This window comes from Pongo abelii, chromosome 1, assembly GCF_028885655.2.
Source record: "Pongo abelii isolate AG06213 chromosome 1, NHGRI_mPonAbe1-v2.0_pri, whole genome shotgun sequence".
Classification (NCBI taxonomy): Eukaryota; Metazoa; Chordata; class Mammalia; order Primates; family Hominidae; genus Pongo; species Pongo abelii.
In genome coordinates, this window is record NC_071985.2 from 57,039,997 (window position 1) to 57,112,085 (window position 72,089).

The 72,089-nt window shown below is 36.1% G+C and overlaps 1 protein-coding gene across 2 annotated transcripts; it reads right to left on the reverse strand.

The window, feature by feature from the left end:
- Window positions 1-10,391: 10,391 nt before the first annotated feature.
- Window positions 10,392-34,373, reverse strand: RGS13 (regulator of G protein signaling 13). 2 transcript variants are annotated; one of them, XM_002809681.4, is made up of 7 exons: window positions 34,203-34,373; window positions 32,868-32,935; window positions 32,325-32,364; window positions 26,243-26,311; window positions 22,624-22,685; window positions 12,340-12,506; window positions 10,392-11,366 (listed from the first exon to the last, which is right to left on the reverse strand). In XM_002809681.4, exons 4-7 carry the CDS (start codon window positions 26,305-26,307, stop codon window positions 11,181-11,183), a joined length of 480 nt encoding a protein of 159 aa, XP_002809727.1. In that variant the 5' UTR covers window positions 26,308-26,311; window positions 32,325-32,364; window positions 32,868-32,935; window positions 34,203-34,373; the 3' UTR covers window positions 10,392-11,180. The 2 variants fall into 2 exon arrangements, with proteins under 2 accessions (XP_002809727.1, XP_002809726.1); XM_002809680.4 differs by lacking the exon at window positions 32,325-32,364.
- Between the last annotated feature and the right edge of the window lie 37,716 nt (window positions 34,374-72,089).

Here is a 72,089-nt window from a genome sequence, read left to right on the forward strand (position 1 = left end):
AGGACTTCAACCTGTATTTTTATACTGGTATTTTTAAAAGAAAATAAATAAAATCCAGTGGCTTAGATAAAATTGGACTACTGTGGTAACACCTTCCACAACTAACAACAGTTCACCTTAATCAATCATATATTTTTTAATGAAAATATTCTGTTTTACAGCTAATTCTCTATCTTGGAAATGAATTCCCCAATATTTATTTTGTGGAATATCACAAATAAAATTTCTCATATTTAGATCAATAATAATGGTAGTTTACTTTTAATATGGACAACATGCCTATAATAATCCTTTTGCTTTTTAGTAGGAATTCTAGTTAATACTCATTTTCATATCATGTAGTTTGTAAGCATTTCAAATTAGTAATGACATTTCAGTTGAATTTGAGACCCAAGAAAAATTTTCGTAGTAGAACTAAATATCATCAACAAAAATTTTCTACATTTAATTCTTTGGAAAAATAATTTTAAATATTTTAGGTATTTTATTTTTCATCAAAAGTATAGAATATTTATCCATTTGTACAGAACATTTATCCTGTGCTATGTGCTGAATAAAGAAAATGAAACAGATGTGAGTTTTTTCCTCTAAAATATTCTGACGTGCTAAGAATCTGCTATGATAGTGATGTGAAAAGCTGTCTTTCTGCAATTGATAGAAATACTAAATGGAAGTCAATTAAAAATCTAGAAGTTCAGCTTTTAGAAATTATTTTGAGAGAAAATTTGATAAGCACATTTATTCACATATTCATTCAACTCACCTTCCTGACTTAAGAAAAGAAAACCAAGAACTCTTTGGTTGGAAAAGGAATTAGAAATTGTTAAAAAAAATCAAGGGAAAATTTAATATATTTGTTAATAATGAAAACAACCAGAATTATCACTGCTTTATTGATGAGATAACCGAGCATTGCTTTAAAGCCTGCTCTCCCTTCAACTAGCAAACCATACTCACTAACGTATACATTTTCCTGTCCCTATTTGGCTTGCATTGTCACAGTCTTTCCGATATCAACAATATTTAGTAGAACTGATCTTTTGTTTGTCCAGTCTTTCTATGCATTGGATGGAAGACTTGCTCGGTGGTTAAAATTCAGATCATAATGCTCTATTTTTATACATATATTATCCTGAAATTTTACATTTTTTGAGCAATCCAGGAATTGCTGTTTAAAAGTTGGCAGTGCTGAGTTACAGAGTAAAGGAGATCTGACACCAGATTTATTCATTTCTCATTGATGATGAATTGACTGATTCATTTATTTACTCATTCACTCATTCATTTATCTATTTTTTTGAGTGTTATACTTTCCATGTCCTCTACCTAGCAGTGAGGATATGATGTAAAATAAGATATGGCTGTAGTCTTAAGAAATTTATATTCTTCTGTTACCTTCTGGCCTCCACAGCAGTGAACAATATTACTCAGTGTTCAAAGAATCTTAATGATACCCTATTTTCTCCCATCCATTGTAAATCATACAGGTTCTAACACTTTATACATATTATCACTAAAGTTTAAATACAGTAAAGATACAAATACAAAGTTTAAATACAGTGAAGTTTAAATACTGTAAAGAGTATTAATATTGCCCCAGCTTCCAAGACGGCCAAATCGGAACAGCTCCGGTCTACAGCTCCCAGCGAGATCGACACAGAAGACGGGTGATTTCTGCATTTCCAACTGAGGTACCTGGTTCATCTCATTGGGACTGGTTGGACAGTGGGTGCAGCCCATGGAGGGTGAGCTGAAGCAGGTTGGGTTGTCACCTCACTTGGGAAGTGCAAGGGATTGGGGAATTTCCCTTTCCTAGCCAGGGGAAGCTGTGAGTAACTGTACTGGAGGAATGGTACACTCCTGCCCAAATATTGTGGTTTTCCCACGGTCTTAGCAACCAGCAGACCAGGAGATTCCCTCCTGTGCCTGGCTTGGCAGGTCCCATGCTCACAGAGCCTTGCTTGCTGCTAGTGCAGCGGTCTGAGATCAACCTGAGACTCTGGAGCTTGGCGGGGGGAGGGGCATCCACCATTGCTGAGGCTTGAGTAGACAGTTGCATGCTCACAGTGTAAACAAAGCGGCAGGGAAGCTTGAACTGGGCGGAGCCTACTGCAGCACAGCAAGGCTTACTGCCTCTATAGATTCCACCTCTGGGGGTAGGGCATAGCTGAACAAAAGGCAGCAGACAGCTTCTGCAGACTTAAACATCCTGCCTGACAGCTCTGAAGAGAGAAATGGCTCTCCCAGCATGGTGTTCAAGCTCCGATAATGGACAGACTGCCTCCTCAAGTGGGTCCCTGCCCTCCATGTAGCCTGACTGGGAGACACCACCCAGTAGGCGCTGACAGACACCTCATACAGGCAGGTTCCCCTTTGGGACGAAGCTTCCAGAGGTAGGATCAGGCAGCAATATTTGCTGTTCTGCAGCCTCCACTGGTGATACTCAAGGCTAACAGGGTTTGCAGTGGACCTGCAGCAAACTCCAACAGACCTGCAGCTGAGGGGCCTGTCAGAAGGAAAACTAAAAAACAGAAAGGAATAGCATCAACATCAACAAAAAGGACATCCACACCAAAACCCCATCCATAGGTTACCAATATCAAATACCAAAGGTAGATAAAACCACAAAGATGGGGAGAAACCAGAGCAGAAAGGCTGAAAGTTCCAAAAACCAGAAAGCCTCTTCTCCTCCAAAGAAACACAGCTCCTCAGCAGCAAGGAACAAAACTGGATGGAGAATGAGTTTGATGAGTTGACAGAAGTAAGCTTCAGAAGGTTGGTAATAACAAACTTCTCCAAGCTAAAGAAGCATGTTCTAACCCATCGCAAGGAAGCTAAAACCTTGATAAAAGTTTAAATGAATGGCTAACTAGAATAAACAGTGTAGAGAAGAGCTTAAATGACCCAATGGAGCTGAAAACCACATTATGAGAACTTCATGAAGCATACATAAGCTTCAATAGCTTATTCAATCAAGTGGAAGAAAGGATATCAGTGATTGAAGATCAAATTAATAAAGTGAGAAGATAAGATTAGAGAAAAAAGAGTGAAAAGAAACAAAGTGTGCAAGAAATATGGACTATGTGAAAAGACCAAATCTACGTTTGATTGGTGTACCTGAAAGTGATGGGGAGAATGGAACCAAGTTAGAAAACACTCTTCAGGATATTATCCAGGAGAACTTCCCCAACCTAGCAAGGCAGGCCAACATTCAAATTCAGGAAATACAGAGAACACCACAAAGATACTCCTCCAGAAGAGCAACGCCAAGACACATAATTGTCAGATTCACCAAGATTGATATGAAGGAAAAAATATTAAGGGTAGCCAGAGAGAAAGGTTGGGTTACTCACAAAGGGAAGCCCATCATACTAGCAGTGGATCTCTTGGCAGAAACTCTACAAGCCAGAAGAGAGTGGGGGCCAATATTCAACATTCTTAAAGAAAAGAATTTTCAACCAGAATTTTATATCCAGCCAAACTAAGCTTCATAAGTGAAGGAGAAATAAAATTCTTTACAGACAAGCAAATGCTGAGAGTTTTTGTCACCACCAGGCCTGCCTTACAAGAGCTCCTGAAGGAAGCATTAAACATGGAAAGGAACAACCGGTACCAGCCACTGCAAAAAACATGCCAAATTGTAAAGATCTTCGATGTTATGAAGAAACGGCATCAATTAACAGGCAAAATAACCAGCTAGCATCATAATGACAGGATCAAATTCACACATAACAATATTAACCTTAAATGTAAATGGGTTAACCTAATAGGTAAACCTAAATGCCCCAATTAAAAGACACAGACTGGCAAATTGGATAAAGAGTCAGGACCCATCAGTGTGCTGTATTCAGGAGACCCATCTCACATGCAAAGATGACATAGGCTCAAAATAAAGGGATGGAGGAAGATCTATCAAGCAAATGGACAGCAGAAAAAGCAGGGGTTGCAATCGTGGTCTCTGATAAAACAGACTTTAGACCAACAAAGATCAAAAGAGACAAAGAAGGCCATTACATAATGGTAAAGGGATCAATTCAAGAAGAGCTAACTGTCCTAAATATATATGCACCCAATAGAGGAGCACCCAGATTCATAAAGCAAGTTCTTATAGACCTACAGAGAGACTTATTCTCCCACACAATAATAATGGGAGACTTTAACACCCCACTGTCAGTATTAGATGAATGAGACAGAAAATTAACAAGGATATCCAGGACTTGAACTCAGCTCTGCACCCAGTGGACCTAATAGTCATCTACAGAACTCTCTACCCCAAATCAACAGACTATACATTCTTCTCAGCACCACATCACACTTATTCTAAAATTGACCACATAGTTGGAAGTAAAACACTCCTCAGCAAATAGAAAAGAAAAGAAATCACAGCAAACTGTCTCTCAGACCACAGTGCAATCAAACTAGAACTCAGGATTAAAAAACTCACTCAAAACCAACCACCTACCTGGAAACTGAACAACCTGCTCCTGAATGACTACTGGGTAAATAAAGAAATGAAGGCAGAAATAAAGATGTTCTTTGAAAGCAATATGAGAACAAAGACACAGCATACCAGAATCTCTGAGACACATTTAAAACAGTATGTGGAGGGAAACTTGTAGCACTAAATGCCCACAACAGAAAGCAGGAAAGATCTAAAATCGACACCCTATCATCACAATTAAAAGAACTGGAGAAGCAAGAGCAAACAAATTCAAAAGCTAGCAGAAGACAAGAAATAACCAAGATCAGAGCAGAACTGAAGGACATACAGACATTAAAAAAACCTTCAAAAAATCAGTGAATCCAGAAGCTGGTTTTTTGAAAAGATCAACAAAATAGATAGACCGCTAGCAAGACTAATAAGAAAAGAGAGAAGAATCAAATAGATGTAATAAAAAATGATAAATGGGATATCACCGCCAATCCCATAGAAAGACAAACTACCATCAGAGAATACTATAAACACCTCTACACAAATGAACTAGAAAATCTAGAAGAAATGGATAAATTCCTGGACACATACACCCTCCCAAGACTAAACCAGGAAGAAGTTGAATCTCTGAATAGACCAATAACAGGTTCTGAAATTTAGGCAATAATTAATAGCCTACCAACCAAAATAAGTCCATGACCAGACGGATTCACAGCCAAATTCTACCAGAGGTACAAAGAGGAGCTGATACCATTCCTTCTGAAACTATTCCAATCAATAGAAAAAGAGGTAATCCTCCCTAATTCATTATATGAGGCCAGCATCATCCTGATACCAAAGCCTGGCAGAGACACAACAAAAAAGAATTTTAGGCCAATATCCCTGATGAACATTGATGCGAAAATCCCCAATAAAATACTGGCAAACCAAATCCAGCAGCTCATCAAAAAGCTTATCCACCAAGATCAAGTTGGCTTCATCCCTGGGATGCAAGTCTGGTTCAACATATACAAATCAATAAACATAATCTATCACATAAACAGAATGAACAACAAAAACCACATGATTATCTCAATAGATGCAGTAAAGACCTTTGACAAAATTTAACAGCCTTTCATGCTAAAAACTCTCAATGAACTAGGTATTGTTGGAACGTATCTCAAAATAATAAGAGCTATTTGTGACAAACCCATAGCCAATATCATACTGAATGGGAAAAAACTGGAAGCATTCCCTTTGAAAACCAGCACAAGACAAGGATGCCTTCTCTCCCCACTCGTATTTAACATAGTGTTGAAAGTTCTGGCCAGGGCAATCAGGCAAGAGAAAGAAATACAGGTATTCAATTAGGAAAAGAGGAAGTGAAGTTGTCTCTGTTTGCAGATGACATGATCGTATATTTAGAAAACCCAGTTGTCTCAGCCCAAAATCTCCTTAAGCTGATAAGCAACTTCAACAAAGTCTCAGGATACAAAATCAATGTGACAAAATCACAAGCATTCCTATACACCAATAACAGACAAACAGAGAGCCAAATCATGAGTGAACTCCCATTCACAATTACTAAAAAGAGAATAAAATACCTAGGAATCCAACTTACAAGGGATGTGAAGGACATCTTCAGTGAGAACTACAAACCACTGCTCAACGAAATAAAAGAGGACACAAACAAATGGAAGAACATTCCATGCTCATGGGTAGGAAGAATCAATATCACGAAAATGGCCATACTGCCCAAGGTAATTTATAGATTCAGTGCTATCCCCATCAAGCTTCCACTGACTTTCTTCACAGAATTGGAAAAAAACTCCTTTAAATTTCATATGGAACCAAAAAAGAGCCCACATTGCCAAGACAATCCTAAGCCAAAAGAACAAAGCTGGAGGCATCACACTACCTGACTTCAAACTATACTACAAGGCTACAGTAACCAAAACAGCATGATACTGGTACCAAAACAGAGATATAGACCAATGGAACAGAATAGAGGCCTCAAAAATAACACCATACATCTACAACCATCTGAGCTTTGACAAACCTGACAAAAACAAGCAATGGGGAAAGGATTCCCTATTTAATAAATGGTGCTGGGAAAACTGGCTAGCCATACGTAGAAAGCTGAAACTGGATCCGTTGCTTACACCACATACAAAAATTAACTCAAGATGGATTAAAGACTTAAATGTAAGAGCTAAAACTATAAAAACCTTAGAAGAAAACCTAGGCAATACCATTCAGGACATAGGCGTGGGCAAAGACTTCATGACTAAAACACAAAAAGCAATAGCAACAAAAGTCAAAATAGACAAATGGGATCTAATTAAACTAAAGAGCTTCTGCACAGCAAAAGAAACTATCAGCAGAGTGAACAGTCAACCTACAGAATGGGAGAAAATTTTTGCAATCTATCCATCTGACAAAGGGGCTAATATCCAGAATCTATGAAGAAGTTAAACAAATTTACAAGAAAAAACAAACAACCCCACATAAAAGTGGGCAAAGGATATGAACAGACACTTCTCAAAAGAAGACATTTATGCAGCCAACAGACATATGAAAAAATGCTCATCATCACTGGCCATCAGAGAAATGCAAATCAAAACCACAGTTAGATACCATCTCGTGCCAGTTAGAATGGAGATCATTGAAAGTCAGGAAACAACAGATGCTGGAGAGGACGTGGAGAAATAGGAACGCTTTTACACTGTTGGTGGGAGTGTAAATTAGTTCAACCATTGTGGAAGACAGTGTGGCGATTCCTCAAGGATCTAGAACTAGAAATACCATTTGACCCAGCAATCCCATTACTGGGTATATACCCAAAGGATTATAAATCATGCTGCTATAAAGACACATGCACACATATGTTTATTGTGGCACTATTCATAATAGCAAAGACTTGGAACCAAGCCAAATGTCCATCAATAATAGACTGGATAAAGAAAATGTGGCACATATATACCATGGAATACTATGCAGCCATAAAAAAGGATGAGTTCATGTCCTTTACAGGGACATGGATGAAGATGGAAACTATCATTCTCAGCAAAATATCACAAGGACAGAAAACCAAAAACCACATGTTCTCACTCATAAGTGGGAATTGATCAATGAGAACACATGGTCACATGGAGGGGAATATCACACACCAGGGCCTTTTGGGGGGTTGGGCATGGGGGAGGGATAGCATTAGGAGAAATACACAATGTAAATGATGAGTTGATGGGTGCAGCAAACCAACATGGCACATATATACCTATGTAACAAACTTGCACATTGTGCACATGTACCCTAGAACTTGAGGTATAATAATAAAAAAATTAATATTTTATTCTTATGAAACTTGTACATCTTATAATGATAGTATAGTCTGTGAAGGCTTCTTTCAACAGCTTTTGAGATATTGATATGTAAAAATCGTGTATATTTAAGATGTACAAGTTGCTGTTTTCATATATGTATATATAGTGAAATGACATCATAATTTAGTTAATTAACATATCTATCCCTCCACATAGTTACCATTTGTGTGTGTGCATGTGTGTGTTGAGAAGATTTAAAATCTATTCTCTTAGCAAATTTCAAGTATATAATACAGTATTGTTGACTATTGTCACCATGCTGTACATTGGATCTCCAAAACCCATTCATCGTGCGTTACTGAAACTTTGTACCCCTTGACCAACGTATCTTCATTTCCCTCTCCCTCCAGCCCTTGGCAACTGCCATCCTACTCTGCTTTCATGAGTTTGCCTCTTTAGATCCCACATACAATTCAGATCATGGTGTTTTTTTTTTTTTTTTTTTTTTTTTTTTTTTTTTTTTTTTTGAGACGGAGTCTTGCTCTGTCGCCCAGGGGCTGGAGTGCAATGGTGTGATCTCGGCTCACTGCAACCTCTGCGTCTCGGGTTCAAGCGATTCTCCTGCCCCAGCCTCCTGAGTAGCTGGGACTATAGGCACCCACCACCACGCCTGGCTAATTTTTGTATTTTTGATAGAGACGGGGTTTCACCATATTGGCCACGCTGGTCTCAAACTCCAGACCTTGTGATCTGCTCGCCTCGGCCTCCCAAAGTGCTGGGATTACAGGTGTAAGCCACCACGCCCGGCCCAGATTATGGTGTCTTTTGTGTCTTGCTTACTTGGCTTAGCAAAATGTCTTCCAGCTCCATCCATACTAGCACAAATGACAGAATTTCCTTCTTTTTAAGGCTGAATAATAATACATTGAGTATGTGTATCTAACTTTTTCTTCATCCACTAATTTGCTGAAGGACCTGTAGTTTGTGTCTAGTTCTTGGCTGTTATGAATAATGCTGCAGTGAACATGGGGGTATAGATATCTTTTTGAGATCTTGTTTTCAATTCCTTTGAATAAATACGAAAAAATGGGATTACTGGATCATATGGTAGTTTGATTTTTTAAGGAACCTCCATACTGGTTTCTACAATCTCTGAGGGCTTTTCTTGGAGCTAGAACACCAGCTTCAGCAGTGAATGGTGTGGGAAGGCCTAAGTTAAGGGAGCAAGTGGGAAGGCCAGAGATAGTTCCCGATTTACAAACATCTGAACACATGATCTTAGAAGAGTGTTTTTTTGGCAAAATTCTGTTTTGAATATATGGCATTGTATTACATTTATGAAATCAGAGGAAAGGCAATGGAATATCACACAAAACCCCTCAGGTAATGAAGAACTCAGTAATTTAAAAGTACTTTCTGGCCGGGTGCGGTGGCTCACGCCTGTAATCCCAGCACTTTGGGAGGCTGAGGTGGGCAGATCATGAGGTCAAGAGATCGAGACCATCCTGGCCAACATGGTGAAACCCCGTTTCTACTAAAAATAGGAAAGTTAGCTGGGCATGGTGGCACGCACCTGTAGTTCCAGCTACTTGGGAGGCTGAGGCAGGAGAATCACTTGAACCCGGGAGGCAGAGGTTGCAGTGAGCCGAGATCGTTCCACTGCACTCCAGTTTGGTGACAGAGCAAAAGTCTGTCTCAAAAAAAAAAAAAAAAAAGTACTGACGGTCGTCAGGATTTTGAAGCTGGAAAGGAACTAAGGTATTATCTATTTCAATCACCTCATTTTAAAGGTGAGAAAACTGAGGAGCAGGGAGAATAAGTAATTTGTATAATTTTCTATAGTTTACCTAGACCTAAAGAAATTTATATAGCTAACCTGGGAAATCCAGAACTGAAACCCAACTTTCTTAACAATGAATTCAGTATTGTTTCCATTGTGCAGAATTAAGTGTATTTAAATCGTATCAGCGATGCTTCTTTGTTTATTCACTTTTTTTTTTTTTTTTTTTTTACTAGGCTTTTTTGGTTTCAAAGCTGGAGGCAAGGTGGTTTAGTGACTTAGCCCTTCTTAGCACCTATGCTATGATTGGCTGTGTAGTTACTCACATTGCTTATCTTTTAAAAGTGGACAGCGCTATGGAAAAACGCCTGTGATTTCATGAACTACAGAAGCATCTGACTCTAACTAAATTTACACTTCTCGGTAACAATAAAATGTAATGACTCATGGAATAAATAATTCAGTGGTAAACCAATTAGTGAATCACTAGAAAGACAGAAAAAACTTTGCATCTGCAGAAGGGTAAAATAAGTCTATTTTAAGCCACTTTTCAAAACTAAGAGAAAATATGCATATTTTAAAATAATTCCAAGAGAGAAAATCATTTTTGAATGTTTTCTTCCTTCAGGAATACAAGACTTGAAATTTCTAATTTATTCCCTTTTAATTACAAAATGGAACAGATCAACTTTTACACTTGTAAATATTACTATGAGCTTCTGATTATGGATGTTGAATCTGGATTGTTTTAATATTTTGAAGTGATAGGAAGGTAATATCTAATGAATGTGTTAAATTATCTAAACTTTCCAGGAAAACTATGGAAAATAAAAATATTATATATTCTTACTGTATACCAAATTTAGGCCTTTTGAAATTTGTACTGAAAAATATATTTATTTTGTCTTTGAAAAAAATCATGTAAGTCTTTAGTTGATATTTGATTTTATTGATTTCCAAGACCATGATGAGTTCACATTGTAAGGAAAAAAAATCTCAAAATATAGAAACCACATTTTATATCCTTATAGCAATGTAAATGCAAGAGCAAATTAAGAAATTCATTTATTTTTTGTTAAAAATCATCAGAAATGTTTTACATGTAGAAGATACATGTGATAAAGAAGTTTGTTAATGAACATAACAGTAGGAAAATTTTATAGATAAAATGTCTCTGAAGAACATCTTTTTGATTTTCTCACGGTATAATACAATTGATTGTACTGTGAGTAGCATTCGTCTATAAATTCAAGTTATTTACAGTACTCTATAGAACATATTCATGCTAGAAACACAATTCATATAACAACAATTTTTAAAGAACTAATTTGTAAATTATGACACCAAATTTTATTAACAAGGAAATATCCATTAATTGACTACTACAGTAAAAACTTTATAATGCTTGTATCATGAAGAAAGACCTTCCTTTTCCTTATATATTAATTGAACTACATAGGTATGCTGTACATTTTGTTATTCATGTTATAAGAATTCTAGATTCTATTGCTTTTGAAATATGTTTCTTTTTAGGAACTAAAAATCAACTTATAGTTTGATTTCTGTTTTATTTGTACTGTGTTCCTGATTTTGTGGGTTTCTAAATAAAAAGATCAAACCCACCACTTTCAATATACTGTTTTCTATTTAAACTTTTGAGTTATAGTCAGAAAGTGTTGTTGGACTGCATAGTTTTCAAAAGTTTTTGGTACATTTCTGACTTTAGAAATCTGGGATAGGAATCCCTTTCCATATGCATATAGACTATTTTCTGAGCTTCTTCAAAACATGTTTCAGTGGGTTCCTGAATGTTCCTGATGATAGTCTCTCTTGTCGAACTGTCAATGTTAATCTGAAAAGTGAAATTACATGTACAGCATTAAGTAAGCATAGTTGAAAAAAAGGTACATATAATAGAAAGGTTTAATTTATTCCCTGCTCTCCTTTTCAGTGGAATAGGGTAATTTTCTTTGTAGTTTTATAGGCATCTAAGAAGATATATAAAAAATAAACATTTTGCTTTTTTAAAAGTAAATATCCAACTCCACATCCAAGAAGAACAAAAAAGAAAAAAATATGAGGCTCAAGGCCAGGGAAGTTTCCGAAACCATGGATTACTCAGGAAGATGCAGTGGTTTCTTAGTAGCAGTCTACAAATCAGGAAGTTTGTAAGACAAACGTCTTTTAAAAGAAAAGAGAAATTCGTGCTTTTTAAAAATTTATCTCCGTTAATAGTCACAAATGTTGATTTAACTGAATATGCTCTGAAGTGGGAAGAAAATGAAGAGAAGTGGATAAATAGAGGGGAGAAGTGGCTATTTCAATAAACCAAGTATTTTCCAGACCAAGAGTTCTGGAATACGTCCACAATGTAGGCTTGCCCTTTATGATAGAAATCTCATATACTGTCCTCTCTCTTTATTCCCTTAACAGACATTTTATTTATCATTGCCCAACAACACAGGATTCTCAAATGTCTCTTCATGGTATTTATAGTTCCTGCTGGGAAGGCCAATGCTTTTGCCACAGACTCCTTTTTTTCTTTTTAAGTTTCCTAGAAATTAAGATAATTTAATGAGGAGAAGCTTTGGGACCAGGTAGATTTAATTTTGAATCTTATCTTTACCACTTAACGGCTGTGTGACACTGGACAAGTTCTCAGAGTCTCAGGTTTCTTATCTGTAAAATAAGGTTAGCAATACTGAATTTATAGCATTTTAGGAGATACTGGATGTAAAGTGCCTGGCACTTATGGATGCTTGACAGATATTAATGCCCTTGCAGGGATGAACTGATTTCCATTCCTGTCATTGTCAGGTAGTTACCTCTCTAGGGGACTGTGGCTGGATGTAAATCTTATAAAGCTTCTTTGCCCTAGAAATTCTGCTCCATCGTGAGGCAATTTTCTTATAGGTTTCACATGCCATCCAGAATTGAATATTCTCCTCACTGTGCTCCATTTTTAAATATGCTGCATAGACTACTGGACCATCTAAAAGTAGAGGAGAAATCAGTTTATTTTCATGGGTCAAAATCGCCAAAAAAATCTAAGCAATACAGTTAAAAAAAAGCCTGATTAAAAACTCACAAATTATTTAACAAGTAAATATTTTATATCTATCTCTGTATATCAATTTTCATGTCTATCACACACTTAGAGCTAACATCTGAAGCGTGCTTTGACAATGCTGATCACTGGTGAGGTCATCCATTTATTCTGAGTCACTCAGAGCAAAATACCTACCAGTGTGGATGAGTCTAGGACAGATAGGACAGGAGACATCACAGAGCCCAGGAAAAGGACTTAAGCTGCTCAGGAGGACAGGGCTCTAATCATGAAGCTGACATGAAAAATCTAAGACCTCATGCCAAACTGTAGGGTAAGAGCAGGGTTTCGAATGTAAACTTGTAGGTCAAGGTCAGGAGAAAAATATCCATCCATGTAAGAGTGATACTCTAATTAGTTTGTACACCCTGGAGTGTTTCTCAATGTCCAATCAGAGCAGAACACAGATAGATGAAAAATTCAACTTCATATTCATGCTTTATGGTTCAAGCCAGAAATAAGGGACCAGACAAGGAATGAAAAATCAGACGCGATGCTGGAAACTATCTCAGAATCTAGTACAGGACAGGGATTATGTGCAGCGTAACCATCACATGACACTTGATGCCAGAGATTCTTATCTTCAGCTCTGATCTTAAGCTGCCTTTCTGGAGTGCGTACATAAGGATAAGCCTAGGAGGAGCTTTCCCAATTGAGACACTACTTTGTAGGTACTAATATTTGAAGAGGAGGATTAGGTGAGCTCTCACAAATCTAACATATTAATTGGAATCTTTGGGAGGACCAAGTATTCTCAAGGTTCCAGATATTAATTTTTTTTGACTAGACTAGACTAGAAAGTCTCTTCGCATATCCAAGGAATTGGATTGCTATATGATAAAACAACAATGTAACTTTCAATTGATGTTGTGTAGGCACACTGAGTAATAACCACCTAGAGACTGTTAGCGTAGGATATTTTGTTTACAAAAAGATGTACATAATTTAATACAATTTGATGAATTTGGAGATAAGTATACACCCAAGAAACCATCACCACAATCAATGCCATAAACATATCTATCACCTCCAAAAGCATAGGATTTTGATTAACACTATCTTGGTCAATATCATTTACTATTATGAGAAATAATGGTAGCCAGATGGAATGGAAATGTTGAGTAAGATCATATTTTCCTGGATCTTCATCTAAGAGATCAGATCAAGTTTTCCAGCACTAGAAAGCCAGGCTCCTTGATAGCTTGGCTTTGTTAGCAGTGATATAGGAACAAAGATAACGAAGTATTTTGTCTTCAAGCAAAAGAGCTCAAATAGAAGTAGATCTCTTCTAAGGAGGCATTGGAATTGGGGAAAGCTGAATGTAAATATTGCATCCTAGGAATACTCAAAATTGGAACATGGACTATTATTATCACGTGAGCAAATGCAGCCTTCAGGACACTGCATGGGATATGGTTCAACAAGGACATAACATGAGATGAATTAAGAGGACACTTGAGATGGAGGCATTATATAAATGTAACATAGAAAATGATATAGATTAGATATTCCTATCCAATGTGAGGGGGATATATTTTAACTTAGATTTCAAACAAGAAGTTGATTTTCACACCGAAGTGACTCTAAGTTGTGTCTTGTCTCACCATAGGCACAGAAAGCTGGGAACAGAGAACACAGATGCAGGAATTGGTACTCCAGTTCCTAAAGAGACAGCTGAATGGTGGCAAACCAAAAAACAAACAAACAAATGAACAAATAAAAAAAAATAGAATGTTAAGGTGTTTCTGGCTTAACAAGTAAAGTTGGAAGCCAATATTTATATGGTTTGTACTTAGCTATGGAACAGAAAGAAAATGAGATAGCAGATACAAATCTATGGATCATGGAATGAGAGCCAGTCACACAGGCTACTTGGATGGGTTGAGTGGATGAGTAGGTAGGGGTAGGAAAATGATCTGGAAACTAATATTAGATTCCAAGCTAGTATTCTGAATTTGTGTTTATGTTTATTTTAATTATGTAGTAAAATGTTTATAGGTTATCATTTTAGAACCAACTGTATCTGTATCTGGCTTCTTTAACTTTCTTCCTGATGGATTGGAAGAAGTATCCCTGTTTGTTTTTGGGCTGGCCAAATGGTTCTACAATTCTTGTCATACCAAAGTACTTTGCTATTGAAGCCATATATACATTGCCTTATCTATTTGTCTATCTATCTGTCTGTCTGTCATCTATCTTTTTTTCTGTCTTCACGATCTGTTTCCTCTATCTATCCCTCCACACATAAATACACATATTATAGATCCCAAGTTGTATTATTCTATATATACTGCATGGATATATGGTATTCTATATATACTGCATAGATATAAAGTATTCTATATATACTATTAAAAATATGGTACATTTCAGATACTTGATGTGGCAGATTGTAGTATTGTTCCTCAGTTATTTCCTGACCTTTGTGTAGGGGGATTATACTTCCATGTCCTGTTTATGTCAGCATTGGCCATTGAACTTGTGTTAGTCAATGAAATACATGCAAAAGTGCCATGGACACGTTCAAGCAGAAGGTTTAAGAACTATCATGTGGTTCTATTTCCCATGTCCCACAGCCACCACAAGAAGAGCATATTCTAGAAAAGAGCTGCTCCTTTAGCCCGAAGGCTGGAATGAAGACATGGAATAGAGCTGGAGCTGACCCTAGCTGTTGTGTATCATGAAAAAGAAGTGAACCTTTATTAATGTAAATCACTAGGATTTTATGTCACTTGTTACCATGTGATGACTAGCGAAAGCTGAACTGGACTACTTGAGCCTGTCTGACGTTTCAGATATAATTCTAGCATGCAGAATCAGTGGACTCATGTGATTGGCATATTTTACAGAATTCTGTCTTCATCAGATTAACTTTTGTCTGAATATGCTGCAAGTTACTCAAGCTAGCGGCTGAAAATGCATTTGTGTAAAAGTGTTCCAGGAATCTTAGTAATTGTTAAAGTCAGAACTGAATTGCTGTCTTTAGAATTTCGATTGATTCGTACCAAAAGTGAATTACAAGGTGGAAAAGCCTTTTCTAAATCAGGCAATGTAGGCTGTTCTGAAGTTTTAAATGATACTCATTCCTGAACATTATGCTCAGGAAGAAGACTGCGATTCTGCTTGAACAGAGTGAATAAGCGATAAACATCAGAATTGCTCATTTAAATTGGGAGGATGGAAGGAATGGCTTGTGTCATACATAGTGTATACTTTTCCCTTAAAAAGTGAGAGTGGTGCCTTTGGGAATCTCTAGCCTGTTCTTTTAAAACTAGTCACTAAAATTAGTATTTCTATGACACACAAGGTGACACATGCCAGTGTTCTTGATGCAGAAGGGAAATGTGGGCTTTCTCATGGCTGAGTCAGAACAGTGGCCCATCTATTCCAGAATTATTTTTTCTGTAAGACTGCAAGGCTTACACCAGGCAGGAAATCCCAAGGGTGCACTACATTGCAGTACCATTAGAAATGCCTCTAAACCAATTTAAAATCCATTTTACTTTCAATCTGTACCACTGGGGATAATATATTTCATAATTCTACCATAGTATGTGTGGAGTTTTACAGTGAAGCTTCAGTTTTATTAACATTCTCTGTTGTGGCTTCTATGCTGTTAATAATTTCTGATTTTTCTTCTACCTTTGTTATTAATATTAATATTACTAATATTATAAACACAGCTTAAAGAGCTGTGGGTCTTTTTTTTCAAATTTATGGTCCTTTACTTTAATGTATTTTTTAAATTTTCTATTTAAATTAATATTTGTTATTTATGGCTGAAAATAAAATGTGTAAATACATTGTTGTCTTCAGAGGAAAATGTTCCATAATGGCATACCGTCAGCCCTCTGAATCCTTGAGTTCCATATCTATGGAATCAGTCCTCTGTGGATCAATAATTTTTTTAAATTATACTTTAAGTTCTAGGGTACATGTGCACAACGTGCAGGTTTGTTACATATGTATACATGCGCCATGTTGGTGTGCCGCACCCATTAACTAGTCATTTACATTAGGTATATCTCCTAACGCTATCCCTCCCCCCTCCCCCGACCCCATGACAGGCCCCGGTGTGTGATGTTCCCCTTCCTGTGTCCAAGTGTTCTCATTGTTCAATTCTGTGGGTCGTTTTTAATGCAGAAAACTTCTAGTAAAGTAATAACTACTGTTAACAATTTGGTATATTTCCTTTTATTCTTTTAATCCTTTGTTCATGAATAATTGCCTACCTAACTAGAATTCGTTCATCTACACAAACACAAATACACACTGGAATGATCCTATGGGCATTATAATGTGAAAGCAATTTTGTATCATTCTTATTCTTTCATAGTTAATAGCACATAGCAAACACTTTCTCTTTTTCATTTTTAATGATCATATAATAGTCTGTTGATGGGGTAGGCCATAACATATTTAGCTACTCTATTATTATTGTTTTAGATTGTTTCCTCTTTTCTTGGTTATAAGTTAGCCTACATTGAATATTTTGGCTTATAAACTTTTTCACCTCTATTTTCTTAGGGAAAATAATTGATTTAAAATAGAATTTTTAGGTTGAAGATGTAATATTTTTGGAGACTCTTGATACATATTGTAAAATTGCCTTCAGAAGGATTTCATTATTTTTCATTCCCAATGGCAGTGTCAGTGTTGACGTACTCCACCCTCTCCAATCTAATGGGGTGAAGTCAGTAACTTGTAATTGTTTAAATATGTATTTTTAAAATATAATTGTTAAACAGTTTTGCATTTTTACTGGCCATTTCTTTTTTTCCTGTGAATTCCAAATCTTTTGTCTGTTTTTTCTTTGCATTGCTAGTGTTTTCTTAAATTTTTCAGATCTCTTTATATACTGAAGACACTATCTCTGTTACATTTATTGCGTTACCTTCTGTTCTCTTTTACGTATTATTTTTGTTTATGAATTTTGAGGTGTATTTGTAAACCATTGAATCTGAAGAAGCCTTGATTCATCTATCTGATCCTGCTTTCAATTTCCTCTGTACTTTTATTAGAGAAAAATCTTAAAAGCAAAAATCCATTATTTATCCCCCTCAACATTTCCCATTGCCCAAGTGACAAAGGCCACCCCTCTTTGCTGTGGTTTCCTTCCATTATCCTCCCATTCACCTGAGAACCCTTGGAGAATCAGGACTGCAGCTTATTCATCTTCATGTACCCCGTGCCTCAACACTGCTTGCTATATAGCAGGCACTGAATAAACACATGTCAATTTGGGATTTTGGATCCCTCATGTTTCTGTTTTAAAATGACTCTCTATGGCTCTTGAAAAGTGAAGCAGCAGACCTTAGTTATTCAACATCTAGGAAGCACTAAAGACCCCAGGTTTATATCTGAAATGCTATTGCTTTTTGGTTTTCTGAAAGCAATACCAAAAAAAAAAATGTACTAATTGGACAGTGATGTCTATTCTAGGCCAGGTTTTTTCCCCCCTTTGCAAGGTGAAGAAGTGCATGAGAAGTTAAAAAAGACAAAAAGTGCTAAGTGGAAAGGGTAGAGGCAAGGCAGTGCAGGTAATATAAGGGTTGATGAAGGGAACCATGGCAACAGCAGTAGTTAGCAGAGATTAGAATAAGTGATAGTGTAGGAAACTGCCAATCACACTGTGCAGCAAAGGAGCTTGCACAGATGAAAAAGGCTGAGAGAATGACTCTGTCTTTGGGATCAGGATGTACAAAAGGGAGCAACAATAACCATCAGTAACTTCTACTGCCTGCTTTGTGCCGTGATGCTGATGAAGATGCACTAGCCCACACAGATGGTTCATGATATGGAGCAGCCTTCATTGCCTTCAGCAGTATGATAATCCCACACTGTTTAACTGGCATTTCTAAGGTGGTCTGCATGGGATTGTGGTAATTTAGAAAGGGTGGAAAATAGTACATTCATAGATGATTTTGATCAAAAGATTGAAGCAAACTCTGTGATTCAGAGCACTTGCTTATCCGGAATGGTTTAATATCTGCTCTGTGTGTGTGCTGGGGCAACCTGAACAAGCCGGAGAAAAATATACAACTGTGGTCTCGCATTTGAAATCATAACTTCAGATTTTAAACAGACACTCAACACTGCCCAGTCATCCAATGAGCCTTCCATAGTATCATGGTTCTCTAAATCTGCAGAAACTATTTTATACCTCCTCTTTTGTTATGTTAAAGCATACTAACACATCCTCTCCTGAGCAATCTACTGGCGACCTTGCCTCAAACTTCACTGAGAGCACAGATCAATCAGATGGATATTCACCGTCTTCTCTCCAGAAATAACCAGAGTGCTTCCATCTGTACTCCTCCTTTATAACCTCTCTCCTGAGAGGCAAGTGTCCCTGTTCCTTTCTGGGATGGCCAAACAATTTTCTTTCTGGTTCCCTCCTACTTTTGCTTTTTCCATCACTTTGCATTCCTCTATTGTTCTTATAAGTATCTCCACTCTCTTCTGTGTCATCAGTTTCTTCCCCATGGATGGTTGCCATCATCCTACAAATATATTGCTGTATTTCCCAAATATAACTAGTAACAACTATTGACTCAAACTTTTGGTATTGACCTCATTCCTGCTTCCAGTCTCTGCTTTTTTCTCTGCAGAACTCCACAGCAAAACTTATGTCAATGATTCCTTATACTGTGTATCGCTTCCTCTGGTTTTACCTGTCTCCACCATACCCATGAAACTGCTCTTATTGAGGCACTGTTGACTTCCATATTGCCATGTCTAGTGGTCACTGTTCCTTCCTCACCTCAGCTGACTTCTCAGCAGTCTTTGACAATTCACAGCTTCCTTCCTGAAACACTCTCTTCTTTGGCCTCCACAAGAACGCACTATTTTCGTCATTCTTACCTCACTTTGTGCTCCTTTTCCATCCATTTTGCTGACCTCTCTGGTTACCTGGACTTGGAAGTAGCACACACCTAAGTTTCATCTCTGGGTGTGTTTTCCTCTATCTGAACTCTCCCTCTCAGTGGTCTCATAGCCCTATGACTTTTGTTAGCATTTATACGCAAATTACCCCCAGCCTTGTCTTCCCCACTGAGTTCCAATTTTACCTGAATTATTGTAGCAGCCTTCTAGCTAGTCTCTCTACTTTAGTTCTATTTGAGTACGTTATGTTTCATATAAATAACAAGAAAATCTTTGATATTTAAATATATAAATAACAAAAAATCTTTGATATTTAAAAAATTATTTGTGAATAATGTAGCATTAAATAGCATTATCTAAAAGGTATCTAAGTTGCTAACATTCTTAATTTCTAATTAACTTTCAGATTTTGCCATAGTTCTGTTCTCAAACTGATGGTTTTCTTGGATCCCCTTTTCCCACTGAGATGTTGAATTTAATTGTATTTTGATGATTATGACTTAATGACTCCCTAAAACATCTCTAAACCAATTTCGGTTCATCTATTGAGACCCAGGCTGATATATTTCTTTTTCATGTGTGTGTCTGAGCTACATGTTCTTAGAAATAATGTTTTAATCTATGTAAAATATGCATCTGCATATCTCAGCTAGAGCATGCATTTTACTAATGTCCTTGGTTAATGTAAACACATTTTTATTCTCTGGCACATTTAATATTTGTATTTTTAGTTTTGTCTTACTGGTTGGATCATCCATAGAATGATTCGTTTTATTACTTATTATGTGATTGCTGAATTTTTACATGAACTTCATAGTAATATGATTTCTGGAAAGGCTCTTACCCTATTTTTGCTGGCTTTTATAAAGAGCGGTATGATGTTTTCCTATCTCATCTTTGCTAGAGCCTTTGCTTATTCTCATGACACTAGAATTCTAAATTGCTGATTCTAGCAAGGCAGATGACCACTTGAAATCCTTGCCAAATAATTAAGCCTATTCACTTTGTTTATGAGGTTTCCAGGACTGGCACAGAAACTTACATAGTATAGCTTGGTGTTTTGAACTTTTCTCACTAATATTTTTCTTGTGTTTATTCATGGAACATTTATTGCATGCTCATTGGGTACAAAGCACATTTTTAGTCTCTCAGGGGTTTGAAAGGTAAATGAGAGGCAAGCTGTGCTCTTAAGGAATTTATAATCTAGGGAGAAAGCCACTATATAAAAAGCCCAATACACAAACTAGCTACAATTAAAAGCAGAATAAATTTTAATACTAACAAAATAGAAGATAAATGAAAAATTTCTAAGCAGTTTTCTGGAGAAAGTGGCACTTGAATTTGACTTTCAAAGATGAGCAGAGTAACTAGAGATGAAAAGGACTTTGAACAAAAGCCTGGAGCAGAAGAATCGTAGATGTACAAGTAGAAAATGAAGTGACCCACATTGGTGGAGGGCATGTTATGTGACAGGGCATAGCTAGAGACAAATTTTAGAAAATGTTTTGGGTTAGGGTGTAGAGAGCACTAAATACCAAGATTTTGGACTTGTTGGTAGGCAGCAGAGAAAAAAGAATGATATTCAAAGACATGTACTTTATTACTATTAAAAGGAACTACCACTTATTGTGTGCTTAATCTATATTAGGCATTGAGCTAGATGTTTTATATCTCACCTGCACAATAAACCTGAAAGGATAAGTGATATTATTCCCATTTTGTAGATGAAGAGTATGAAACTCCAAGAAAGAGATCAATCTAGCAAGGTGGGCAAAATGTGTATTACAGATGATTGGGACAAAAATTTACAATATAGTTAACTGAATATACACTTTTGTCTCTTCATCCCATTTCAATGTTCTAAAATTGACCCAGAAGATATATTTGTTTAAAGTTCACATTCATGCTGGCAAATTGGATTATAAACTATAAGGAATACCATCAAAGAAAGAAACTGTGGCCCCAAATGCCCATTGGAAAGGCATGCTACAAAAGATGAGAGCTCAGGTGGTGACCCAAGCCTGTAGAGGTAGATCTAGCCCTAGGGATGGGGCAGAAGTAAGTGCCAGAATGGTTGATTAATGTGTTTCAGCAGGAGTAGCCAAGTATCTACACCTACTGCCATTACCCTCTGGGCTGGGCAGTGACAACTGAGTCCATACTAAAGAGGGTCTTGAGTCAGAAAGAGCAGGTAGCGCCTCAGGAGTATGGCAACCTCCATGAGGAACAGGAGGTACCCTGCCCAGAATAGCCACTGGTACACCCCACTAGTTAAAGCATGTAAGTAGCACGGCCAACTCTCCTTCATAGTCCATAGCTCTAAACAGATAAAACATTCACAGAGAGGCTAAAATGGGATCTTAAATAAAAAGACAGGTCTATAGGCAAAAATTAACAAGCATTGAGGGGAACCAACTCCATTTTAAAAAAAACTACCAAATTCAACAGGAGAGTTTTCTGTGTCTACACCCTACATTTTTTTTTCTGTACCTGTCTTCTGGTTTTATCATTTTCTACAACGGGCCAGCTTTTCTGACCCCAAACGCAATTGACTATTCTCTTGAATGCACGTCCTCCTTTATTTTTCCTGCATTGAGCCCATGACTTTATCTCTGTCACATCCATTGCTGATATCTCTTATTTGTACCATGTTAATGTTGACACTTACCTACAACTATATTCAGACCCATGTATAGTCCCACTTAAATCAGACACTGAAAAAGTTGAAACAAACTTTAGGGAGGAGTTTTAGAACAGCAAGACTCAAATTTATTCTTACTTTTGAAGGCAGCAAGAACAGCGAGTTAAGTTTTTTTGTTTAATACTAACTTTAGAAGGCTATGGTATGCATCATTATTTAAGCATATTTTCCAAGGGATTTTGTGCATATACTTGTGAAGAATATTCACAGTGACTAATCTTGTTTTAATTAACGCCAGAGAAAATAATAGTGGTTGACACAACAAACTATTTTCAGGTTTTCTTTTTTTAACTGTGTCAGTTGCCAGTTAGAAGGCTGTGAGAAGAATAGCATACATTCATCATCTGGCACCCCCACCTTTACCTCTAAGAATGGAACTCGCTAGTTATTCAAAGATGACAGATACGCAATACTCACATTTTGTAGCCATTAAATTTTCAAAAGATTGGGTCCACTGTAACACTTCCTCCAAAGTAAGGCTTTGAAAAGAAACAAAAAGCACTGATTGGGCTAAATATTCTCAAGGTTTTTGTTGAACTAAGTAAAATTATATTATCTTGAAAATGACACCAAAATATATTTACATTCCATTTGTGTGTGGTTTTGGTTGGAGAGTTATTTTCCTGTGATATTTTACATTTTATTTTTACTATTTAAATTTTTTAAATTATAAAAATTATGCAAATAGTATAGACTTGAAAATATAATTTAATAAATATTATACAGAACCATAGTCCTATAATCTCCCTATTAATAAATTACCACTATTAGTATTTTGATGTAGTTTTTTAAAGTCTTTTTGTTATGTTTGTATTTGTGTGTTTTTAATCAAGAAGTAATCACACTATGTGTGTGTATACTTTATGCATTTTAGGTCATCATAATTGTATTAATCATTTGTAGTGTTATAATTTATAATTACAAATGTATAATAATTGATAGTCATATTGTTTATGGTGATGGTGAAATATGCTACAAGGGGGGGATTCCATAGTTTACATAATTATTGTCAAACAGCATATTGATTTTCTCTCATTTTTCACCATTAAAACTCAAATGTAGCCCAGCTGTGTTTAAGGTTTGCCATGGCCACATGATTAGAGTAATTCCAGGGCACTAGCAGTAGAATCAAAGTTTGTTAAAAGAGGCAGATTTTTGAGGTTTTTGGTACAGACTGCCAAATTGCTTTTAAAAGGGTGATGCACTGTTTGCCGCTGCCACCAGCCACGTGTTTACCTATTTATCTATTAGAATCTTAGAGTTAATCCACAAAAACTATTTGCATTCACTCACATAATACAGTTAGTAACCCTAAAGCTAGTATTTTCTCAATCTCCTATTTGCTAGAATTTTTTTGTATCAGTTTTAATTTTTATTAAGGTGTATTATGTCAAGTTACATTTTACCTAAACAGTACAAACAAAGCCATTTACCATTTAGAAAATAGTTGTGAAAGAGTCCAGAATTCTGTTCATTTTGGTGAGCTTCATGAGATGAATTGGCAAATGACTGTATTCTCAAATACGAGTAACTTTATACACCATGGAATACTATGCAGCCATAAAAAGAAACAATATCATGTCCTTTGCAGGGACATGAATGGAGCTGGAAGCCCGTATCCTCAGCAAACTAATGCAGGAACAGAAAACCAAATACTGCCTGTTCTCACTTATAAGTGGGAACTGAATGACAAGAACATATGGACACATAGGGGAGAACAATACATACTGGGGCCTGTTGTAGGGTGGGGGCGTGGGAAGAGGCAGAGCATCAGGAATAATAGCTATTGGATGCTGGGCTTACTACCTAGGTGATAGGATGATCTGTGCAGCAAACCATCACAGCAGACATTTACCTGTGTAACAAACCTGCACATCCTGCACATGTACCCATGAACTTACAATAAAAGTTGGAAATAAAACAGAAGTAGCCAATGTGTTTATTGCCATTCAGTTTATGGTGCATTCTTAATTGTTCTGCTTTCAACAACTAGATAATTGAAGATGGCTATAGACACATGCAAGCACTGTCCATTGGCTATACCTAAAATTAGCAGCCTAAAAATTAGTGCTGCAGGAACAGCCATCAGCATTAGCAGGTTCTTAACACAATGAAGGAGGATTAGTTAAAGAGATTAAAAAATATCCTAGAACATGGAAAAATATTGGGAGTCCTTAAAAGGTCAGATATCTTTTGTTTTCTAAAAATTCAGATGGATCCTGCCAGTTTTGGATGGACTGCTTGCATCAGTACTGAGGCTTAACAGTGTACTGTGTTAAGATTGCTTTCAAAAAACATTTCCATGAAATAGTGTCTGAGTCATTGTTCTTTTCTCTTGTTAAAACTTTAGAAAAAGTAACCTAAAATAACCTTTTCAATCTGGTGAAATGGAAAGAGCTAGGCAAGGTTTATTGAATGCCTGTCCGTTCTAATCATTCCCATTATATAGGGAAGAATAAAATCTACAACACGAGTGAAGAGTCATCAATGTGTTGGGTTAGCTTAAAATTAATTGTCGGTAATTGTTGGTAAGAGAGTTCTTTTGTCTCTAAGACTCATGAGCTTTATGGGGAGAGATGATTGGAGTAATTATGGTTGGGGGTAAAAATGGGAAATACAATTTGTTTTTAATTGAACCCATTTTTGCTTTTAATTTTTTTCGAGGTTCTCACAAGTTTAATGCTGGCCTATGGCTATCCGGGTGCCTTTATTAGGATTATTTGAAATACCTTTTTTCCTGATACAAGTTCTCCCTTGTGTCCCCTCCATTCTTCTGGGCAGATGGGCAGTGGATACCAAACAGATATGAAAGCATTTTAAGATACCTTGATGTTGTAGACAAAGGAATGAAGAATGTTTGGAGTCTCTCACAGTCCTAGGTGCTAATCCCAGTGCTGTACTTAATTGTCCTTGGTCTTACTTAAAATCTTCAAACCCCAATTTTATTGTCTATATAATAGGGATAATAACATCTATCGCACAATGTTATAATGAAAATTAAATTAGGTCATGAATGCCAAGCACCTATTAAATAACTGTTATCTGGCAGCTTTCCATGAATGTGATTTTTTATTTTTTTGGTCTTCCCCTTTTCTCATGGTAAGTCTATAAGGCAGATAGAAGAAATGCGAGCTCTGACAGTGATCCTCCATGGGAATCATTCAAAGAAAGGAGAGCTGTCCCTTAATTAGCAGGTTATACCTTTGTCCTTGGACGCACCTGTGCAGTTCAGTAGCATTCACTGTCATTTAAAATGCTGAGCTTTGGGTCTTACTATCTCCTCTGACCACCATTGCAGCATCCTTCTCCTTGCCACACAGTAGCTTGTAAGCCTTTTTGGACGTTTTGGTATTTTAGTGAAAGAGCATTCATGCCAGGGGCTCTGACCATACAGAAAGGTGTGGCCAGAACTGAGGGCTGGACATGGACTATGTTAGGCACTCATGGTTAATCTAACAGGGGTTCTCAACTTTTGGGAATTCTTTCAGGTAAGGAAATCCAATGCAAAGGTCTGTTACTTTTCTCAGGCATTATTCTTTTCACTGTTCTCATCCAAATGGCTACATTTTGAGTTATAGAAAAGTGTGGAGGAAGAGACTTGGGAGCTTGGTTAACATTTGATTCCTCCTCCAGTCTCACCTTCTTTATCTAGGGATTCCTCCTCCAGTCTCACCTTCTTTATCTAGGGATGGAGCTCTCTGGCACTTCGTATGTGGAGGGTTGGAACCAAGAAAATATTTTGGATTGAAGAATCTCGTTTTAACACAAACAATATTCTTTGTTTTTTAAAAGGAACAGAGACTATTCAAAATAGATTCTAAAGCATTTAACTTGCTGAATTCTCAAGTGTAAACCATGAATAATGAAAACAAGAATCTTAGTAACATATGACTGCTCTTCTGGTGAAATGACTCACGTGTAAATGCAAATTTTACTTTCTGAACAAAATATGTTACAATAGCAGTTTAATAAATATGTACCTGTTTATCTGATAAATATGCTTTACAATTACCATAGAAACTTAAATGCTACTTACTTTGAAAGGGGCCTCTTAGATTCATCTCTGCACATCTTACAAATCCAACAATTCCGCCTGCTCATTTTTCTAAGGAAATACAGTATATATTTGTATAATTTAGTCATTTAAAATAATTATATGTTAGAGTCAGTTTCTAAGGAATATACAATATTATAAATCATAAGAAAAGATGGGTTCTTGAAGTTAATGGAATACAGTCACTGGGGGAGTTGGGAGGAGAGAGGAGAATAAAATGACTCATCTCTCATAAATATTCTATAAAAATATATGTGCTTAGATTTGTAAATGACTTTACTCAACTGGCCTATTTATTAAACAATGAGGTTTAAAAAATACCAATCTCTGAAAAAGATCTTTTCATTTAGAGCTTACCGATAATGAATTTACCAACTCCCAAGGCTTACCTTTTGGGACAATTCTTATTTTTATTTTTATTTTTTTGAGACAGGGTCTCACCCTGTCACCCAGCCTGGAGTGCAGTGGCATGATCATGGCTCACTGCAGCCTTGACATCCCCAGTCTTAGGTGACCCTCCCACCTCAACCTCTGGAGTAGCTGGGACTACAGGCATGCGCCACCATGACTGGTTAATTTTTGTGTATTTTTGGTAGAGAAGGGGTTTCACCACATTGCCCAGGTTGGTCTCAAACTCCTGGGCCCAAACAACCTGCCCACCTCAGCTTTCCGAACTGCTGGGATTGTAGGCATGAGTCACTGTGCCCAGCCACAATTCTTGTTTTTAGAAAGCTCTCTTAATGTATTAAAAAAGAGCCTCATTTTAACTGGACAAGTAAAATAGTGTAAATAGCCAAATAAAAAATAAAGCACCTTCTGAGTGAATTTTAAGGGTGCTACTTATCTTGGTTTTATCTACTCTGGGCACAGTAACTTTGACTTTAAAATTCAGTTAGAGTTTATTTATCTCAGGCACCTTTACATAACAATACATATCATAGAAGGTTTTTAACTCAGGACTTTAAAAAAACAACTAACAAATTTGTTAAGAGTTATTAAATCCACATTTTAAAGCTGGAAATGATTTGTTAAACATATATACATACATATATAATGAATTATTAAGGATAAACAGTGAATTTTTATATCAGTCTTTACGATTCATTCAAAAGTCTGTTGAATACTTGTTATGGGCCAAGTTCTGGCTGCCTGTGATCAATATACATCTTGTCTGTCCTCTTCTGTCCTCACTGACAAGCAATTAAAATACATGTGATGGGCCAGGCACAGTGGCTGATACCTGTCATCTCAGCAATTTGGGAGGCTGAAGGGGGGAGGATTGCTTGAGCCCAGGAGTTCTAGACTAGCCTGGGCAACACGGTGAGATTCTGTCTCTACAAAAAATAAAAAAAATTAGCTGGTCATCCTGTAGTCTCAACTACTTGGGATGCTGTAGTGGGACAAACACTTGAGCCCAGGAGATGGAGGCTGTAGCAAGCTGTGATTGCACCACTGTGCTGTAGCCAGGGCAACAGAGTGAGACCCTATCTCAAAAACAAAAAACAAAAACAAAAAAACCTGAAATGTGATGGGGACTTGGATACAGGAAGTACAGGGGTCATGAATACACCTAGGAGGAGAACCTAACTAGACCTGAGGGGTTAGTGAAGGCAGCCCAGTTAAGTAATATCTGAGCTGGAACCAGCAGGATATCCACGAGTGTGCTGAGTGAAGGAGGGGCAACTTGAGCAAAGATTAAGAGGCAATGAGTTATGTCCCATTGAGGAAATAAAAGGTATTTAGGCTCAGCACTGTGGCTCAGGCCTGTAATCCCAACACTTTGCAAGGCTGAGGCAGGAGGCTCTCTTGAGCCCAGGAGTTTGAGACCAACCTGGGCAGCATAGAGAGACCCCGTCTCTCCAACAAAAAGAAAAAAAAAATAGCTGGGCATAGTGGTGTGCACTTGTAGTCCCAGCTACTCAGGAGGCTGAGGTGGGAGGATCACTTGAGCCCAGGGGGTTGAGGCTGCAGTGTGCCGTGATCGCACCATTGCACTCCAGTCTGGATGATAAAGAAAGGCCCTGTCTCAAAAAAAAAAAAAGAGGAATTATGTTCCACATGAATTTAGAGTGTGGCAGACAGAGTGAGATAGTGAGCTGAGAGGCTTAGAGAGTTAAGATTGAACCAATAATCATGTTTAAAAATGTTCACTGCAGCAAGAAAGTGGTGGGAGAATGTGTAATGCTAGGCAGAGGCCGAGCATGTTGAGCCATACAGGCCGTGGATTTCACAGTAAGAAGCTGGGAAATCATTGCAGGATTTAAAATTCAGAATAGACATGTTAAGATTTGAAATGGGTTTGTGAGTAGAATGAATTGCAGTGTGGCAAGAGTGTCATCAGGGAGACCAGTTAGGGGGTGACTGCAGGAGTTCAGGTGAGGGATGATTAGGAAGGTGGCAGTGGAGATGGAGGGAAGGAGAGAGATTTTAGACATTTTGGAGGAAGAACTATTAGAACTTGTTGACCCATTGGATATGTAAGGTGAGACAGAAGAGAACAAGTTGAGGTGAGAGATTTGGCTTCAGGATAAAGGTGGGCTATTTTCATAAAACACATAAGAGGAGCCCCCCCTAACAAAAAAAAATGATGAGATGGTCCAGGAAGACAGTGTGAACTGTAAAAAGCAGACAGCCCAATATGAGTTTCTGAACACAAATATTTAAGAGAAAGGCTGTGTAAAAGGAGCTTGCATCAGAATAACACAGTATCACAGAAACCAAGGAATGAGTTTATCAAAAAGGAAAGAGTGGCCAATGGAGTGTTAAAAGCTGGGAAGCGATTAAGAGAGCAAAGGATCAAAAAATGTCAGATTTGTTCACAAGATGCTCATTAATGACCTTGCTGAGAGTGGTTTCAGTGGAGCAGGGAGGACAGAAACGAGGAGGAAAGCAAGAGAAAATGAAGCCCAGGACAAATGAAAGGCTGCTTGTAATTTCTGTTTGCCCTCCTTCCCTCTCCTCTTTCCTCCCTGCTTTCCTCTTTCCCTTCCTCCCTCCCTTTTCCCTTCTCTCTCTCTCTTTCTTTCTCTCCTTCCTTCCTCCCTCCCTTTCTTTCTTTATTTCTTTTTTCTCTTTCTTCTTTTCTCTCTCTCTTTCCTCTTTCTTTTCCTGCCTTCCTTCCTTCCTTCCTTCCTTCTTTCTTTCTCTCTCTCTCTCTTTTTCTTTTTCTTTCTTCCTTGAAAGCTGTTGATAGAAAGACGTAATAATGACAGAGAGGCAGATTCTTGTCATTTGACGATTCTGGCCTGCATGTCTCTCTAGGAGGCATTGTTACAATAAAGTCAAGTTACAATGTGAGTGACATACTCTAAAGTTGGCAAAAGGTACATAGACAGAGGTTGAAAACACAGAAGAAAGAAGGAAAACCAATAGAATTTCAGGTTCCTGAAGAAGAAGGAGGGGCTAGAATTCAGAATGTAGGAGTTGAGACATTGGAGAAGTGGAAATACAGGAAATAGTTACTATTCTCTTGTAACTAGTGAAAATATAGGTATAGATTCAAGTTCATTTGCAGGTTTGGAGATAAGAACATATGAGAAATGTGGTCTGATCAACTTCATTTTCTATGTAGGTCTCTACTATAAGTGAGGAGGACCAAGAAGCAATAAAGTTATTTGTATCTATAGGAAGGAAGAAAATGGAAGGGGAATAGATTAATTCACTTATTAGGACTCTTCTGATTGCAAATAGAGATTCACAATATTTAAGCAAAAGGGAGAGTTTATTAAAGGGATATGTTTGTGTGTGTAGTTAGGTTCTAGATGACCTTAAATACCGGACTAAAGATGTTAGACTTTAATTTGTTGGTAGAAGTAATCCACTGAGGTCTTTAAACAGCAGTGTGATGAAAATAAAAACCTTTTTCTAGAAAGATAAATCTGACTGAAAATGAACACTGGAATTAATTGAGACTAAAAAACTGTTACATTGACTGGCTGTCAATAGCTGGTCCTGTGTGTAATTGGACCTTGAACTACATTAGTTCAAATTTCAAGCTACTTAGTTCGAGTTTCAAGATTCCTCATCTCTGTGATCACCTATAAAATGTAGTTACACAATGACTCGCAGCTTATCTTCTAAGTAGGAGGATAGGAAAAAATGTACTTCCTTCACATGTCTTCTCTGTGAGTATAATTAGTCATCCCTATCTTGTAATGAGACTTGACTTCTCCCCTACCCTCTATTTTTAGCAATAGTTTTTCTGTCCCACTGTCTTCTCACTTGATCTATTGGAGCTATGTGTACACATTTTCAGACCTTTTATTGTGGTGATTTCTGTAACTCAAATGTATGTCTATTAATGGGTTATCATATTTTCTTTTATAAATTTAATGAAATTGGCAAAAGCAGAATGGTCTTAGTATGCAACACTTACTAAGGTCTGAAGCATAGTCAAGGTAAAGTAATTTCTGGATGCACTAGAGTTTAGGGGCTTCCCACAGCTCCTGCGAGTTGGCAGAGTATATTCAAATAGTTCTGGGGTCTGAAGCCAGACAGACATGTGCTTGAGGTCAGGCTCTTATTAGCTGTGTGACCTTGCACATATTAATTAAACCTCAGATTCTCATTTCCTTTTCCTTTTCTCTAAAATGGAACTGTAAAGATTAGAAAAATGAAATAGTTCCTAAGTTCTTTTGTATGTACCAGGAAACATATATTCTGTTAGACCGCATTTCTTCCTCTTTTTAAATTTCATCTCAGATCTCACAAGTTTTCCCCATTAAGTTTATTCATTATTCAACTTGTCAACATATAATCTGCAAATCCTCCTTCTCTTCATTTTTGTTGTTCCCATGTTTCTATATTTCTATTGTTCACACATTATATTAATGGCTGAGTCCCAGCTTTAGAATTAGTTGGGTCTACAACAGAGATTTACAGACATCTGGGTGTGTGTATCACACTGATGGGTTGGGGCTGCCAGAAGAGCTTAGGCATGGTTGAGTGTTACAGAAAAAAGGGACAAGAGGACAGCTCAGCCACAGCTTCCCTTTAAATGCAATTATTCAGGTTGTTCTCTCTATGGAGATGCCTGGTCCAAAAGGAGAGAGATGGCTGAGATCCAACCACACTCCCCTTGCCAGGTGTGAAGCCAAGTGGGGCTTCATCCATGTGGTGAAAAGGCTACTTTTTAATAATTCCAGCAAAGACTCTGTGTACACTAATAGTAGCCCTGTGCTCAGCTACATGACTGATTCAGTGAGGGTTCTTTGGTCCAAGCAACTTATTAGTTAGGTGACATTGAAAAAGAAGCAGTATGTATAGATATAATGTTATTTATATTTCTGATTTGTTTACTCCTACTAGACTTTAAGTTTCCTAAATTGTTACATTCGAATGTTATTTGATGATTACATATAAGTAGCTGTTTATATGTTGGTTAGCATTCTAAGTCAAACATTTACAGATTTATTAAATTATGGGATACAAATAGAATATAATGTCATAAAAGCATCAATGATTAAATTGCAGAAAATATTTAGTGACAGAATTGTGTATGACATGTGTTATGCATAGAATAAATAGACCCTAAGAGTTGTTGTGCATGGAATAAATAGACTATAAGAAGTTCTCTGGTATTCCTGTCCTTTAGGAAATGGGACTGGAGACTGGATGCTGTCCCAGTGACTAGAGTTCTGCTCCTGTGCCCAGAGCCTGGTGCCTTCCCACCTGTATTCTAAGATTTCTGGGACTGAAAGTCCATCCACATGTCTGTGTTTCTCTCTATTGATTACTACTGGATTCACACGTACCATGTACCACCATTTTGTTGGAATATCACAGAACCCCCCACCCCCATCCTTACAATGCTCTCTACATTGAAACAAAGAGATAAATTCAAAAACACTTAACCCAGCTTCAGGTACAAAAGGTCAGACTGACCACCTGAGTTTATTATCTCTTTCAACTCAAACACTAATAATATTATAGTAAAGGAACATGTAAGGCTTAAACTGAAGGAAAAAGGAGATTAAACAAGGGGAAAAATAATGACAAAATATTCCAAAGTAATTTTGGAAGATGGAAGGCAGATGCTCAGAAGTAGAAATTAAAATTCTCATACCTCTAAAATGAGAAGAGAAAAGGCAGCCTTAGAATATCATCTGACAAAATAGGAAAATATAATTCACAGTCTGAGGACAAAGAATTTGCAAAATAACCAGTGGTTTAAAAAGAAGTATCTACAATCCTACATTCAACAATGTTTATCATTAAATAATACATCTCAATCGACAGTTTAATAGCACCAATATAGAGTGGCAGAATGAAATCCTCTCACATTTACAATTGAGAACTTCTAAGAAATATTCTTGGTAATTCCATAAAGGGAATGTTCTAATTTTTTACAAAAGTAAAGTTCTTTAGGATAAGGATTTGATTAAAACATCCTATTGATAAATTTATTTTGTTAGTTAAATCCAACCAAGGGCATCTTCAGTTGTACCCTTAAAATTAGAGTTCAAGTAGTCAATACTGATAAAAATAAAAAATAACTTTAAATATTTTATAGAACTACAAATCTACTTTGGCAAAAAGAGAATTCCCAGTGAAAGAGTGATCTAAATTGGCATGACGTAGAACTGATTTAAATTGTGGATAAACTCACCAAGCTTCAAATAAACAATGATCATTTTTTTCTCATGTTGGTGGTATATGTGGAAACATTCCATTGACCTAAAAATAAAATAATAACAAAACCAAACAAAAACAAAAAGATTATTGTGTGCTTCCTGGAGAATGCATATTTGGCAAAGATTACTATAAATGCTCTTAAGTTTTAAGTAAATACTTTTTCCACCTCAGAAATGCTGGATTATGGTTATTCCCATTTTTATTTATTAACTCTTTATCTAAAATTGTGTTAATATCATGGCTTATTATGAAATTTTCTTCACTGTTTTAATTTGTATTTTTCCATTACTTTTTAATTAAATAATCTATATTTATCTTAACATTGTGTATTAATTTGCTTTTCTTTTTTGTTTTTCAAAACCTTCTTGGTAAAACTAGTGTGTACTTTTACAGTCGAAACAGAGTGTTTAGAACAAGTTTAGGTCTCCATGATGATTTTGCCTCCACTGTTTTCTCCTGATAATTATTTAAAAGAAATACATTTCACTGATAGAATCTAATTCTCAGAGTGATTATAAATGCATTGGTAATGGATTGAGTTGTATTAGTAGTATGCCAGAATTAGATTTGTTTCCTCCATTATTTAAATGAAATCTTAAAGTATTATGAAAATAAATTTTCTTAAAGCAATTCTGTCTGTTTACATATATCTGCATTTAAGTTTTTCTTTATTTTATGATATAGCATGTTACATAAAATTTAGTAAAATTTGGAGCAATTTATATTTTAGCGAGATTTTGTTTACCACAGCACACAAATTTCTTGTCCTTTAAAAAATTCAAGAAATTGGTGCATAGTTGTGCTTAAGCATAACATAAAAGAATAAAAAAATTCTACAAAATCAAGATTAACAATGTTTCAGATAAACCTTATAATAATCCACACCTGGGTTCAGTACAGTTAACAAAGTGATGGAACTAATAATTTGGTAATGCATGATTTTTGAAACAAATAATTCAGATATGTCTGATTTTATAATATGTTTTTATCTAAACATATAAAATGAAAAATATTTAAAATGAAAATATACACAAAAACATAAAATGAAATAATATACTTTAAAACTGTAGCATTTCCTCTGTTGCCCAACTTAGAAGATTCATTTATATAAGGAGTGACTCTAAGTTTTGTTTTAAATATAGAAAGCCAGGCAAAAGAATATGTGTTTGTTACTTTGTCTTTTTTTCTTAGAAAAACCTCTGCTAACACTCCCAGAAGTTCTACCATTGAAATCAGCATCTGCTAGTCATTTATATAGCAAGCCAATAGTCTTGTATTTATCAACTATTTTATAGAATCTCATACTTACAAATATATCCTGTCGAGCAGTCCACCATGCTAAATTTGATCTCCTCTTTGTTATGATCCGTTTGAAATCAGGTTCTGAAATTTTGTGAGACACCCAGCATTTTATTTTTCCCAGAGTAAAAGGATTTTACTGTCTCTATAATTACCTTCGATGGCACTCTGGCCTCAGTATGAATGTTCTGTTTTTACACACACGTATCTATGCAAAGAGAGGTTTTGTTGAATATGGAAAGTAGTGCTGTAGGACTCCAGTGCATTACTGATAAAGAGGTTTTATCTAACATTATCAGACCATCTGAAGTGATCAGATGATTGGAAGCAGCAGCTCCATGAAATCTTCAAAGTAATACTCAAACCTTTTTCTCCAAAATAATTTTTCTAGTTTTAGAAAATGTATAGTCTAAAGTAAAATTCCCTTTTAAAAAAGACAGAGAACTGAGTACAAACACATAGGACATCACTGCAAACACATGTTAGCAAACGGTTGAGAACTATTAAAATCAATCTGTTTGTAATAGATTACTAGGGACTTTTAACAACTGAAGGATCTAAAAAAGTATCTTTTCTAGTTATACCTCGCTAGTTCCTTCAACTGGTCCTCTACAGCAGTTCTGGACTCCGTTGTTCTACAGTTTGTTAACATGCCTTCAAAATCTGAATTGAACACAGTGCTTAAGATAAGGTCTAATGAATACAGAATATGGTAAGATTGTGAATGCCCTTGTCCTGGATTTACTCCAATTGTGTGTGTGTTGGCGGGGGGGGGGGGGAGTGGGGGGGTTGGGAGGGGAGAGAGAGAGAGAGAGAAACAGAGAGGTGGGAGTAAAGAAATGCTAGAATAAAACAGCAGTAAAGAAGATCAAAATGTGGTTGATGGAGTGTTTCTTAAAATATTTAGGGGCCCAATGAGATAGAAGATTAACCTTACTTGTCTTTTATAATTATGAGATTCAAACCCAAGAAAATTGAATTTATCAAACCTGAGAGATAAGTTTGGGACTAGAAAAGGAAAGTAAACTTTGGAAAGTCAAGATGCGTAGATGTAGCAATAATGTAGGAAGTGAAGGGCAGGTTAGCCTTAGTTTGGGAGGATCTAGGTTGTTTGTGGATAGCACTCATTTTCTCTGGGTGCTAGTTGTGCGATTTCCTCCCCACCTCAGGACATTTGGGATGCTGGATCTCTTCAGGAAATCTTCAGTGTCATAGTCAAGACTTTTCCTCACCCCAAATAATTCATTTTTTTGGGATTTGGAATGTTTGCTCTTTCTCATGGTGTGGATGCAAGGAGCTGGCAGGAAGATTCTGGAAGTAACACCCTGTGCGAGTGTCAGTTTCAAAGCTTGCTTAATGGAGTCAAACATGAGAATCTCCCTACAGAGTAAAACTTAAGTATCGACAGGGACTGAAAAACAAATAAATCATAGAGTGAAGAGTAACAGCATGAGTAGGTGGAAATTCCTGGAGGAATTCAAGAGCAATGTGTAGATATTTGTGGCAGATTTCTAAGCATGGTTTTGTTTCTGTGAAAAAGTGTAGTTCAACTTCAGATTATGAAATCAGAGCAATATAATGCTTTGTACGGCACATAGGTGGATCAGACTAATTCAGAGCTGTCAGGTTAGGGCAGGTAACAGGATTATGCTTTCGTTGGTGCAGCTTGGGATTGCCCTTTCCATTGAAAGGCTGTCCTTCTGATGAACTGATCTGCTTACTCTAGAGCACTTTTACTGTATTTCAATTTCAGCCAATGTAAGTCCAAAGTAACACAAGTTCAAATGTGCACAGTTAAAAATATTTAATATTTTTATGTTGAAAGTTCAAAATGAATTTTACAAGATCAGAAAAATGAAGTATTAGAAATTATAAATTCAGAATTTGCCATTTTTATCTTCTACAAAAAGTGGAGAAATATAATTACCGGTTAATGTTAGTGATGACAACTTAAGAAATAAGCCTACTATTTTCAGTGCATCCTATTTATACTATATAGTTGTTGCCATTTGTTCAGAGGGTGGCTCTTTTCAATATATTCTAGAAGCAAGATAAACTCTTGGACACTGGGGTGAATTGTCCGGTGAAATGTATCCAGTAGGCAGTGATTTGTGCCAGTGTTTGGAAGAAGACTGGCTTCTGCTCCTACTTTCCATGGACGCTGATCTGTCCCTCTTAGCCTTTCAGCTCTGTCCTCTCTGCCTTCATTTTCTTCCATGCTTCTTTGCAGAGCATCCTCAGTCTGTCTTCATACACTCGTTGTCTGCATCTTGGAGTGGAAGACTCAGAGACTTGACCAGTCTCCCGTCCCCTCTGGTTTGCTGCCAATTAGAAACAATCTAACTTTGGTTTCTGATTTGTGTGAACCCAAAATATACTGACAACAAAAATTAGGAAGAGATTACTGAGCATTCAACACTATTGTTAGCACAAAATAAACCTCAGTAGCAATTAAAGTTAGTTACCAATTCTATGTGCATTTATTCAGATGATTTGCTTTAAAGATGTCTTTAATTATAATCATGGTCCTGTTATGCTATAAAGTTTAGTCACTAACTCCCAATCATTCTTAGTTCCCTTTTGGTAGCTGCTTTAAATCCATTCTCTTGGCCCTTCCAGAAAGTCGGCAGTGCTCGCAGGTTTCAGATCTCCAGCATGTAATTGAAAAAACCAGTGGTCCTACTTGGTTTCTATTTTCTCCTGAGCACTTGGTGGATTCTCTCGTCCTTCCTGACTAAATTCTGGGGAATTCATTCAAATCTTATTGTTTCCACCAGTGTATTTGGGGTTACATTAACATAGGAAAGTGTTCTTTTCCTGGAAAACAAAAGGGAGACACCCCACAGTTGTTTAATTTGCACTGAGATGAGTCTATTAGCTCTTTTGTAGTTTCACATTGTTTGATCTGTGAAATTCTCTAAGGATGGGGTTAAGGGCATGTCCCTTTGAAGAGGATTTGCGCTGGCTCTGTTAGGCAGCCCAGGCACGTCTCTAACACAAGACTGCTTTGTTATTTTCTTAGCTTGGGTCTCCTGGACCACACAGGTAGGGTAAATTTAAATTACAGACCTGGTTTTATGCTGAAATAGACATGTTCCTGTCATCAATTTTTGTAGGTGACTTGTTTTTTTTCTGTCTGCTGTTTCACTGAAGGTATAGCAGTTCAAGAGCCCCCGGGTCATATTAGGACAGCCTTTGATTTTGTTTTCTGGCTTGCAACAAATCTTAAAAGCCAGATCTCTAGGTTACTGAGATTAGCAAATGCTGAACTCAGCTAAACTTTAAATGCCAGTTTATCACTCTGATTTAGGATTCCCTTTGTTTTTTTCTTGATTTCTCTTAGTTTTTGCAAGCTTGCCTATGCATTTAAATGGGGTTGTTACATATTTTTTTCTAGCATTTCTAGATGTCTGGTAGAGAGAAGATTTTCAAGATATGTCTCGTCTACCATGCTTTCCTTTTATATGAGATAATGTTATATACTCATTTTAGATAAAAGTAAATGCAATAAAATGTCAAGGAAATTGGAACTTTAGCATTTCCTTGTTATCACAGATGGAAAGCATCGTTTGCTTCTTTAGATGTGGAATGCTTTGAACATACAAGGCCCACTGATGTGCAATTGCAAAGCTGAAGCCTGTTTCCAATCACCCAGTCAACTCACTATCCCTTATTCTTTAGATAAGCCTGTCCTGTTCTGCCATGTGCAAAGTATATAAATTTTCTACTATAGAAGTGCAGAACAAACATACTTATGCCACATTTCGTGTTTTTTTTCTTATCACAGAAATTAAAATGGTTTTTCTGTAGATCACTATTGAAATACTTTTTGTCTTATTCTTGAAACAAATCTATCCTCAGGACTTACATGGTGTCTGGTGACTCAGGGCAGTAGATGGCTAGGTAGTGAATCAGAGGCAGGGAACATTTTAAAAGAAATAGGTACCTCGGTCAGCTGATAGGAGAGACTAAAAGAGCACAGAGCTCAGAATTAGCCTGCATTCCTTCTCCTTGCTTTACCAAAGGAGTCCCCCACTTTTCTCATTCATGCTTCAAATGCATATGTGGACATAGCATTTAGACTGGTGTAGTAGATGCTCAATAAATATTCAAAGACTGGATGGGTATAGTTTTTTTTTTTTCCCAACAGGATTTATCCAAGCTAAAAACTACCCTAATGTTCATTTTAACCAATTTTCACTTAGATAAAAATTATAGGGTGAAGTTTGGGAAGGATTATATTGTACAAGCTTCCCATATCTCATACTTTCCTAAGAAGTAGTTCTGCCTTTCTGACTGTAACCTTTTTGTAACCTATAATTTGTGTAGTGATTAGTGAGATATATCTGGAGATGCTTTGTAAGTATAATTTACACAAATACATATTTTTATGAGGCATGCAAATTTAAACAATGGTGTCCTTGTGACTTAGTCAAACAGGGAACTAGAATAAAATACAAGGCAAATGTTTTTCTTTAGGATTATGACACTATATCTTAAAACCTCTGAAAGATATGATAATGCAAATAAGATTAGATAAAACAAGTTTAGTTTTGTAGAAAAGGCAAGGAATTTTAAAAATTGCAATCCCAGAAGCTTCAGAAACCTACTTTGATATGCTTTCCTCCATACAAAAAGTGTTGTTTAATTCCCCCTCAAGTTTGAATATTTGAGGAGTTGCTTTAAGGACTGTAAAACTAGTGCATCAACTATATGCTTTTTGCAGATATGGAAAATATTTTCTTAAAACGTTTTTACACAAAGGAAAAGTAATTTTGCCCAATGAAAATAACATCCAAAGGAAAACGAAGAGTGATTGGTGTTATAAGAAATATAATCCTGGAGGCCTGAAACTACATAAGGCATCCTGAATGTACAGCGTGGGGCCAATAGAGATTACACAAATGATTTTTATAGATGAAGCTGAGCAAAGAGGCAGAATGGGAAGAAGAACAACGGGGACCGAGACACAAGAAGGATGACTTTTGTTTGAAAAAGAAAATGTTCAGGGCATTAAAAACACATGCCATTTTTTTACCCCATAACATTTTCAAACACTACAGAAAATAATATCTAATAAACCGTGAAGCTTGTTTTAACTCTTTTAAAAACTTCCAAACAAAGGAACTTAGGAAAAATGGCATTCTAGTTATATTTTCCCCCAGATCAGTGGGAATTTATTCCATCTTATTGCTTTTCCAAGTGAGTAGGCAGAAAGTAAATAGAAATGTGAAATTTGTATCGATTGTTTGCTTTCCTTATAACCTTTGCCAAAGAGCTTTGTGAAGGCAACTTTTCTAATAAGGAAGGTATTTTTATATTTAAATGTTGGTTGTCTGTGTAGGAAGTGGAAGAACTTGTTTCAGAGACTGCTTCTTCAACCCCATTTTAAAGCAGAAGTTCCATCACGGACATTTAGAGGTTAAAGGAAATTTAGATAATCTAGTTCAAAGCTTTCATGTAATGAAGAAAGAAATTGATCTCTTGTGCGTTGCCCTGAGCCACACAGTAGCTGAGATATAGCTGAGGCAAAAACTCAGGCTGCCTAACTCCTGCGTTCTGTGTACTTTAAGGTCCTCATTCCCTTTCTGGCTTACTTCTGGTTGAAAATCAAATAATTGTGTGTATCTTACATTCTTACCTCAGTTTAGGTAATAGCCTAAAGTTTTTAGGCCCATGTGTCTTTGTATCTATCTCCTCTTCTTCTTTCTTTACTAGAAAAACATGTGACAAGATGCTGTGGTTACACGAATTCTCCCCTACTCTTGCTTTATTTTATTCACTGTAATTTATTCCATGTTGAGACTCTGGTCTTTTCTCTTAAGTGTTATTAACATGGTTTCTATTTGAGTTGAGTAAATGGAATATTATGCTTCTGAATCTAATTTTTCTGCCTCAAATGATGCAATTAGGGCATCATTCTTTAAAGACACACAATATATGCTGCCTTCTTATAATGAAATATCTGAAAGAAAATATAGATTAAAGAATGATTATTATCATTGAAAATGATTTATTTTACAAAAGAATTCTATAAGAATTCCTTTAGTTAATTCTTCTAGTTCAAATGTCTGAAATTCAGTTTATGCCCAGTATTCAAGTACATGACATAAAGCAAAATACATTGGCTATATACATTTTATGAATTTGCTTTATGAATTTTATGCATATTGAATGATGATAATTAAAAAAACACCCAAGCTTTTCTAAACAAAGAACTGCAGCAGCTCAAAAACACTTGTTATATCTGATAACATAAATAATAATGCACTTAATAATATATTTCTTGTTATTTTATTTTCACTTTCTGCCAAGGCCTGGGGAAACATTTAAATTGCTTATGTGCATGTTTAGAAATACACTGGAAAATCAAACATGCCTAAGAAAAAGGGGTCAAAAAAGTATTGTGAAACAGTGGTAACTAAGGAATATTCCACTTAGATCTGTTCCAAGTCAAGCAGTGTTCCAAAGGGACCAAAGGGACCATGCGGCTTTATTTTTAGGCTGCAGTTCATTGACTTGGGCTGTCACTTCTGCTAATTGGCATAGCTGCTCTTAGCCTACAGATGTTTTATTGGGCCTAGATAATGGGAAATTAAATGTTTTATCTATCATTCTGGAAAGAATAAACTGAATAAACTGATTACTCTGCTGAGAAGACCTTGCCCAGGGTCAAGCTTTATTCTAAGGTGGACCACATGCAAAATTATTTGAAGATACTGAGATTCACACAGTCCACACACACAGGGATTCCCTTGGCCAATAGGTGATGGATTAGTCAATAAAAATGCAACAGAGATTTTGGAGGCCATACTTGAAATGGGAATGTGAGGATTAAAAGACCTTCCAGGTACAATCAGTCTAGTGAATTAATTAGTAGGTAGCTTGGTCTCTGAGAGGTTGAGACATGAGACTATCAAATGGCAACAGCCCATGATATAAACCAATGGAGCCAAGGGATTGGCAAAAAATCACTGGAGGTTGCTGTGGGGAGAGAGGAAACACTTCATGATTGATGAAGACACCATGGTACACATGTTTAGAAGGGTTTAGAACTCAGGAATAAGAGAGACTGGTCTAGCTTCATGTGCATGTGACATATCCCACGGTAACACAGGGCCGGAATTTGGTTTTAGGACTCTGTTGTCACTGTCTTAATATTCTTGATTTTGAAACAAAGGACTTTTCATTTTCATTTTGCATTGGGCATCACAAATTATTTAGCTAGTTTCGCTGGAAGGGGACATAAAGCTAAGGGATAGATACCTGAAGACAAATTTCGTGTACATTTTAATTTGGGTTGTGGAAAATTGTATTCTCTATTAAAGGGTTTAGAGGAGTGCATTCAAATAATACTCCTAACAGCTGGATAAACTGTCACGAGGGCATTTGGCTGTGAAGTTGCAATGAGTGGAGAGGCATTGACATTGTTGCTGATGGTGATGTTCCTGAGTGAATAAAGGACAGTGTTGAGATTCATAGGGCAGGAGTAATGAGGTGGTGGTGGGGGAGGCAGAGTCAGGACTGGGGTCTCAGAAGCCTACTGCACAGCAGTAGCAGCTGGGTGAGAAATCTCTAACAAGGATCATTGAAGTTGCTTGGGCAATTACAGTTGATCTAATTAGGAGGCTTGATGAGTAAATAGAATTTAGAGAGTTGCACTGTCCTTGTTCACTGGCACTGAAGACAAAGTCACTTGGCTGTCAGTGTTCCAGATTAGTTATCAGAATGATTTTCCATACTAGCTTTCCTCTAACAACAAACAGCTTTAATGTGATAGTATCTGTCAAGTGCTCTCTGGGTCCCTAAGAGATAGGCTCTTTATCAGTTGCTACAGTAGCCTATTCTTTCAACAGAAATAAGTCAATTTGGAGTCCTGTAGAGTTGCCTAGGAAGATATGGTTTGGAGTTTAGGAGTTCAAGTGTTCTGGTTGGTAGTTATCTAGAGAAATAAATATAGTAGCTCCTCCTCCCCAGAAAAGCTCTAGTATATTATCTAGTTATATTTATTTCCTGACAAAATTAAGGATGGATTCAGACAAGACATTAGGTCTCTCAGATATTGCAGATGGGCACTGTTTAATCTAGAGGATTCATAAAAACGATGGTTTGTAAGCTCTGGGAGCATTGCAAACAATTTAGGTTGACTCCTTAAATTTTCAAATGACAAAATTGAAAGAGAGAAGGGTTGTGCATGGCCCAGGTTTCACAGCCAAGTATGTAGAGACATATCTAGTGACCATGTCTGTCAGCTGCTGGGTCAGGGTTTTTGTCTGCTATCACACAGGTTTGTTATGGCTATATTTGAAGAGTTTTGTTTCATTTTGTGTTTATAGATGCACCCAACACTATTATGAAGTATTTATTAATCAAAGTAATAATAACAATAACTACCGTTTACATAGAGCATGAAATGGGCACAATGAGCTAGGAAATTTACCTAATCTTTTTAACATCCTTGAGAGGCAGATTCTATTATCTTCATTTTTCAGAAGAGGAAATTGAGACTTAATGTCATATGGCCCTTAATTAGATAAACTTCAGGAAGTCTTCAACCTTCCAGTAGTTTTTGGCAACTATTCATCTCTGAACAGACTCCAGAACATTAGTGAATGCTGTCCCATTTTATCCTCACTGAGCAAAAACTAGGGCACTAATTACAAAGATATTTATCTTACAACATTAAGGTTTTGTTGTAAGGAATCATTATGAACCCAATCATAGCTATATTGGGTCCTATATTGGTACATTAGAGATAATTTATAATTTTTTTTTATATATATGTATGCTACAGCTGTGAATAAGCAGAGGAAAATGAGTGAACTAAAGTGAGAGATTTTTTGTATTATTTAAATTAATTTATGACATTTAATTTTATCTTTTTTTCCAGTTGATGACATAGAAGAATTAATTTCCTCCTCATGATTAATCTCTCAGTTGGAGAGTATACACACTCTTACAAAGAATCCAGGTGAGAGGAATGGGGAATTAATAAGAGCTAGGAGGGTACCATTTTTATAGAAATATAATAGTGACATATATATCTGCTAACTATCTGGGAGACATACCCAAGCAAAATATTTTGATTATAAGAAAGGACAATATTTGAAATCAACTTAAGCAGAGCTGACTAGAAATGGAAGGACACCTAAGGGAAATAAAAGGTTTTTCTAGGTTACAACTTGCCCAAGTCATGTAGCATTCAGGCTAAAGGCAAGCAAAAGTCAGAACATACACATTCACCCCTCTGCTGGGAGCAGAGAAGAGCAGAGTGGAAGTCCAAGGAGTGTAGCGGATGCCAGTTGGCGGAAGGTGCTGCAGCCTGGTGTCCCCTTTATCCTGCAGCTCTTTGCCAACCCTCTTCAGAGACAGAGAGCCTATTCCCTGAAATGAACTCAGGGCCCTACTGTCAAGTGCTGTCATTTACGTTAAGCAGCAAAGCCATTAGACTTAATTTACCTAAACTCTTCCCCTATAGCATTCTTCCTCTATAACATTCATGGTCTGCTAAGGTTGCTGTAAGCAAAGCAAAGTATAAAATAGCACACAAGTTCCTGTTTGACAAGTGAAATACCAGTTTCTTATCTCTCCCCAGGGACCTCTTATAACGAGAAATTGGCCTTGTGAGTTTTGAAACTTTTCCATTCACAACCCTGTATGTCTTTTATTATTTTGTCTTTTAAAATTAGCATGCTATTTTAAAAAATATAGAAACCAGGCTTTAGAAGCACAACAAGGGCATCTGCTTTGCAGAAACTGCTTATTAGTCCCTGTCTCTTCACACTGAATTTTCAGTTGCTGCCAAAGTAGAAAAATATGCAAATGCATGACCTGTGTATTGAGTATGTTTTTATCTTGAGGCTTTCCTATATATCTAAAGGTTAAATATTTATTTGTAGATTTGATTGCTGTTTCTCTACAAGAGTGTGCTTGTGGATTCTAGAATGTGGTATAGCCTAGAAGGCATGATAATTCTGTAAGGTGATTATATGGTAGCTGGTACCTTGCATTGTTCCTTCATCACTGAATCATCCATTAGATTTTATTGTTAATAATGACCACAGTTTGTATATACTGAGTTTTTGAATTTAGGTGGCAATTTGAAATTATTGGAAGAATGAGTCTTCTAATTTTATAGGTGCTCCTCATTTGCACCCTAAAGACACTCCTGTCTTTATTTTTGCATTACTGTGCTTATCACCAGGTACAACATTTGCATGCTGAATTGTCTGTCTCCTTCACTGGACTCTAAGCAATTTGAGAATAGGCCTTGTGTCTGTCTTGTTCATTATTGGGTCCTTGGAACAAATTAGTGCATGGCCCTCACTGGGTACTTAATAAATATTTGTTTAATTGAATCAATACTTTTAATGTAACTTTTTAAAGTACCTTTAATATGACAGGCATTGTAAAGAGTGCCTTAAACACATTTTCTCACGTGATCTTCACAACAACCATATGAAGTTGTTATTTCAGTCTTTATATTAGAGAAAAGGAACCTAAACTTCAGATGGGGTAAGCAGCATACTTAGATCTTCCACCTGAGCTGTGTAATTTGGGATTAGGACTATGTGACTTCAAAGCACATATCTTATTTCCTATACCACACTGCTTTGTGTATCAGATGGTAGAGTGATATAAAAATCACCACAGATACTGATGGGAACTTGCAAAACATGAGAGATGGGGAAGTTTGTAGATATATTGGCAAAGGAGTATTGGCAGAGAGAGTTAGCCCCTTCAAAATTTTCACAGAGAAATTCTTTTCATTGACTACAAATATTTCTACCTCCTTAAATAAACCAGAAAAATCTTGTTTGTTCATTATTTCTGCAGTTTGAATTGATATGATATACATCAATGTTGTAGTTATAATTAAGGATGGCATAACCATTACTATTTGATTTAATTGACATTATCAAGCAAGTACTTTCTGAGAATGATTTTGAGTGGGATTGAGGATTGGGGCAGAACAGTGAACACAGGTAGTATAATATATCTCTTATTTTCACAAGCTTACAGTATAATTGGTAATAAGAGTAATCAAATTACTAGAAAGAGAACATAATAAATGTAATTAAAGTTGTACAATCTATAGAGGATATAAAAGGAATAAGAAATTAGATTTGTTTGTGGATATCAGAAGTATATTACTGACAAGGTAGCATTGCAAAGGCCCTTGGAAAATGGGCAGCATTTAACAGTTTTATGTGCTGTCCATTTGAAGATGAATAAAGACATGGTCTCTTTCCTTAAGAAAGCCAAGACTCTTTACAATTTGGCATGTTTTTGCAGTGGCTGGTACCGGTTGTTCCTTTCCATGTTTAGTGCTTCCTTCAGGAGCCCCTGTAGGGCAGGCCTGGTGATGCTAGGAAGAAACTGCATCAACTAACGAGCAAAATAACCAGCTAACATCATAGTGACAGGATCAGATTCACACATAACAATATTAACCTTAAATGTAAATGGGCTAAATGCTCCAATTAAAAGACACAGACTGGCAAATTGGATAAAGAGTCAAGACCCATCAGTGTACTGTATTCAGGAGACCCATCTCACTTGCAGAGACACACATAGGCTCAAAATAAAGGGATGGAGGAAGATCTACCAAGCAAATGGAAAACAAAAAAAGGCAGAGGTTGCAATCTTAGTCCCGGATAAAACAGACTTTAAACCAACAAAGATCAAAAGAGACAAAGAAGGCCATTACATAATGATAAAGGGATCAATTCAACAAGAAGAGCTAACTATCCTAAATATATATGCACCCAATACAGGAGCACCCAGATTCATAAAGCAAGTCCTGAATGACCTACAAAGAGACTTAGACTCTCATACATTAATAACAGGAGACTTTAACACCCCACTGTCAACATTAGACAGATCAACTAGACAGAAAGTCAACAAGGATACCCAGGAATTGAACTCAGCTCTGCACCAAGCAGACCTAATAGACATCTATAGAACTCTCCACCCCAAATCAACAGAATATACATTTTTTTCAGCACCACACCACACCTATTCCAAAACTGACCACATACTTGGAAGTAAAGCTCTCCTCAGCAAATGTAAAAGAACAGAAATTATAACAAACTATCTCTCAGATCACAGTGCAATCAAGCTAGAACTCAGGATTAAGAATCTCACTCAACTACATGGAAACTGAACAACCTGCTCCTGAATGACTACTGGGTACATAACGAAATGAAGGCAGAAATAAAGATATTCTTTGAAACCAACGAGAACAAAGACACAACATACCGGAATCTCTGGGACACATTTAAAGCAGTGTGTAAAGCGAAATTTATAGCACTAAATGCCCACAAGAGAAAGCAGGAAAGATAAAAAATTGACATCCTAACATCACAATTAAAAGAACTAGAGAAGGAAGAGCAAACACATTCAAAAGCTAGCAGAAGGAAAGAAATAACTAAGATCAGAGAAGAGCTGAAAGAGATAGAGACACAAAAAGACCCTTCAAAAAATCAGTGAATCCAGGAGCTCATTTTTTGAAAAGATCAACAAAATTGATAGACCGCTAGCAAGGCTAATAAAGAAAAGAGAGAAGAATCAAATAGATGTAATAAAAAATGATAAAGGAGATAATCACCACTGATCCCACAGAAATACAAAGTACCATCAGAGAATACTATAAACACCTCTATGCAAATAAACTAGAAAATCTAGAAGAAATGGATAAATTCCTGGACACATACACCCTCCCAAGACTCAACTAGGAAGAAGTTGAATCCCTGTATAGACCAATAACAGGCTCTGAAATTGAGGCAATAATTAATAGCCTACCAACCAAAAAAGTCCAGGACCAGACGGATTCACAGCCAAATTCTACAAGAGGTACAAGGAGGAGCTGGTACCATTCCTTCTCAAACTATTCCAATCAATAGAAAAAGAGGTAATCCTCCCTAACTCATTTTATGAGGCCAGCATCATCCTGATACCAAAGCATGGCAGAGACACAACAAAAAAAGGGAATTTTAGGCCAATATCCCTGATGAACATCGATGCAAAAATCCACAATAAAATACTGGCAAACCGAATCCAGCAGCATATCAAAAAGCTTATCCACCATGATCAAGTTGGCTTCATCCCTGGGATGCAGGGCTGGTTCAACATACGCAAGTCAATAAACATAATCCATCATATAAACAGAACCAAAGACAGAAACCACATAATTATCTCAATAGATGCAGAAAAGGCCTTTGGCAAAATTCAACAGCCCTTCATGCTAAAAGCTCTCAATAAATTAGGTATTGATGGAACGTATCTCAAAATAATAAGAGTTTATTACGACAAACCCACAGCCAATATAATATTGAATGGACAAAAACTGGAAGCATTCCCTTTGAAAACTGGCACAAGACAGGGATGCCCTCTCTCACCACTCCTATTCAACATAGTGTTGGAAGTTCTGGCCAGGGCAATCAGGCAGGAGAAAGAAATAAAGGGTATTCAATTAGGAAAAGAGGAAGTCACATTGTCCCTGTTTGCAGATGACATGATTGTATGTTTAGAAAACCCCATTGTCTCAGCCCAAAATTTCCTTAAGCTGATAAGCAAATTCAGCAGTCTCAGGCTACAAAATCAATGTGCAAAAATCACAAGCATTCTGATACACCAATAATAGACAAACAGAGAGCCAAATCATGAGTGAACTCCCATTCACAATGGCTTCAAAGAGAAAAAAATACCTAGGAATCCAGCTTACAAGGGATGTGATGGACCTCTTCAAGGAGAACTACAAACCACTGCTCAACGAAATAAAAGAGGACACAAACAAATGGAAGAACTTTCCATGCTCATGGATAGGAAGAATCAATATCATGAAAATGGTCATACTGCCCAAGGTAATTTATAGATTCAATGCCATCCCCATCAAGCTACCAATGACTTCTTCACAGAATTGGAAAAAATTACTTTAAAGTTCATATGGAACCAAAAAAGAGCCCACATTGCCAAGACAATCTTAAGCCAAAAGAACAAAGCTGGAGGTATCATGCTACCCAACTTCAAACTATACTACAAGGCTACAGTAACCAAAACAGCATGGTACTGGTACTAAAACAGAGATATAGACCAATGGAACAGAACAGAGCCCTCAGAAATAATACCACACATCTACAACCATCTGATCTTTGACAAACCTGACAAAAACAAGCAATGTGGAAAGGATTCCCTATTTAATAAATGGTGCTGGGAAAACTGGCTAGCCATAAGTAGAAAGCTGAAACTGGATCCTTTCCTTAAACCCTATACAAAAATTAATTCAAGATGGATTAAAGACTTAAATATTAGATCTAAAACATAATAACCCTAGAAAAAAACCTAGGCAATACTATTCAGGACATAGGCATGGGCAAGGACTTCATGTCTAAAACATGAAAAGCAATGGCAACAAAAGCCAAAATAGACAAATGGGATCTAATTAAACTAAAGAGCTTCTGCACAGCAAAAGAAATTACCATCAGTGTGAACAGGCAACCTACAGAATGGGAGAAAATTTTTGCAATATACTCATCTGACAAAGGGCTAATATCCAACATCTACAAAGAACTCAAACAAATTTACAAGAAGAAAACAACTCCATCAAAAAGTGGGCAAAGCATATGAACAGACACTTCTCAAAACAAGACATTTATGCAAGCAACAGACACATGAAAAAATGCTCATCATCACTGGCCATGAGAGAAATGCAGATCAAAACCCCAATGAGATCCCATCTCACACCAGTTAGAACGGCGATCATTAAAAAGTCAGGAAACAACAGGTGCTGGAGAGGATGTGGAGAAATAGGAACACTTTTACACTGTTGTTAGGATTGTAAACTAGTTCAACCATTGTGGAAGACAGTGTGGCAATTCCTCAAGGATCTAGAACTAGAAATACCATTTGACCCAGCCATCCCATTACTGGGCATATACCCAAAGGATTATAAATCATGCTACTATAAAGACACATGCACACATATGTTTATTGCAGCACTGTTCACAATAGCAAAGACTTGGAACCAACCCAAATGTCCATCAATGATAGACTGGATTAAGAAAATGTGGCACATATACACCATGGAATACTATGCAGCCATAAAAAAGGATGTGTTCATGTGCTTTGTAGGGACATGGATGAAGCTGGAAACCATTGTTCCCAGCAAACTATCCCAAGGACAAAAAACCAAACAATGCATGTTGTCACTCATAGGTGGGAATTGAACAATGAGAACACTTGGACACAGGAATGGGAACGTCATACACCGGGGCCTGTCATGGAGTGGAGGGAGAGGGGAGGGATAGCGTTAGGAGATATTCCTAATGTAAATGACGAGTTAATGGGTGCAGCACACCAACATGGCACATGTATACCTATGTAACAAACCAGCACATTGTGCACATGTACCCTAGAACTTAAAGTATAATAAAAAAAATTTGCAAGATAATATTGAGAAAGTCACATAGGACTTTGCGTTTTGCTAGAGGAGTAGTAAAAGCTTCAAATATAGGTGGCCAGCAGTCCATGAGCCTGGGGATTTAAAGTGTGTTTATCTGGTCCCATAAATGGGTTAAAAGTTTGTTCCAAGAAAGGATCCAAAAGGGCTTGCAAGGATTCATAGGAAACTACCCCAACTAATTTAAGTTTCTGTTCAGTTGACGTAGTTTTCATGGGGAGTCAGAATGCTTTGAGTATGGACTCCATGAGGTTTGGAAAGGGAAAGCATTCTTCCCTGAAAAGTGGAGTGGGTTGTTGTAATACACACCAAAATTGGCAAAGAAAAATCAGCCAGCATTTGTGTTGGGTTATATTGAAATCACGTCAGAGACTGTGAATAATTAAAACCACTCTCAAGGGAAGTTTGTTTTTCCTTCTTGCAATGCACATATGACTCTGGCACAGAAAATGTTTTACTAGTTAATTTTGCTTCATTTCCCATGTAAGATTTGTCACAGTAAATAATCCTTTCTCAAGTGGCAATATCCTGAACATAAAAGACAGTGAATGCTGTCTGGATATTAGGCAATCAGTCCCATAGTGGGATCAATCAGTTTTTCCTTAGATGAAAACTATAAAACACAATAAAGTAACACACATAATTAAAGAGTAGGAATGTTTCTATGGTGAGGATGTTCAGAGATGGTTTTGCTAATAGAAAAAAAATGGGATGTTAAAGATGTTAATTAGCTGTGCTATGGCAACAGCTTTTTCCACAGTGCTAAGCTTCTCTATTTGCCTTACATGTTTACAGCTTCATGATGTTGGCTATGAAAATACAAATAGTATCAATTTATATTTTAATTAAAAATTATCAATAAGTCATTTTTAATAGCTTTCATGAGGAGTTATTTACGTACCATAAAATCATTCATCCTTCTTGTAAAAATTGAGATTTTATGTGTAAATATATAGCATTTGTGCAACCACCACCACAATCCAATTTTAGAACATATCCATCACTCCTGTAAGATCCCACATATCCACTTCCACTCTCCACCCTCCCTGACTTCCAGGCAACCACTAGTCTATTTTCTGTCTCTATAGATTTGCCTTCAACATACAAATATAGGATGGAGGGCATAATTCAACCCATAATATATTATAATAATAATAATAACAACAATTATAATAAATACTCATTTGGCATAGAATATACTAAGCACTGATCTGTAAGCCTTACAAATAACTTAATTAATTCTCATAACAAATCTATAAAATAGATACTGTGATTATCCCTGCACTATAGATGTTTTAAAATTGGGGCATAGAAAGGTTATACAGCTAGCAAATAGTGGATTGGGCGTTAGAATCCAGGCCATCTGGCTTCAATGTGTACACTTTTATGCCCCAAAGTATACTGTACCACTCCCTAGGCTTCACAATCTGCCCAAATAGCCTTTACGTTATGATGAAATGGAAAAACTCTTTGATGATGGACAATTGACAACCCTAGTCTCTTAGGATGGCATTATGAAGGAAATTATATTCCTCCTTAACATGGAAATAAAGATTCAGAATGGTCCTTGATTTCTGCTGAAGAGAGAATATATTATGTGAGATGAACTGACTCATAACATAACACTTTTATTAGGTTGAACCATATGAAATTGTGTTTTTGTAAGGTAAAAATGGTAGCATATGGATAACTTTATGTGATTCAAGCTAATATCTTTACTCCTGTTTAAGCCAACTTTTATTGGCTTCCACGACTTGTCTTTTCTTGGTAGATTAAGTAGGCAAATCACTTTATTTCTCTGAAAATTTCTTTACCTTTCCACACTCTACCACTCCCACCTATCCCAAACATCTGGGCAGCCAGACCTGCAGCTTCCACTGCTTCAGGGAAGGATGATACACAGCGTGCAGGGGGCAACTACAACAACAAAATAGGATTACTGGCTTTCAAAGTTCAAATGCCTAAATCAGAATATAAAATACAAATTTTGGGGGCAAGTAGAAATTTTTCCACCTCTGTTCCCAGGTTAAATAAAGATTTTTAGTATCAGAGAAGGAAAGAAAAAAGTCTGAGTAGCAGCAAGAAGCTTCTTTCCTGAGAAGAAGAGAGCCAGTTACTAAGCAATGGAATGTATTAGTACTAATCCTTATAATAGGATTAGTACTAATCCTTATAATAATTTTCCTCAGGAAACTAATATTTGTTACTTAGTTATAACACAGGGTGGCTATGCCTTCCTGTCCCAGGCCAATCCTGGAAGTGGAGGAGGGTGAGGGATGACAGATATGTGTCCTATTTTTTGGTTATTGCCATGGATCACATCAAGATGCCACAGTCCTCCCGGAACTACATGGCTTAAGTTACATTGTGGTTTATTTCATAGTAAGTCTAAACTTACTGACAGAACATATGTCCACTTTAAAAAAATAAAGATTTTTGCACACTTAAATTTGTTAAATTTCACACACTTTTTAATTATTTTTTTAAATTATACTTTAAATTTTAGGGTACATGTGCACAACATGCAGGTTAGTTGCATATGTATTCATGTGCCATGTTGGCGTGCTGCACCCATTAACTCGTCATTTAACATTAGGTATATCTCCTAATGCTATCCCTCCCGCCTCCCCCCACCCCACAACAGGCCCCAGTGAAATTTCACACATTTATTACTTGACAGATTATGGTTTTAAATTTTTAAATCTTAAAATTCAGCTGTCCTCTCTTTTTTTTTTTTTTTTACATAAAATAAGTGTTCCAGGTTTGTATAGACACAGTGCTAAAGACTGAGGCTTCAATATTTATAAGGAAGATTATATTTATAATATAATTTATTGTAAGTTATAAGGTACTTTATGAAGCACTTAGATAAATATTTACAATATTAGGAATTAAAGTATTTTCAGATCACTTTGACTTTATATATTAAAAAAGTCATGTACTATGTGAAACAGTAGATTATACAGATAAATAAGACACAGTCTGTATGCTTATTTACATTTTGCATATTTTTTATGACTTTAATCTCTCTTTGCAACAATTTAGGCAGGTTTACAGATTAAATAAGTTCTGGATATACATGCTGATAGAGATGAATACAGCGAACAAGACAAAGATAGAAAGTTTTACTTGGGCAAGCTTGAGTTAAAGAGTTGCTAGGTAAACAAATCCCAAATAAGCAACATGAATCATGGTCAATTATGACATATGGAAGCCCTTGATGTAGAGATAACCAATTTTGGTGTTAGAAAGAGATGGATCTATATTCCCAACTGAGTCATCAAACTATGTGCATGATTATGAACAAGTTACTTTATATTATAAATGTTAGTTTTCTGAAGAAAATTATTATAAGGATTGGTAATAACTAATACATCTCAAGTGCTTAATAATTGATAAATTTTATTAATATTATTTTGTTGCTGATAATATTTTCCCATGATAATGCCAATTCACTATATATACCTTTAAAAGATTAGTGATCATGGCCATTATTTGAGAACAGTGTTTTCACTTATAATGGAAAGCAATATTTTATCTGTAGTTACCCTTAGCTTATGTACACAGTTGCTGTCAACTCAAGGAGATTGTAAATGAATGGGAAAGAAGGTGACTATTTTTATTTCCAGCAATTTTTTGAACCAACCAAGTAACCGAAAATGCTTCCATTACAAAACAAAGAGATTTTCTGGCTAAAATAGTTTTTAAATTATTTTAAATTCATGGCTGCTCTTACTAGTAAGAAAGGAAAATTCTCAATTTCCTATGCAAAGTGGGAATTGAAAATCATAATGGTAGGATGGAAAACCGGAATTGTGACTCAACCTGGCAAATAATCTTTTTTGTTTCTTTCCTGGTTAAGGAAAAAGAAGGAAGCTAGCACCTGGGGTATGATGCCTGTACATGTGGGAAGTTTGTATTGAGATCCACCAACCCTCTAATCTGTGTTTTTCAGACAGATAACCATCAGAAATAGGTTGAACTAGAAAACATCTTTCCAGTGGCATAGGAGACAACAAGAAAGCTTAGTTCTCTTGGCCCTGGGCTGCAGATGAAAAAAATGAAGCCTTCTATGATAATTTGTAATCATGGTAATGGGATTTAAATTTACCCTCTCCATGAGCTTCTAAAATTCTCAAGTGAGGAATCAATGTAAAAAGTAGTTTGGGCTGATAACATCCTTGGGGCACCTAGCAGAAGGCAGACAATATATCCCTGGAATGACATCTGTTAACACAGGCCACACAAGACTCCTGTGGATAAATCCATGCTGAAGATAAGCTTAATATCCAAAATTTACAAACACACAAGCAAACAAACCCTCATGAAAAAATACCAGATTAAAAAAGAAACGAGATTAGATTCCTAAGACCTTCAGCTAATAGAATTGCTGAATAGAAACTATAAAGCCAAAATATTTAAACTGAATAATCTATTTTAAAAAAAGATTCTCAATTTTGAAAACAACAAAACCATATTTCAAAAGATTAGGCAGATGTGAAAGAAAAACAGATGACTTCTGGAGGTAAGAAATATAATCACTAAAAAACAAACTAGTGGACAGATTAAACAACAGATTAGCTAAAGGAAGAATTTGTGAACTAATAGATGGACCTAAGAACATTATTCAAAAAATAGGATGATGATATAACAATAATAAGTATGTAAGGTAATTTGGTGAGAATTTTCATATCTAATAAAAGATTAATAAGATTCACTAAGTTTAAATCCTGAGCAGAAATCTATCTATCTATCTATCTATCTATCTATCTATCTATCTATCCATCTATCCGTTTATCTATCTATACATCTATCTTTATATCAGTACCTCCACATGTTGATACAGCATGATAAAAATGTAGAATTTTGCCAAAGTAAAAGAGAAAAAATTAATAGTAATTAGACTTAAATAAAAGATTGCTTTGAAATAATAATTGCAGATACCTCAGCAGCAAAAACAGAAACAAGAAAATAATGGAAAATTTTCTTCAAATATTAAGAGAAAACAACTATACATTCTGTATATATTTAAAGTTCTGTACATACTATTTGATTCTCAATGAAAGATTCAAATGCATATACTAAAGAACGAAAAAAATTGGAGCTACAGGGAGATTGAGATGCAAAAAAGAAATGATGAACAGAGAAAATGGTACACGTGGAGTTTTACATGCACAACTATTGTTTGTATGAACAATAATAATAATTTCAGTGATATGAAAAAAAGTGGAACTAAAATGCTGCCAACAATAATGAGAAGGTTAAGAGGGGCTTGATGAGAGTTAAAGTGTCCTGGCATCCTTGTAGTGGGAATAAAGTAGGTATTTTAAAAATAAACTTTATACTTTGCTATGTGTATATTCATGCCATAGTTTTGTGGGTTTTAAGGGTAAGGAAATCCCGCCACTCAATAACACAAAAACCCAATTAAAAAGAATTGTATAGACATATTTTCCAAGAAGACATAAAAACATGTAACAGGTATATGAAAAGCTACTCAGTGTCACTAATCATCAGGGAAATGCAAATCAAAACCACAATGAGTTGTCATCTCACACCTGTTAAGAGGCTACTGTCAAAGGACCAAAGACTAGTGTTGGTGAGGATGTAGAAGAATCAGAACCCTTGTACACTGTTGATGGGAATGCCAAATGATGTAGCAACTATGGAAAACAGTAAGGAGTTTCCTAAAAAAAATTTAAAAAACTACCATGAGATCTAGCAAATTTGGTATTTAACCAAAAAAATTGAAATCAGGATTTTAAAGAGATATTAGCATTTCCATGTTCATTTCAGCGTTATTCACAATAGCCTATATATAAAAATAACCTAAAGAGCTGAGTAAATGGATAAAGCAAATGTGGTATATACATACAATAGAATGTTATTTAGCCTTAAAAAAGAAGGAAATCCTGTAATATGCAACAAAATTGATGAATCTTAAGGAAATTATGTTAAGTGGAGTAAGCCAGTCACAGGACAAACACTGCATGATTCCACTTCTGTGAGAAATAATCTATCTAAAATAGTCAAACTTCTAAAAGCAGAGAATGGTGTGACGGTTTTCAGAGAGTGAGAGAAGTAAGAAATGGGGAGTTGCTAATCAATGGATATAAAGTTTCAGTTATGCAAGATGAAGAAATTTAGAGATCTGCTGTACAACATTGTGCCTATAGCTAACAGTACACTGTATTGTATTGTACTGTACACTTAAAAATCTGTTAAGAGGGTGGATTTCATGTTAAGTGTTTACACCACAATAAAATGTAAAAAATAGAATTTAATCTTCAAAAGATGTCTTAAAAATTCCTCATGCATTTAGAAACTAAAACAAAATAAAACAAAAACACACTCTAAATAATGAATGGATCAAACAGGGAATCAGAATAGGAACTGGAAAATGTGAATAAAAGGTAATAAACATGTCGTGTATCAGAATTTATGGGAGAATGCTTAAGTGATTTTTTTTTTTTTTTTTTTTAAAGAGACAGGCTGCAGCATAGTGGTGTGATCATAGATCACTGTAACCTTGAACTCCTGGGCTCAAGCAATCCTCCCACCTCAGCCTCCAGAGTAGCTAGGGCATGTACCACATGACTTTTTTTTTTTTTTTTTTTTTGACGGAGTCTCGCTCTGTCGCCCAGGCTGGAGTGCAGTGGCGCGATCTCGGCTCACTGCAAGCTCTGCCTCCCGGGTTCACGCCATTCTCCTGCCTCAGCTTCCCAGGTAGCTGGGACTACAGGCGCCCGCCACCATGCCTGGCTAATTTTTTTTTGTATTTTTAGTAGAGATGCGGTTTCACTGTGTTAGTCAGGATCGTCTCAATCTCCTGACTTCGTGATCTGCCCGCCTTGGCCTCCCAAAGTGCTGGGATTACAGGTGTGAGCCGCTGGGCCCGGCCCACCATGACTATTTTTTTTTTTTTTTAAAGTTTTGTACAGATAGCGTCTGGCTATGTTGCCCAGGCTGGTCTTGTCCTCCTGGCCTCAAGCAATCCCCTCAGCTTGGCCTCCTAAAGTGCTAGGATTACAGGCATTAATGACTGTGCCAGGCCTAAAATGATTTTTTTTTAAGGATAATTTATATGACATTAAATGCTTATATTTTAAAAAGAAAGAAAACGGCAAAATAATGAGCTATGCAATCAACAAAGAAGATAGGGAAACAGTACCAAAAAACATATAAATCAGAGGGAAAGGAGTAGTACACAGGTAAAAGCACAAATTAATGAAATAAAAACAACTGTCATAATTTAATAGAAAAGGAATACAAAAAGGGTTAAGAAACAAATTTGTTTCAACATAAAAATAAGGAAGTCTTTCTGACAAAAGTGATATAGTAGAAATAGAGAGATGACCTTTAACAATATTAGGGATAAGAAAAGGTCATGGCTACAGATCTACAGTTCTAATAGATACGAAACAGAATCACAGGAGAATACTATGACCAAAAAATAAATGGTCATATTTCTACAAAAATGTCACTTAGCTGACTAAAAAATAATTAGAGAATCTGAATAGATCTTTAACTATTATGGGAATTAAATGAAAGTGAATATTTTCATCTCCTAGTGCATCAGCACACCTCCTCCTATGCCCCTATCTCCATCCACACTCACAAAACCACAAATCCAGCTCCGACTAATTTTACAGGAACCTTAATCAACTATGCAAAGAACAGGAAATCCAAATATGACATAAACTTTTCCAAAGAGTAGAAAATGAATGTATCTCTAAACACATTTTATGAAACTAGTAAAACCTCTATATCAAAACCGAAAAAAGACAACATGAGAAAGGAAAATTATAGGCTCATCTTTAATATGCAAAAGAATACATTAGAACTAAATTGGACTTGTTTTAGAATGCAAGGAAGTTTTACTATTATAAAATATTTTAGTGTATTTCATCGCATTAATAGATAAAAGCCATGTGATTATCCCAATAAGTGCAGAAAACGTATTTGATAAATATGCAATACTGATTTACAATAAAGAAGACTAGGAATAAAGGAGAAATCCCTCAATCCTATGAAGACTTTCTACCAAAAACTTACAGCAAATGTCATATTAAGAATAAAACCTTTGAAGTACTATCCTGTTACTGTCATTGTTTCTATTAAATGTTTGCTGGAGGCCACACCTAGTGCAAAGTGCAAACAAGTATAACTATTAGCAGTGAAGAGCCAAATTATTATTGTCATAGGGAAGGCCTATCAGCTTACTAAGAAAATCTAAAAAGATCATATAGGCAAATTATTTGATGCTAAAGAAAGTTTAATTACGCTGTTGAAATACAAGATTAACACATAAAAATAATCTGCTTTTCTTTATATAGCATAAGCAAAGATAAAATATAGCTTAAAGCATAGCATTTAAAATTGTGATAAAAATTATATAGAACCTAGGAATAAATTTAACAAGAGATGTGCAAGAGTTTCTAGAGAAAATTTAGTATTTTCATGAAACAGAGAACCTAAATAAATAAGGAGCTATATTATGTTCTTGGAGGAAAATATTATAAATATAACTCTGTCTTCATTAACCTATACATTCAATGTGATTCCAAGCAAAATTACAGTAGAGCTATTTCCTTTGACTTTGACAAGTTCTTGCTATAATTCATACCTCAAAAAAGAGTCAAAAATAATTAAGGCGTTTTTCAAAATGGTGGAGAGAGCAGATATCCAGGTTTACTCTAAAACTGTAGAAATTAAAACAGTATAATATCTGTGCAAGTAAAGACAAATAGAAAAATGTACAGCACAGAACAGCCCTACTCATATAGAAAAATAAAATACTACAGAGGTGAAAATCAGAGCACGAAAATATGAATTATTCAATGGATTGATGCTGGGATGATTGATTATCTATATAGAAAAAAAAGCCCATGACCTTAGATACCAGCCTTACATTATACCCAAAACAATGGGCTAAAGGCAAAAATGTTAAAGATTTAATTAAAAAATTGGTACAGAACCTGTTATGACCCTGAGCTACAGAAAGATTTCTTAAAGAAAAACTAAGGTATAAAACTTAAAGAAAAAAATTGGTAAATTTTACTACATTGAAATTAACGACTTCTGTACAAACAAATTGCAGAAGAATATATACTTACATAAACATTTATATAATGTTTTAAAACATGTAAACCCATACATGTATTGCTCCTGGTTATATGTAATAAAAATATAAAGACGTGTAGGTGGATTATAAACTCTAAATATAGATAGTGATTTCTGATAGAGATGGAGGCAGGGGATAGGTACATGGGGTCTTAATTGTCTGTGCAGTATTCCATTTTTACTAAATAAAATATGACAAAATGTTAAGATTACAAAAATAAGTAATAGATCCATGGGTGTTTTACATATTGACTTACAATTTTCTCTATGCTTGAAATATTTAATAATCAACTTTTTTTAAAAAAAGAAAAAAATGAAAACTGAAATATAAGAAGAGAAATATGGTAAGACAAAGATGGTAAGAATTTGCATGTGTGTGTGTGCGTGTGTGTGTGTGTGTGTGTTGGGGGTGCCTAGTGCGGAGAGGGAGGGATAACTGTAAAATGAGTTCAAACGTTCAAACTATCAGGACTAGAGCTCTTCAGATGTAGACAGTGGAAGTCTGTGAGAAGACTTAAGAGAATTATGCAAAATTATAAATTTCTAGAATAAAGTGAAAAAGATATGCTTATTAAATATTAAGGAAAGATGCTAGTGGTTCTTTTTTCATTTTAGTGAAGCAACTTGAGGAAACATTCAAAATTAATATCATTTTGTTCAATAGCTAATGAAATTACCAAACATTTCAAGATTGAGACTATAAATGAATTAAATATTAAGTACATATTATGAATTTATGATCTAAAAGAAAATATATGTGTCAGAAAAGCTGATATATATTAAACCTTGAGTTCAGAATGGAGCATTTCATATTCTGTTGTGTTAGGAACAGGTGCCTAGATGAGGAAGGCCATGTGACTGATAGCAATTTGTAGAGTCTCACATAAGAAGTTGCTTAAAAGGCCTGTAAATTCTGACCTTTTCATGTTGCTAATTATAGAATTGAGGCACAGAGAGATTGCACAATTTGCTCAAGGACACAACTAATTTGAGGCACAATCAGGACTATAAATCTATGATTTCCATCCCAGGAATTTTATGTGAAGTGATTCTGCCTTATATTTTTATAAATTTAGAGGGTTAACAGATTACAATGCCTACATTCACTTTGAATTTGCATAATGTTATTTTCTTCCTTTTTAACTATGATTGATAGCTAATATATTATCTGAAGATATAAGTACAATTTTTAAAAAATGGTCTTTCTTAATTACAGTTAACTTTTTTCAGAGTTTCTTTGTGACAGGAAAGAGAAATTTTATATACTTATTTTAAAAATGTGCCAAAATCCACAAAAGGAAACATTATCAGTTTCCTTTTTTAAAACATTATTTAAAAATGTTTTTTTAAACATTATTTAAAAAAATTAAAAATCATTTACATTGGTCAAATTGGGGATTTCAAAATATGCCCATTAGCCACTAGGTGTCATCATAGGCCATTGTAATTAAAAGCCAGTATGTAATTTCCTTGAAAAGTTAATAGCAAAATTTTTGCTGAAATATTGACCCTTTTATAGATATAGATACATAACTCTATATTAATATATTTAATAAATATACTAGGGATAAAAATATATTTAAATAAATATAAATCAAATGTTTTTATATTTGTATTGAATATAGTAATATTCTATATTTAAGCACTAGGTGGAAAGATTAATCAGAAATACATTTCACATAGTTATTATCATAGCCCATGAATAAGAACTTATGATTATAGTACTGAGGATTTTAGTGACGTAAACACTATGTTTAATCAATGTTAACTAATGACAACATTTGTCTTATCTTGGGATTCCACTTGCATCTTGCTTTGTCACGAAAGAGAAGGTTGGGGGTAGACGCAAGATCAGCTGCTATTGGTTCTGTTTCAGGATGGAGGAGGAACATCAGAGGCAATAGTTCTGCAGGCTTGAAGGACATTATTGGGCCTGGCTGACTGGAAGCAAATCAGGCACCTATTTACCCCTGTACGCCAGTTTGTGATACTATGCTTCCAACTTATATAAAGGTTTGTTTTCTTCAAATAAGATGTGAACTTGCTGGTTCTTGGCTGAACATAAAGGTGTTAGTGAGTTTTTAGAATGGATCTGTCATATTCCCCATGGACTTCGAGTATTTAGTCACTTGTTTCAGAAAAGGAAACAAGGACAGAAAAAGAGGTTTTGGGTTCTCTTCATCTCTAACACGGCATTTTTTGGTTCCTGTTTGTCATTCAATTTGATTTCTCAGTACCAAAACTTCTTGAAGAATCCCCTACCTTATAATATGGAGCCCATCTCCCATTACATAAATAAAAAATTACAAATGTTTCAGCCTTTCTTTTAGCTATGACATGGGCACATGCCATAGTACCTGCCAGTCAGATGTGTCTGTGGCAGGATGTGAATCAAAAGTTAGTTACATGAAAAAGAGGAACGGCAGAATGCTGCCGGCAAGAGTGGTGAGGCGGTGACAGCTACAACCCACGTCAGTGCTATGGGATCCAGTAGCAGCAGATGGCGCTTGGTGTCTGCGGTTTTGGCCCTGAATGCAGCAGTGTGTGTGCCCAGCGGTGGTGGTGATGCCAATTTGTGGGACAGTTTCGCAGCAGGATTTGGGAGGAGGTTTCCAACTTCTGGGCCTCCTAGAGATGATGAGAACTATCCAATAGTCTTCTAATACATAAATTCCTTTCATGCTTAATTACATTTTTGTCTTGCATTATTTTTGCTGTAATATTAAAGAATTCCTAACTTATATACTTCCCATTTCCAAAGCAGAAAAACACTGATGCCTCCAATGTGATAAAATAAGGCCTATCATTCTTTCTTACTTTCCAAATTATCCATAAATTTCCCTCTTTTCTGCGAATGATGAGCTGGATAAAATGGCGGTGGCAGCTGTGGTGGAGGCGGAGGTGGTGGTGGTGGTGGTGTGTGCAATGTATGGTTTATGAGAGTGTGTGCGTTTGACAACAGGGAAGATTTCTGCCATTAGGGAGATGTCAAAGACCCAGGTGCTGCCCTCGATATTTATTTTGGGTTTGTTTAAGTGTTGTGTCTTTTCTTCATCCCTTAGAGCAGCATACACAAGTTACAGCACCGGTAGCCAGGGAATGTCACAAGTTTTATGTAGAACAGTGGATGAACACAAATAAGGGCTCTGAGTACTTGCCCATCAGCAGTAATAGGTTGCAAATGCCAGCAGATCTGTTGGAGACCTACTCTCTATATTAAAAGCACCTGAACCTCAGACCTTGAATTCAAATATCTTGTTATATATATATTTTTACTATGATGTACATACCCGTTGTCTTATTGTTGGAAATTGGGTGGGCTTTTTTTTTTTTTTTTTTTTTTTTTTAGAGCGTTTTGGTTAGGAGCATTGGGGCCTGACAGAAATGAGTTAAATTCCAGTGTTGGCATTTAGTTGCTGGGTGACTTCCAGCATGAGTTACTTAAACTTATGTAAAAATGAATTTTTAATTACACAAATAAAACACAAAACTATTTTCTTTATGAAATGTAAACAATTGCAGATAAGGCTAAATAAAGCTTGTGACACTTCTTTAGCACCCCAGTGTCTGACGTTCCCCGGAGGCAAACCCTATCTCCCTTTACCTCATCTGTAAAATAACTATAATAATACCTATAATACCTACTTGACAGGCTTGTGGTGAGGCTCCCTGACTTAGCAAACCAAATCAGAATGCCTTCCCTGATCTTCCAGACGAGCTCAGATAGCCTTGCTTTATGATCCCATGACAGACACTCTGTACTTCTTGATAGCAAATTTACAATGGTTATTTATTTTTTGAATTATAGTAGAGTATTATTTACCTAGCACCTTCAGGATTTGGTGTATACATGATTGATGATATATCCAGAGTTTAGATGACCTTAATCCCAAAGCACAGAAGAGTAGGGAACAGAAAGGATGACTTGGCCTGCAATGTATGTATTCTATGCCAAATGTACGTTTGTGTGAGTGTGTGTGTGTGTGTGTGTGTGTGTGTACATATATATATTTGCATAATTGTTGCCCTCAACAGTTGAGGAAATATGAATTTCAATTCACTAACCTATGTATCTAAAAAATTAAAATTTCTCATCTCCTCTTACTTAATTTCAAAACCTGGTTGTTCTGGGGTTTCCATATAACTGTGGTATTAAGGCAGGAAGAGATCACCTGGTCCTGGGTTGCCATCCTCTGTTTATGCTGGAGTCCCTCCACACCACCTTCTTGTTCTGTTGGTTGAGCTACTCTGATGGCCTTGTCATCTCTGATCCTGTAGAGTCTTCAGTTGCTGGCCCAGTTGGGTCATTGCTGAATGCTCCTTGTCTCTGACGAAAACCCTTTTGAGTCCAGTCCTCTAGCAATTTCCATGCTCTTCCTTGGCTCGAGCAGTGGAGCCTTCTACAGCTTCCCAAGTCCAGCTGTCTAGAGACCCCATGTAATTCTTCCTTCTCTGCTATGCCTGCATGGTGATGGGGTGGAGAATCTCTGCCAAATATGCTGCTTTTTCAGCTCTACCCAGAACTTTCTTATTTGTTTATTTATTTTGAGGCAGGATCTCTCTTTGTCACCCAGGCTGGAGTGCAGTGGCACGATCTTGTCTCATTACAGCCTTGACCTGCTGGGCTCAAGCAATCCTCCTCCTTCAGCCTCCCAGAGAGCTGGAAGTACAGGTGTGCACCACTATGCCTGGATAATTTTTTGTGTTTTTTGTAGAGACAGAGTTTTGCCATGTTTCCAAGTACCCAGCACTTTCTGTCAGCACCTGGATTCTTAGAACTACCTGGCTGTTTTGTAATATTCCTCCCCTGCGATAAATCCCGTTGGGTAGGTTGGGCAATTTGTACTTGTTTTCCATTCTCCTTGAAATGCTCTTCTCATAAAAACACAAAGCTCACGTCTCCAGTTCCTTCAGGTTCCAGCATTGTCTCATCACAGGGACTTTCCCTGAACACACTTATGTAAACCTTCTCCATGTCCATATTCTCTATGCCTTTAACCCCTATTATTTTTATTTTAGTATTTATTGCTGATTGATTTCTATTTCTTTTTTCCTCACTTTCTCTCTATTTTTATTATTATCACTATTATTATCTGTTTCCCCAAGATAATACAAATAATTAAGTTGCTGAAGTTCATAGGATTTGAATGTAGCTCTGTCTGTCTTCAAGTAGATGCTCTATCTGGGACAATACACTGCACGTGTTAAACTTCTTGAATACTCTAAAACACTGTCAAAAACTCATAAACCCACAATAGTAATGACTTTTTAACCAATACAACTGACCAAATATTCATGAGTCTTTGTCACATTTTCTTCATTAATACAGTAAGTAACTAAAGTGGCAAAGTACATGCATCCATTAGAGACATAGTCTAGGTAGGAATTCCAGTATGAGAAATACTGGCCTCCCTGCTTGAGACTGAGTCTAGGGTAGGCAGAATGCCCACCACCCAGATAGACAAGCAATACAGAAATCTCCACTAAGAGGCTTTTGGTCTATGCCAGTTTGCAGCTCCTTCCTTCCTTCCTTCCTTCCCTCCCTCCCTCCCTCCCTCCCTCCTTCTTTCTTTCTTTCTTTCTTTTTCTTTCTTTCTTTCTTTTCTTTCTTTCTTTCTTTCTTTTTCTTTCTTTCTTTCTTTCTTTCTTTCTTTCTTTCTTTCTTTCTTTCTTTCTTTCTTTCTTTCTTTCTTTCTTTCTTTCCTTCCTTTCTTTCCTTCCTTCCTTCCTTCCTTCCTTCGTTCCTCCCTCCCTCCCTCTGCTTTCTTTCTCTCTCTCTATTTCCTTCCTTCCTTCCTTCCCTCCCTCCCTACTTCTTTCCTTCCCTCCCTCCCTCCTTCTTTCTTTCTTTCTCTCTCTCTCTCTTTCTTTCTTTCTTTCTTTCTTTATCTCTCTCTCTTTCCCCCTCCCTCCTCCTCCCTCCCTCCTCTCTCTTTCTCTCTCTCTCTTTCTCCCGCTCCCTCCCTTCCTCCTTCCATCTGTCTCTCTCTCTCTTTCTTTCTGTATATCATGTAAGATAGGATCTTTCTATATTGCTCAGGCTAGTCTCAAACTCCTGGCCCCAAGTAGTCCTTCTGCCTCAGCATCCTGAGTAGCTGGGATTATAGGCATGCACTGCCATGCCCAGCTATGAATTCCAATAGTAGTATTCAATACTATTGTTTAGTTTTTAGTGTTTTTATTTAAAAATTCAATTAAAGTTGAAAATAATAGCAATTAATTTTCATTCCATAAACTTTCTTTGGAAACACTTTTATTAGATTAATGTTAGGCCAAAAACAGCTGGCTAGCCAATTTTTATAACAAAACTTTATAGACTTAAGGAAACAGTGGTCTATGCCTGTCTTGATGTTGTAAGGTGACCTGAGTGTTTTCAAGATTACCAAAGTATTATAGAAATGCATGTTAAAATGATAAAGAGAAAAACAACAACCCACACAAAAAAAACACATTGCAATCAAGCACGTCACACACGTCTAGATAAAAATGATGACTCTTTGTGTGGAGTTAGATGTCATTAAAAAGGATAGACCATGATTTAAAATAGTTGCTGTGGTCAGACATGTGATACCACAAAGCGGAAGAAGTCTAATCTTGAGCCACATGTATTTTTAAAAAAATATCCTAGTGCCCATTTATTTACAGAAAAAGCTTGGCCATTCATTAGTAACCAAGGCAGGAAGAAGTCATCTGATATTCATGCACAAATTTAGCTATTTCCATTTGAATGAATATAATCTTGAAAGATTAATTTTAAAGGTTCTATTTATTCATAATAATTAAATTTTATGTAAAACATTACTTGTAAAGCATTTTGATATAAGTTTTTTAACACAATTTTTATAATATGATCTTGAGGAAGACAGGGCATTTATTATTGTTATCTGTATAAGTGAGTAAATAAAGAAGTTAAATAACTTGTCCTAGGTCACCTATTTTTTTTCTTGGTGGAGCCCAAATTCAGTTTAGTCCTCTACTCACAAAGGCTATAGACTTGGAATAAAGTTAGAAACCATCAAAAAGCATTATCCAGGTCCATTTCTTTGCATACAATCTATACATTATTGAAATGAAATTTATCTCAAGAATCTGTTGTCAGCATGATTTGGTATTTCCTGGAATTTTACAATTATAAAACTAGATAGATTCTAGAGATCTAGTCTGGCTATCTCCTTTTATTTTGTGTTGCAAACATAGTTCCTTTCTGTTAATCCATCAAAAATTTTATAATAGTTTATTTTTTAATAAAAAATACTAAATATAGTTTGTTGCAAGTTTGGGAATACGATGCTAAATACTTTTATACTTTTAAAAATGTACAAGAAATTGACAACATCATATATTAGAACAAGCATTGTAACCTCTTGAGAGAGAATATAACCTAAAGCAGTTCATCCAAAACCTCCTTACATTATGTGATTTACATTAGACTCTTTCCAATATGTCTTTAGGTCTTCTTAGCATAGATTCCCTAGAAATACCTCAATAGCAGAATAAAATGTATGTTGGAAGGTGATTGAAAGCTTGTGACTAAATTTTTCTACATCGTTGGCATCATGTAAATGCCCTATCTATCTGTGTATCTATCTCTATCTATTTGGGGTTAAATTTATAGTCCAATACTTTGTAATTTGTTTTATAAAAATCTCACATAACTTTCCTATTTTGAAGTCTCCTGAGTATTAAAATATAATTAATATTTGAATCAAATATATGTTTTGTAACTACCTAGTTGTTATCAACAATTGCATTATATACCTGAAGTTGAGGGAGTAGAGAAGGATAAAACATTATATAGTGCAGATTTGAGCTATTATATTGTTCAGAGATGATGCACTAGTTAAAAACTAAAATATTCTTGAAGTGGGACTTGAACTGGGATTTGAAGGATCGATTTGGTTTTGGAGAAAAGAGGTATAGCATTCTAAAAATGGAAGGCAGCAAACAAAACAAAACAAACAAACAAACAAGCAAAACACATGAGAGTAGAATAAATACCTCTGTGGAGTCTACAATGAGGAGGCTGGGTTTGTCTGTTTACAAGATGAGCCAGACTGCAGAACTTCAGGAGCTACAATCAATGGGCTCTAGTCCAGGTCATCTCTAGGACATGGAATCAAGGTCATCTGAAAAGTGAACACATTGGGCAGCATGTGAAACCAGGATGTTTGACTGTTGGAAGAAAGGAAAGTGGGTAATTCTAATCAAGGGGCCAAAACAAGTACAAGCCAAGTTGGAAAAAGGCCACCTATCAGTGGAGCTTGAAGCAGCAGTCAATAAACAGACAGTCAGGAGGGCAACAAATTAGTGGAGCTCAGTTAGTGAAGGCCTAGTATCAGTGCCTGGGTACTCAGTAAATTAAGTCAGTATGAGATACTAGTAAGAAGAAAAAAAATGGAAGTTACTCAGTTATAAGGCTGGAATATAAGCAAGCAGCAAGACCAGAGCAACATACTGCCAGTGAAATTATCAACAGAAGAATGTTTATATTCCCCTGTTTCAAGTACAGTGTTGTTCAGAGCCTAGAGACTGGGCTGAACATGTGAATGGGGATACTGAGGCTTCAAAGATAGGGGACATCTATGGATTGGGAGTCAAACATGCCACTCCTCATGATTTAACTTGAGAGTATATGTTAGATTATGGTGGGGAGTTGAATAGGAAAACCTTAGAAAGTGGAAGAAAGTGTTCAGGTTTGATGTGGTTGCTATTCAGTAGGTCCTTGAGCAGAAGAGCAACCACATTAGGTCAGTTCTTAATGCAAACGGTTCTGGCTATAACATGCAAGATAGCTTGAAAAAGAGACAAACCAGATATACATGAAGTAGATGAGAGTATTTTGTAGCAAATACTAGTGTGAAGTTATGGAGCACTTAACTTCATTTGCCAGGCAGTTTCAGAGAAGATATAAGGATGAAACTTTCAATGCAGTGAGTTGAAAAATGAATATGAAGTGAGTAAATGAAATCAGCAAGGGTAGACTATTGTTTTCAAGAGAGTGTCTGCGTGCAAGGAGAAATAAATAGGAAAGTAGTTAGAAACTCAGGGTATCAATTTTTTTTTTAAGAGGGAAGATATTGTTTTTATACAAACCCTTCGAAGGAAAACACTTTTTTGCATTTAGGACTTAGGAGAATGGTACTTCTGAGCAATTCTATGTTCTTATGTTAGAAACACTTTTGATTTTGAAATTAATCAGGTTTTTCCATTTTGCCTTGACTGTCTAAAAATGTAAAGTTAACTTTGCTTCAGCTGAAGGAAATTTATAGATCTTCATGGGTTGGATTTTAAACCTCATTCTTGAGTCCATTTTAGGCCTTTGTCTTATTTTTCTCCCATTTGCCAGTTGCTCCTATTTTGATTCCTTTCTTCCTTCCTTCCTTCCATTTCTTTTTTTTTTTGTAACCTTATAATTCACTTATATTACCTTCTAGAATGAGATGGGGATATAAATAGATTTGTTGTACCCCTATAACAAATACATGGTAAGATCTTAATTAGTGTTTATTAAATAAATTAAGCCAAGAATATAAAGAAGAATCTTACGACACTTTGTAGAATGACATGACAGGATTTAATAATAGACTGAATAAAGGCAATGAGAACAGGAGTTAGTGAAAGCTTTTGGCTTTAATCGGGAATTCTTATGGGGCTATCTAGAACAAAAGTGGGTATTAAAAAGGTAATGCAGATTTAATGGAAAAATAGCTTAGATTTGAAAAAACTCTTTACTTGGCTATCATCTGTAAAAAGCTTTAACTTTTCAAAACTATCAGAAATTGCCACTTGTGTTGATTTGTGTCAGATGATTCATGTCTGTGTCATTACCTTGGGGCTGCTGTACATAGAACTGTGCTCACATTCATGCTGGACATAGGGACTATTTTCTCTAAAATTTCAGGTAAATTTTAAAAACTCTGGTTCTGTATTATCAGCATGATCACTTCCTTCAATTCTGGTCCTTTCCAGGGTGTGTATGATGCTAACATTGTGATTAATGTGTGGGAGGGTAGGGGCATCTTGAGAGTGAAATGAGAGTATCAAGAATAAACACTGTTCTTATTAATATGAAATATAAACTGAAAAAGTTAGCCAGAAAAAATTCAAATCTTATATTTAGTTTCAAACAATGAGGAGAGCATCCTTCAAATAAACTCATGTGAAAGTGAATAGGACCTTAATGCAATATAGTCCAAACAATATTATGTGATTAAATAGGAAAGAGATACAAGCATAAACAGCATTTGCTGGCAGTGAGGTGGGGTTAAAGGAGATAACAGTTTCACTGTATTCTGCTGGAGTCGTCTGTTCTCAATCTTTGTAACACCTTGAAGGGGATTTTGACTAAGTCATATTCTGGAGACAATGACTTCATCAGAGCAGGCTCTGGGACCAGTCAGGTCACAAGTGGCCACAAAATATGGGGTTTTTGATTCTGGAAAAGAGATCTGTTAAATATCATATAACATAAAAAGGGTGTCATGTGAAAAAATGCTTTGATTTATTCTGCAAATCTCTAGGAAATTTACTTAAACTGTTATGCACTGAATCAAGAAATATTTATTAAGCATCGATTGCTAGGCCGTATGTTAGGTGCTGGAGAAAGAGGGAGGAACAAGACAGGTGCATTCTCTGAGTTGAAGGGTGAGATAATAATACTTAAAAAGACAGGCAAATGCTGAGAAGGGAGTTATGTGGGATACTGTGGGTGCATACAGCAATGCAACCAAATGGTAGAAGTTATAGAGGGTCAGATTTCTAAATAATTATTATTTTACATAAATATATACCCAGTACATAAATGAAATGAGCTTTCCAACTGCTAGTCCCCATGTCCCATTAAGGAGTGTCTTGTTACTAGATATTTTCTAGTAGCTGCCAGATGGCTTTTTGTGTAGAATTTCATAGAGATTATATTTTCTTCAGGTGAAAGATTGAAGGAGAGACTCTCTTTAGGTATTTTCCAACTCCAAAAATTTGTCTACAATCGTAAAATGTTCAGTTATGAATTTTTAATCTCTTGGAGTAATTTAAAGTTTCTTAACACATGAAATAATTAAGCGATCACTAGCCTTAGTTACTTCCTTTTATTCAGTGACTAATCTTATTTATAAAAAGTTTTTTTTTCCTGTGGGTGGAAGTAAAAATAAGAGTGTTTAAGAAGGAAACATGGGTGATTAACACCCTTAAGAAGCCTATTACCATCTTTGGATTATAAATAAACTTGAGGGAAAAAATGCATCATTATGTCTCTTTTTTTCTTCCCAGAAGTTTACTAAGGGTGGGATCCCCTTCTTACCTTTTGAATAACCGCAGAAAAAAAGGAAAGATTCATACTGTTTATCGTTATGTCATTTAGTGACAAAATTAATGATTGTCATTTTTGGGTGCTGATTTGTGATCTTACCTCTCAAAGCTGCTCTGATGGTTAGTTATCTTTTCATCTGGATCATCCTGTGATGCTTTCAAAATGCTGTCTGGTCCATTAAACACCACTGGAAAAAATCATGAAAATTTCTTTTAGATTATTTTAAACAAATTTATATTTTAATAATCAAAATATAGAAAAGAGGTAAAAACCTTAAAAGCACCAGACTGCACCCCCAGAGAACTGAACTCTAGTTTCCTTTTGTTTTGGGTAAGCTATGTGGGTTTGAGCAACCTTTATTTTCCAAGGTGTATAATCACAGGGCTTGGAAGGATCATGTCTAAAAGTTTCTCCACATCCTACCACTTAGAGGTGGGTGATGTGCTCTGGACAGGAGGGCTTTCCTTTAATACTGAGTGACAGCAATGATCTCGAGTGGTTTGTATCAGTCTCAATAAACTGTCTGTGAACATTCATTTAAAAATGTAATAAAACCTTGTTTTCAAATTCTGCTAGTTATTAGTAACAATATCAGATATTTGCATTGCATTTTATATCTTTCCCATCCATGTCCAAAACATTCTTATTTGATAGACATAACAGAATAATCCATAAATAAAAGTAAATGAAACCAGTTCCATCATATAAAAAGACACCAAAGTTCATCCAGAGTCACTGTGAAGCCCAAGGTTATATGGCTAATGTGAGGTGGAAGCAAATTTCTAATTTCAATTTCTGTGCCCCTTTTCAAATGAACAGCTCTATATAAGTGTTATTTATTGTTGCATTGATGTTACCTATATATAAGAGAGATGCTCTGCCTGATTCTCATCATTATGCTCTGCAGTAGCCTTCAGTAAGAAAAGATCACTTCATCACACATCTGCCTATTTTCTGTTGGAACTTAGCATACGAAATTTGCAGAGAACTGCTAAAGGCAGTTTGATGGTACTTGGGCAATGCCATTTCCTTACAGATTTGAACATTTTGATTCTGTTCAGGTCCCACAGGACATTGGGCCCTCCTATTGGGTGGTTCTGTTTACACCCCAGAGAGGCTGCACTCCTGATTCATCCATCTGCAGGAGCACAAGGCCCAAGGGTGATCCATACCCGCTACTCAGCTGTATCACCACAAAACTCTGGACTGGTTTCTTCTTTTGGTTTATGTGACTATAATTTCCAATCAACCAGCTAGAGAATCAAGTCATGCATTCAGCATAATTTATCATGGATTAGGCAGGGAAGCCTGGACATCAGAATATAAGATATAAGGGAAGAATTTAGCAATCTGTAGTGTCAAGAAACTCTCAATATCTCTGTGGCCTCTCGGAGTCAGACAGAATAGCTTTAAATCTTGCTTTCCTACTTGGTAGCAGTGTGAACCTGAACAAATTACCTAACCTCAATAAGCCTTAATTAACCCATATGGACAATATTGAAAATAAAAGCATGCATTTTAAAGGGTTGTGGGTGAGGATTAAATGAGAAAGCATAAGCAGAATCTGGCACATGGTAAACCACAGACGGACTGGCCACTCGCTTACAATCCCATGCCTCTTGTGTAGTGACCAGCATCCTGGAGAGAGAAACTGTCTCTGAAAGTCAGAGTACACAGATGGCTGTGAATAGTATGAATTATCATAGAGGAAAAAGGATTGTCTTTGTAATTTTTACAGAGACAACCTAAGTATTAGCTATTGTTTTGGGAATTGCATTTACCCCTTTGAAAATAATAATCATAAAGTATGGAGACAAATTATAGGTAGTAGATTATGGTCTATCTCTAAAACTGATGGGTTGTCTTCACATTACCATTAACTACTTAGGGCCCTTGAAGAGGTTATTTTGCTTTTCTAAATTTTATAAAATGAGACCTAAATGATCTTCAGTATTTCCTCCTGGTCTAAGAGTCTGTGGTTCTTATGAGTCTATATACATCTATTA

Excerpts from the sequence above, each read along its gene's own strand:
- RGS13 (XM_002809680.4), bottom strand. The coding sequence starts at position 26,307 with ATGAGCAGGCGGAATTGTTGGATTTGTAAGATGTGCAGAGATGAATCT. Across the intron at positions 22,686-26,242 it reads TCTAAGAGGCCCCTTTCAAA|CCTTACTTTGGAGGAAGTGT; the intron begins GTAAGTAGCATT and ends TTCTTTTCAAAG. Across the intron at positions 12,507-22,623 it reads AAATTTAATGGCTACAAAAT|ATGGTCCAGTAGTCTATGCA; the intron begins GTGAGTATTGCG and ends CTCTACTTTTAG.